The sequence below is a fragment of the Ornithodoros turicata genome, chromosome 1, assembly GCF_037126465.1.
Source record: "Ornithodoros turicata isolate Travis chromosome 1, ASM3712646v1, whole genome shotgun sequence".
Taxonomy (NCBI): Eukaryota; Metazoa; Arthropoda; class Arachnida; order Ixodida; family Argasidae; genus Ornithodoros; species Ornithodoros turicata.
Window position 1 is genome coordinate 65,797,932 of NC_088201.1, and position 55,994 is coordinate 65,853,925.

The 55,994-nt window shown below is 45.7% G+C and overlaps 2 protein-coding genes and 1 long non-coding RNA gene across 4 annotated transcripts; 1 reads left to right on the forward strand and 2 right to left on the reverse strand.

The window, feature by feature from the left end:
* Positions 1–505: 505 nt before the first annotated feature.
* On the reverse strand, positions 506–14,545 carry LOC135378343 (xaa-Arg dipeptidase-like). Its single transcript, XM_064611360.1, has 6 exons — positions 13,982–14,545; positions 9,604–9,800; positions 6,429–6,533; positions 4,039–4,180; positions 3,685–3,927; positions 506–991 (listed from the first exon to the last, which is right to left on the reverse strand). Exons 1-6 carry the CDS (start codon positions 14,229–14,231, stop codon positions 702–704), a joined length of 1,227 nt encoding a protein of 408 aa, XP_064467430.1. The 5' UTR covers positions 14,232–14,545; the 3' UTR covers positions 506–701.
* Positions 14,546–17,622: 3,077 nt separating this feature from the next.
* Positions 17,623–27,552, forward strand: LOC135378345 (polyhomeotic-proximal chromatin protein-like). Of its 2 annotated transcripts, none has more exons than XM_064611361.1 (11): positions 17,623–17,729; positions 18,532–18,677; positions 18,812–19,002; positions 19,508–19,826; positions 21,541–22,020; positions 22,140–22,274; positions 22,634–22,918; positions 23,481–23,584; positions 26,172–26,259; positions 26,731–26,842; positions 27,283–27,552. In XM_064611361.1, the coding sequence occupies exons 2-11, from the start codon at positions 18,624–18,626 to the stop codon at positions 27,456–27,458; spliced, it is 1,944 nt and encodes a 647-aa protein (XP_064467431.1). In that variant the 5' UTR covers positions 17,623–17,729; positions 18,532–18,623; the 3' UTR covers positions 27,459–27,552. The 2 variants fall into 2 exon arrangements, with proteins under 2 accessions (XP_064467431.1, XP_064467432.1); XM_064611362.1 differs by having other exon boundaries at positions 17,718–17,801.
* Positions 27,553–50,822: 23,270 nt separating this feature from the next.
* Positions 50,823–53,311, reverse strand: LOC135399897 (uncharacterized). Its single transcript, XR_010424446.1, has 4 exons — positions 52,833–53,311; positions 52,601–52,695; positions 52,360–52,477; positions 50,823–51,362 (listed from the first exon to the last, which is right to left on the reverse strand). It is a non-coding gene; the product is annotated as an uncharacterized LOC135399897 (long non-coding RNA).
* Positions 53,312–55,994: the final 2,683 nt, after the last annotated feature.

The window sequence follows — 55,994 nt, forward strand, 5'->3', positions numbered from 1 at the left end:
ATTCTTCAGATGACGTAACAATGGATAGAGGTATCTGGATGGCAGTGCGTCTACTCGCCCGTATCCGAAAAATTTGCGTTTTTATGTTAACGCTGCATACGTTATGAAGGAGAAGAATTGAACAATAAAATGTAAATATAATTACGAACCGTAGAAGAAGAATATTAGAAGAACAATATTACATCTATTAAAACCGGAACTAAATACATGCAGATTGGGGTTCTTACCTCCTTTAAATGCGAGCGTTTTTACGCCTTTTTGTTTAACACAGAGTTTGTCCTTATAGCGCACAATATTCATACAAAGTGTCCCGGACACTTTGTATGAATATTGTGCGCTACAAGGACTTCACTTCATGGACTTCACTTAATTGAATTGCACGGAAATATGCATGTAAAAAATTCATGTTCTCTCCTGAAGCCATACTACAATCTTTCTCCTGCGTTTGCACATCTTGTCATGTGCCTTGCCACCTGCATATTAATATACGTATTTAGCAGTGAACTGAAACTTCAAAGTGTACTTTATCCACAGATAAATGTTACAGAGTGGCAGTACGATCCTCGCAGTGTTCATTAAAAACATATGATATGAATAATCAACGACTTGCATGCGTGTAAGCTATTCTGCCCAACACACACACAGACACACACACACGTAAAACACAATAGCATAACCTCGGCTTTCACACCTGCCAGAGTCTAGCAGGAATTGCCTGTCCGCTCGCGGAAGTGCTTGACGACCTCGGGCAGGAGATCGGGATTCCGCAGAATGTCCAGTCCCGTCAGGGCCAATGCCTTGGTCATGATGAGAGTCGGCCCTTGCGCCTCGCGGCTTCCTGCGGCGGAGGCGAATTCCCTGGAGTGGTTGGGTGCGCAGCAGATTTCGAACGTGGGCTGGATCGTTGGGATTCGCTGAGACACGTGACCGATGTCCGATGACGCCATGAAAACCATGCGCGACGATTTCTGGCGGTCCGAGAAGTTGGCGCCTTGGGAAGCGAGAGAAAGAGAGAAAAATCAAGAGCAACTCTCCTTCAGTGTCTCTAAAATTATTCTCATAATTATGCGAAGAAAACGCAATTCAATTGCACTCACGGTAGTTAAACGTTATGCCGATTGACATATTAAATGTCATTAAAGGGCATTAAAGGAAGAGACAAGCACCAAAACGCAATCCGTGAATCACCCAAAACCTCACCAACAACAACAAACCGCAAAGTGAAATGCCACCGATGTTGCTGTTGTTATACATCAGCATGTAGAAATCTTTTTTATTACGTACACAAACCATAAGCTATCACTTCTGCGTACTTTTCATACTTTCATAATTTTCAAGATTGATATTTTGCTAGCCTCAACTGATCACAGCGCCCACAGGGACGTGCGCGGAGAGGAGCATAGGAAATCTGCTCTGGATTGGTGGGCAAGCACGACGTGATAGCAATAAGTACTACGTGACGCATTTGAAGCAGATTATTAATTACTATTACGCTTTGTTTGGGTTAAATGGATGGAACCTGCACGAACATGGTGCGCCATCTGCTTTTTTCTCTCTAGTCGCGTCGCTTGCTCCCGACTGCCATTGTTTTGCGTCCGGCGTAGTGGGCGTAAATAGAAAGTGAAAGCCGTTTTTTTCTCGCTGTTCTGGCCCAAACTTTCAGTTGATTCGCTGATTGCCTGGACTACTTTTCAGCATTATACCCATCATGCATATTCCACGATGGGCCCTTTAATTGTATCCCAAAATTTCAGAGGGCAATGCTTGACTGCCAAAGTGGTGCGAGCCTGAATCATCAGTGAATCATCAGTGAATAAATGGTGCATTGAATTGCGTCAGCCAGCAGAGAACCGTTGATAACGTTGCTTGCATTGAACCGTATCACCCGGAACCAATCAGTGGATAAGATTTTGCGTCACAAACGACTGCGATTGGCTCCGATAGGCACGATAACCTTACCAACGGTTTGCTAACACTGCCTAATGTTCCTAGGTAAGGGAGACCGCCACGCACGCTTTGCGAAACAATCTTTCAAATTCGATTGCTAAAGAACTATATTCAATATGTTACACAGCTGGGCATATTTGCATAAAAGTTTAGTATGAGTCTCAGGCTCCTTCTCAATAGCCTTGGCAACACTTCCCGCACGACCAGCGAGCGCGTGCTCAATGCACAGCAAAGGCTATACACTACGACAGTACGTCTCTGCACATGAGAGAAAGAAAAGGTTGGAGATAGCACGGGGGGGGGGGGGGGGGGGGGTGACAAAGACCAGCGGCATGGCCGAGTGGGCTAAGGCGTCCGCTCGTTGGTGGTAACCAAGGTCGTGCTGTAGACTGAACGGTGGTGGGTTCGAGTCCTACCGCCGGCTGTGCTGTCGGAGGTTTTCCCTGGGTTTTCCGAAGACTTTCCAGACGAATGTCGGCACAGTTCCCCCTGTTGCCCCACTACGCACACTAATCCCCCTGTCCCCCACTCCTTCCTGCTGTCCTCTCTCCGTCTGTCCACATCTGTACGCCGCTCATAGCCACAGTTGTTTCGCGGCGCTAACACGAAATAAAAAAAAAGCACGTGACAAAGCATCTGTCCACTCAGGAATAAGGGGGTACCGCAGACGGGCCACAACACTATGGTGAAAAAGATGAAGCAATGTGGACCTAACGTGCAGGTGGTGTACTACAGCTTGAAGCAGAGAACTAGAACTAGAACTTGAACTAGAACGCAACGCCGACCTGCGGAGCAGGAAAAGAGCCATCCCAGCGGCGCTTAGGAGAAATAAAGGGAAAGAGTGTTTCGACGGTCCCACTTGTGCTGCGGGGGGTGTCCTCCTTGCCACAAGCTGTTGACTCACCGCTAGCCACCGCTAGGGTAGCTCTCTCTCCTACGCAGGACGGAGGCACGTTCAAGTTAACTTGCTTCAAGCTGTACCTTATTTGAGAGCGACCCAATGAGACCGTTCTACGTGCACGAGGGGATGAGCGAAAGGCTGACCTACTTGGATAGCGTATTGAGATTGAGTCTGAGACTCGTGCTCAACTTCTATGCAAACGGGTCCAGCTGATGTGTGTCTGACGCTTCCAAGATATGAGGTATCGGAAGCGCACACAACCACCATAGATTCATGATTGACTTTCCGGTCCCTTTTACAGAAATGCCTGGCCAACACCTCAGGAGATTAACCAGGACCGACAAGAGAAATTACGACCGGGGGTATGACTCCAGAGAAGCCAGGGGAGGTATGGGCCCCAGGGCTCCATCCTCGGCTGCCCCCCTTTCGCCGGCACGAGTTTAACGAGACACCACCACTTACTAGCGCCGGTACAGCCATAAATAATGCAGCGATGGTGTCATTGTTACCTAGTTGTTTTCCATGAGCAATGTGCTATACCCACCCTGGGATATCAGGGACCACTTAGAAACTCCCAATGTGAGATTACAAAACTCATAAGCATGTGCTGGAAGAGGAACCCCGTCGGATAGGTATATCGGTGAGGGGGTTGCCATATTGCCTCGGCAATGGGGTTAAGACAAAAACAAATCTATGCTCTCGACAGTCCCGCATACGGGTGAGCAGATACTTCTGCAGAAGGAACCGTCCCTCTTCAGCGCGGAAGTTGGGTCAAGGACCCGTCAGTGCTGGTGAGTGGATATCGGGTATCGCTCCTGCTGAATTGGCTGAGTTACCTAGTGTTTGAGCATGTTCTCGAAATGTGTCTGCGAGGACAGTGTTGGTAAGAAGGGCCTCATAGCCTCCCTGCCAGTCCATGTCGACGGTGCATCCTGTGGCTAAAGCTGCACCCTGGAAGCAGGCCTCCATGCGTCGACGCACCTGCTCGAGCTCCGCGTTATCAGGAGCCCGATAGTAGTAATACAGTTCCGTGTCATCGGGGATGACATTAGCTGCTGTACCGCCTCTTGTGATGACTCCTGCATATGGTTGATATGTGCTATGAGATGTAAGTATGCAGGTAAATCAACTCAGAAATCCAGTATGTATTTATTGGAAACTTTGCACAAAGGCGCGATGATAACCCTCACCATGTATTTTCCATGCGGGTTTCATCTGCTGTCTGAGGACAGAGATTGAGCTGTAAGCCGACACTGCAGCATCCAGTGCGTTCACACCAGCCCAGGGAAATCCCGCTGCATGAGAAGCCTTTCCTTGGAATCGCACGCGAACCTGTGAACATGAGAAGCTACGTAAAAATAAGTACTAAAACTACATTATCCAGGGCGCACTCTTGAAAAATGTACGTTACAACCCGTGCGTTGTGATTTAACGGGTGTGTCCAGAAGCACTCTTTAAATCGCAGACTTCAACAGAGAGCAAACTGATGGCACTGATGGCACCTTCATCAGTGCTGGCAGCACGCCCACTGGTGTGCTTCACGTATACCTTCGGTATTGTAAATAGGAGTGACATTTAGATTTTGAGGCTTATTCTAGTCAGTGTATCACGTTCTACGGTGAATTTTTTTACTCTCGCTCTAGCGCATCTAAAACTGTAGTGACAATTTTGGGACAGTTCTTCGTAGGCCTATTAGATTATATTGATCGCATTTGATATAACACATTTGGAAACAGCTTATGGCGAAGATCGCGGTTTTCATACGTGTCAACAAGTTTCTACGGGAAAAAAGTAGCCGAAGCTCTATGGTTGCACGTAGCGTATGTGTTTGAAAGGGCGGTTTCTCAGCGGTGGGGCATCCCAGCGCGATTGTTGAGCGGCAGCCCACAGCGGCGGAGGACAATAGGCGACGCCGTCCTTGAAGCCCGAGACTAGTACATCACGACGGCAAACGGCGGAGGTACCACGTACAAGCGGCCAGTCGGGGATTAGCCTCAGGTTAGGTCCGTCCGGTCGCGCCAGTTCTCGAGAGAGTTCGTAAACAGCGACTCGCGGAATTTCTTTGGATCGCGGCTGGATCTCTTTGGAATTTTTCGGTTGGATCGCGTTCGGCAGAAATTAGAAGATTGTTGCGGATGTTAGAAGACATAATTCTTGTGTGAACGTCCGCAACATAGCATGCAAAGCACAAAGAGACGTGTGCAACAGATTGATGAAGATGTCAACTGGAATGCTGCATTCGCTTCGTGTATTTGTGTGCCTTGTGAATAGCGGGACAAGCATTCACAACAAATGGGAGTGACTCGCATTCGCACGCGCACATACCGGAGCGTACCCGCATACCCGCCAATATACCCACAGCCCAATGTGCACGCATGTTTCAGTTATATCACGTGAATCGTCACAGCACGAAATGATTTATTCGTGCTGGGGACACTGTCCGTTAGCGAACCACTTTTCCAACGGTGGCTACTGCTGACATGGTTGCCAGTTTACTAACGCAAAGCGTACGAGATCAGTGTCGAAAGATAACCAAAATTAGCCCCATGTGGCAAACATAGTCAAAGAGTGACAACAACAACTGAGATTTTGAGATTAAAAATGGTGAGTTTCAACTCCAAGGGCGATAGGGGCGATACCCTACCACATTCTTCATTGCCCACACTACTAACCTTCCCAAACCGCACTCTCAGGGTCTCTTAATCAGCTGGACTCTGGCCCTCCCTGTCTCGCATAGAACGCGGTTCCAGTAAATGTCAAAGCTGTCATCATCTCACACACCACAGAAAGTTATGAATATGGAACGTCTTGAAAAGTTGGGCCAAATGTTCTCGGGTCGTACACCAAAAGCCGACGAGTTGGTTTTTGCGCCTGCGGGTATTGCGGGTATACCCGCGTAGTCCGCGAAGGCAGTGCGGGTCCACCCGCACCTTACCCACAACCCGCGATGACACAAATCTGCACCCGCGAAGCACAAACTTGCGCGGGTACCCGCGGGTATCTTCGAGGTATACCCGCACCGCACTCATCCTTAATAATATATTATCGCTCAAAAGCACCTGTGTTTCAGGCTTCTTTACTTGTAATACAAGCGTTTATCACGGCATGCGGATTTTGTTTCCTCATATGGAGCTTGTTTTCTTGAGAGAGTATGGAAACGCTCGCTTGGGACGCAGTCTACCCGCCGTTGTGAAAACGCTGCACGCAGTTAGCTTTGCGCGTTTCTCTACAGCGTCGCTTGGGACCCGTGCCCACATGCGGTACATATGGGTGCAGTGGCACATGCGCGGCATGCCGCTATAAAATCGTGCATTGCGCGGTCGAGGAAAAGCGAAACGCGGGGGCGACTTCTCCCGCATCGCGGCAACCATTTTCTGCCCCGCATACGCGTTACCGCGCACATTTGCCGCATGTGGTTACGCGGCCTTACCGCTGAGAGTAGCTCGGCGTTCTGCCGCTCGAAAAACGCCACATGCGGTTGGGCCTTAACATCTCCTGAGCCGCAACAAATGCGTCCAGTCGCACATCGTGTGCTTTTAACTTGAACGCATGTTTACATTGCGTTGAATATGGAACTTACCTTTCCCACAGCGAGGAATGGGGGCGCTATGTCGTTCAAGGCACTCGGATGGACCATAAGGACTACGTCGATATCGGCAAAAGCGCCTCCTTTCATCATCAGAGCCTGAAATGAACGTCACAGACTAAATAGACTGCAGCAGAGGTAACTATACAGGGTGGTCCACGAACCATGATATAAATTCATAGTAAAAAACGTAGGCCCCGAAGAGACATGCGGTCAAGGGATTTTTTTCTGCCAATAACTTTTGACACATATTGGTAACATTATACCACACGTATAGCACATTATAGTAACACGTATAGCACATAATCCCACTCGTAATGCAACGGTAATTGCCGAAATAAATTCGCTGAAACTCCGTGGAAATGAGCCCTTGGCTCCGCCTCTTTTTTGATGGCTCGTAGTTTGATCCCAAAGATGCGAAGAAAGGAGGTTACATTGACACGCCACACGATGGGGGAAAGGGTTACAAGCCTTACCCACGGAACAAACACGCGCGGTGAGCGCGGGGGTCAGAGCCATCTTATCAAAAATGAGGTCACCCGACGGCTTGTAACCCTTTCCCCCCTCGTGTGGCGTGTCAATGTAACCTCCTTTCTTCGCAGGTTTGCTCAAACTACGAGCCGTCAAAAAAGAGGCGGAGCCAAGGGCTCATTTCCACGGATTTTCTGCGAATCTATTTCGGCAATTGCCATTGCATTACGAGTGGCATTATGTGCTATACTGAGTAAAATGACCACGGGGAACCCATTTCCACAAAGAAAACGTTAGGTTGCCTTGGTAATTTCGGAGTTCAATTCAAGAAATTAACTTTCCGTCAATTGAAATGAAATAAAAATGTTACCAATATGTGGCAAAAGTTATTGACAGAAAAAAATCCCTTGACCGCATGTCTCTCCGGGGCCTACGTTTTTTACTATGAATTTCTATCATGGTTGGTGGACCACCCTGTAGGTAAATAATGTTTACACCCACAGAAAGGCGGATGCGTGTATTTATATCAAAAGAGCAGCCGCCAGCACCCGCCATAAATTCCCCGCTTTTGGCCGTGGCAGGTTTGCAACAAATATCATGACGTTTTTACACAGCGACAAAGACCTGTAGCGCACGACAGAGGTCTTTGATATGTACGCGCTTTAAAATCAATCCTACCGCGATATCGTCAGGGAATGAGTGAGGTTGGCGTCACTCCGTGATGCATGTGGGAGTGCCAATCATGTAGCTCTTGGCATGCCCTAACCCCCCCCCCCCCCCCCGCTCCTACACTGTTAAAACAGAACTTCACCACATAGCACGCTCCTAGCCAACCATCAGTCAGAATGATATCATTCTGTGTCCTGATTTGTTCAAAACAAGGGGGAGGCGCATATCTGAGACAAGCATAATGTGCCTCCGATAGGCGCCTACTCCCATTTTCAACAAATCAATGCACAGAATGATATCATTCGGAATGATGGTTGGCAAGGAACGTGGTATGTGGTGAAGCTCTGTTTTAACAGTGTAGGACGATTTTGTAAACTGAATTGTACAGTCAGTGATAAAACGCTGTTCAAAATATTTTGTATATTCGCTCCTAACAGAATACCTGATGAAATAGAGAGGGCCTCGAGGAAACATAAATGTCGTCTTCCTCCTTTAACCATGTATAGACACGGGCGAAATTCCCACGGAATATTCTAAAAAAGAAAAGGCAAAAAAAAAAAATCTGCTGCGGAAGTACCGCCGCGCTATACGTTAAACGTTCGCACAGCGCTGGAATATCGGCGAGTGGCATCCTGCACACATAGCAGACGACACCATCGGCCCTGTCGTCTGCTACGGAACATCTTGTGGCTGAGCCACAGAAGCATATTCCACGTGGTTATAGAAGAGCAAAAAAAGAAAAATATATATATGAAAAACCGTCACGCGTGCGCTCACGTGGCAGCAGAAAGCTATGACGTTTTGCGGGTCTTCCGCTAAAATATTCTGGAGAGTGTCGCTCCTGTGAACACTTACACGGTAATGGGGATAGTTCACCCTTCAAGCAGGTGTAGATTTTTGTTTCCGATAATTGATACACTCTGGATACACACTGGATTTTATTGAATCCCTGCTTCACTTTTCGTCGAGTTGTGAGGTATAATTCACTAGCGGCATTGTAAACGATTGGAATCCACACGGTTTGCAATTCCCCCACAGAGACAAACATGCGCAACGTCAGTATGACGACATTGTGACGTCACGCGTTGTGACGTCACATCTTTCATCTAGTTTCAGCTAGTTTGCTACGGTCGCGAGGGTGGGGTGTGGGAGAGGTCGCTCAACACGTGACTAAACGAATCTCACGGAAATGTCACACGATGACCAAATACGTGCGTAAATACGTCGACTTCAATCGAAAGGGCCCGCAGGAGAGTTGTTTGGGATAAAATTATTCTGATAGTCATCTGCACTCTAAAAACTGAACTTCACCGCATAGCACGCTCTGCGCCAACCATTGCCACGAATGATAGGGTTATCGCTTCGAATTCGAGGAGAGAGGGCGTACGCCTTTTTGTGTCAATTTGGATATATGATAATTGACACAAAAAAAAGGCGTACGCCTCTCTCACACCGACTACCAACAAAGAGCAGGAGTTGCTCTGTGTTCAACCCCCCCCCCCCCCCCCCCCCCCATTTCAAGAATCGTTCCTACTTCGCACATCTGTGGAGTGGAAACTTCCTCCCCTGTTCTCTCACCGCAATCATCGACAGTGAAAGAGCTATAAAAGCGTACCATTTTCATGTGTAAGGTACGCCCAGTGTGTTATTATGCATTCCATGTTATGACCCCCTATTATCCATGCATTTCTGTTCTCAGAGGTTTTAAACGACCCACTCCCCTCTATGATGCCTTGAGGGTACACTCCTAAAAATGAACTTCACCTCATAGCACGCTCCTAGCCAACCATTATCTTGAATGATATCGTTATCTGCCCTGATTTGTTGAAAACCGGGGGCGTACGCCATTTCTGTGACACTTATGCTGTTCATAATTGTCACAGAAAAGGCGTACGCCCCGTATTTTCAACAAATCAGGGCAGATAACGATATCACTCGAGATAATGGTTGGCTAGGAGCGTGCTATGCGGTGAAGTTCATTTTTAAGAGCGTATGTATGTAAATAAATAAATAAAATCAAAATCCTGACCTTTCCAGCACCACCTTCTTCAGCAGGCGTCCCCATGCAGATGACACGACCGGAGAGGGCGTTCGACACTTGGAGAGCTTCCTTGAGAGCAAGCGCTGCCCCGAAGCCTGCCTCGGCGATGAGGTTGTGGCCACAAGCATGACCGAGTTCAGGGAGTGCATCGTACTCCGCCACAAAACACACTGTTGGTCCTGTACCTGCAGATAGATGCATGCACGTTGTATATCAGCTCAAATAGAAATAATAACATTACATTGCTATGGATATAGCACATAGTTATAACGCTTACGTTTAAGATCACTTGCACACACCGATCCCAACTTAGCCACTGGCCTAATAACAATATTAGAAAAAACCTTAAGTTTTCGTTGTTTTCAAGGAAGAAACTACCATCGGCTGCTGTCCGACATGCACGACGCGTAAAAGGTGCAGCATACTCTGGGTTTCTTGAAGTTTGATTCGGTAAGGTATTAATTATTAAAACGGGAACTGGATCCAATAAGCTCAAGCGTGTCACCGAAAATTGTTATGCTATCCAGAACATCCATTTTGTCGATGAAAAAATGGCTAAGAAGCAAGCGAGCTGGTGAAGATGATGCACAATGTAAAAACTCCGAGACTGTCCCTTCGTGTTCCCAAGTCTCGGGGTTTTTACATTATGCATCAATTTTGTCTTCGTACTTGAAAGTGCAACTTTATTATGACCTCCAATATTATAAGGGGAGCTTGTTTTCGTTTTCGATACAGATATTTTATTAGGAAGCTATGAGTGCAGCATAGGTACCGTATTTACAGGTGCACTCTTAGAAACTTCACCGCATAGCACGCTACTCTAACGTTTGCTGTAACCGTTTGCTCTAACGTGTCGAGAAATTATATTTAAAGCGAGCGATAAAAGAAAAGCAAGTGGTACTTTTCTGCTACTTGAGTAAGAAACAGGCACTGCTTCGCTAGTAGCACCTGTTTCTTAGTCAAGTAGCTGAAAAGTAGCGCTCGTTTCTCTTTTGTCGCTCGCTTTAAATAAAATTGCACAAAATTGCAATAAAAACTGCATCCCGCATGGAGTGGTTTGGCGATTATATGCTATTCCATATCTCTGATGTCCAGTCAGGGGCACCTAATCTACAATGTGGCATCACATGTTCGACCGCAGAGCCTCGTTGACGCACCATTCGGTTCTCCTGTGGGACCACTAAGCACACCTGATCGGCAGTTAGTTACCCTTTGTTGGGCCGTCAGGGGCCCTGTGGTACCATCAGGCCTTTTTGTGGGGACATTCGGCCTACCTGACGGGCACTGGGACATCATTTGTCGGACCGCTAACAGCCCTGTTGGACCACTAGTGTGCCGACAGGCTGTTTTGAGGGTCCATCAAAATATTCTAATGGACCATTAGAATTTCTGATGGAGTCTTGATGGATTTTTCCATCAGGAATGGTTGGCGCACAGCGTGCTATGCGGTTTTATGCGGAAGCTCGGTTTTTAGTGTGCACGTGCAATTTTGTTTAAAGGGCTTTGATCCATTGTCGTCAAGGAAGACGCAAACGCGTGGTCGAATAAAGAAGAAAGAACGAACGTCTACAGACGGGATCCGTCATTAATATAGCAGACTTATACCCTAGTCACACAGCAAACTTAAGGCCGTTAGCTGAACGACCGATAATCATTGCAAATGACATCGTTCTCTCCCCTGATATGCTGAAAACAGCGTACGCTATTTTTGTGATATTTATGAACTGCATAATTGTCACAAAAAATGTGTATGCCTCCCATTTTCAACAAATCAGGGCAGAAAACGATGTCATTCGAAATGATGATTGGGTTACAGGTGAAGTTACGGCAGTTCCGCTAACGGCTAAGTCTGACAAGGGTAACCAATATGACGTCCTCACACGGCGCCCCCTGGCGTAGAACTTGCAGTTGTACATCAGTTGCAGTACTCTGAAGCTATTCAGCAGGGACGTGTAGTAGTGAGCTACATTCTTAAAAATGAACTTCACCGCATAGCATGCTCCTAGCCAACCATCATCTCGAATGATATCGTTATCTGCCCAGATTTGTTGAAAACGGGAGGCGTACGCCTTTTCTGCGACACTTATGCTGTTCATAATTGTCACAGAAAAGGCGTACGCCTCCCGTTTTCAACAAATCAGGGCAGATAACGATATCATTCGAGATAATGGTTGGCTAGGACCGTGCTATGCGGTGAAGTTCATTTTTAAGAGTGTACTTGTAGTTAAACTACTAGTTAAGCTACTGCATGATAGTAAAAAGTAGTTAGAAACTACTTGCAGAAATGGTAGTTACAACTACTAGTCAAACTTATTTTATTGTAGTTAACTACAGTTGTTAGGTACAGCGAGCCACAACTACTTCGCGTTTTTTCACTTAGCCTTCCGTGTGCTTCACGACCTTCTTTCTTTGATGCTTATTAGGCACAACTCTGAGAATTTTTTCATCTTGCGCATCACACGCATGCACAAAATATCAGCACTGTGCATCTGACGCAGGCAGCAAAAGCTTATTCAGCATTGTCATTGAGGGAGAGAATTGCGTAACGCACTGCAATGCTCAACTGCAATGCAGGTGCACAGAGAGAGAGACGCATGCTTTGCCTGGATGCGCGTGGGGCGAGAAGGGATTTCGACGGGGAGTCAGGGCAGCATCCAACGTGCAACATGGCCGTCAGATATGGGAGCATTGGTCAAACTGGTTGAGTTAGACTTGTTAAATGCGGAATGGAGACATTCGTTGTCTAGAAGAATGCTACGGCACATGAACAGAAAGCATGTCTTTTGTATTAATCAGGGTACATAACGATTGACACACAGAGCACCTTCAAAAATCTTGCGCCCCCTCCGTCGTCAGGTTGGAGGCCATAACTGTATCGTTGCATGAGTATTGTATGGAGGGGCGAATGCTGCGCTGTGATTGTTCTGAGTGCGGGAGCTCACTGTCCTATCGCTCCCCATGTACCCACGCGCTACGTCTCAGCGATCATAGATATAACGACATGCACACAATATCAGAGTAGTTACAATGCAGTTAAACAACTGCATCCTAGTAGTTGCAAAGTAGTTTTAACTAGTGCGGCTGTAATGTAGTTACAGTAGTAGTTAAACTACAATTTGACGTAGTAGTTAGTAGTTATAGTTAAACTACTAACACAGTAGTTACATCTCTGCTGTTCAGTGACCCTAGCTTAGTTGTTTCGCAGCGGAATTCTCCACATAAGCAAAATGTAAAAATGTGAAACGTAAGAATGCCTGCCATTCACCTTCTTACATAGTATTTATTATTAATAGCATTTAAATTTAATGGTATTTAAACGCAATTACGCAGTGCGAAATAGGATCATCGGAGATGACCGCTACCAATGAAAGAACGAACAGCACACATAAAAAAATCAATAAAATCGCGGTCTTGGAAGCACGAAAGAGATACCAACATAAATCAATGCTTTGCCTTTCGCAATGCAATGTGTAGTTATGTATTTCCTTGTTTCGAACGCTATTAGTGAGGATTTCACGAAAAAAAATACTGGTTCCTAGGTCCTGTCCACCATGCATTTTCTTTTCAACAATGTCCTTTCCGTAAACAATAATTGAGCATTGTGCTTAATTATTGTTTCCGGGAACGCAAACAAATATGCAAACATATTCTAGGACCAGAAAAGTGTTTAACGGCAAAGTATCGGACAAAAGTGTGCTACGAAGGATACAACTTAATTGTCCCTCAAGTAAACTGTACACATACACAGAAGTGTATACGCATTATACTTCAAATATACCCAATCAGGGATTGGGTCTCGCGCTTGCGAAGTTGAAGCCATTATTCGATTTTCCACGTTCCTATGAGGACCCTGTATTAGGACAATATTGTTGCACTGACAATTACTGGCAAAATAGAACTGTTCGCACAAGAGAGATTATGCATGATTCCCGGAACCCCAGTGAATTTTAGAAATATCACAAATTAACGCCAAGCGAAGGGGTGCGAGAAAACCGCCAATGCCGAGTATTCCGTGAAGTAACAGCCTATGGAATTTACCACAGCGCAAGCGGATGTGCGAAAGCTCATACAATAAAGGCTCACTCCGAATCAGCTTCTGCTTGCCAGATACGGCAACGCTCGTTATCACAGAATGGTTGCTGCACAGGATTCCTTCCTCAGCGACTTCTTGCATTCTTTGGGGTTCAATATTTCCAAAGCATGAGCAACAACCTTACTGCCATATTTACAGCATATTGCGGTGAGCATTACGAATCATTTCTTTGCAAAACGTCCTTGTCCACGCCGTTGCGGCTTCATAAAGTGCACCAGAGAGTGTCTTACGAGTCACCTCTCTGCAGAAGCCTGGGATGAAAACTCAACCTACCTGTTCCCTTGGACGAGATGAATTCTGCTTTGAAGGCTGTCGGCAGGACAAACGACGGGGTGACATCAAAGCCGGCCCTTCGCAGTTCTTCCGTCAGGAGATCGTGTGCCTTCCTCTCTTCGAACTTCAGTTCCGGATGACTCCAGATGTCTCCTTGAATCCTGTCCAGGAGTTCGGCGTTGGAGTCTACAGCGTCTTTCACCAGTTGGGCCAGTGCGTCGGTCGTTGCCATTGTCTCACGACTGCCCATGATTTCCTTCGTCAAACACGTATATTGCTTTCTTATCAGGCGCGCGCCGGCAGCGATTATCTTGATATGTACCGTGGTCAAGCTTTGACACCGTTTCTCATCAGAGAAAATTTTCCAGAACTGCTTTCTCTCTCGCAGAAACAGCTTAGAAGGTACGCAAGCCTTGCGTTAAGGTTCTGGCCAGAACGCCTCCCAGCCTAGCTAACGTGAAATGATAGGAGCTTCCCGTCGAGCTCACTGACACGTTCTGAAGTCGCAAGAGTTACTGCATGCTTCTAAATGAACGCTTCCTTGGATGTGACGATTGTGCTGACCTGTTGCGAAAAAAGGAGCACTTACGCTACAACGTGGCCGATTGAATAAGTTAAACAAGATATTCGGCGGGATAAATACGTATAATAGTTCCTGTCACGCTTGAATGAAGCGATGCTGAATAGTGGCTGTTGTGAAACCGGTGCCGCTCCGCTTTTATTGGTTTTATACTTTTACGTGAGTGTTTCCTGCTCTGGGTGGCGACAGCGTGGACGATGAAGGGAAAAGTTGTAAAGAAGAAGATGAAACAATCACATTGTCGGTCTGATCGGGGGGTGTAATTGTGAGGTGAATTGTCTAGTCGGTAAAACGACCACTAAAATACAAACAGCGTATGTTCAAGTGTTGTGCAACTGTACAAAAAAGAAGAAAAAAAATCCAGATCGTTTCTGATATATGTTAGTGGAGCACTAGCGTCCTTGAAGCAGCGGGGCTGATAAATTGGCCAATTATGGCACATGGAAAGCTCCCCACCCATCTGTTGGTATTACAATAAGCAGAAATGGTGACTGCATTGTTTATTTCTGCTTTCAGGCTTTAAAAAATCCTGTATTTGCTTCATGGAGTGAATCACTTGCTTCCGATGTGCCTATGTACGTTCTTCAGTCCCAGGCTATCTGGCCTTGGTCCACCTACATGTGCATTTTTTTCTACTACCTTCTACCTCCATCAACCGGAGTAAATTTTTGTTCCATGTACTACTGTACATGGTGCTCCAGAGAGACGTTAAAACATAACAACATCTATCCAAGTTCTTGTTGCTGCTGTTGTCATTATTATTATTATTATTACTAAGGACAGCACTGACCTTTTTTGAGCAACGTAACAACGACTCCCAAGTCCATGTAATTAGCATAAGTTTGTAGGAACTCAGCGCCTACACTAATATGAAACAGCTATCATTGGAGAGCTTTATGTGTTATCCGAAATAAACCTTGGTTTACATGGTCATTTATGACATTTCTATTCCGCCGTGTTCATTTATCCGGATGTCCCGCTATGCGGACGTTTTCGCCGGGAACGGCCTCGTCCGGATACAGTGGCCTCGATTGTATTTCGGCTACTTTGGAGTTTCGTGGTTACGATGTGGCCGAAAGAAGAAACACAATGCAAAATAACATTTTCAAGCTACCTGGAACAACGTTTCAAAGCCGAGAACTACGCTGGGTGTGAATGTTGTATTAATCTGAGCATTAACAATTGGCGTATAGAGTTGTGGCTGATAATGCTTGATTTACAGTTGGCTTTTCAGTGTGTTTGACCGCCGCGAGTCTGCCCTTCTGTGGAAAGGACAAGACGCGATACTGCAAAAAGGTCCGGGACGAACAGGCAAGATTAAAAATTACCCCGTTTCATGCGGTAGTGATCCATCAGACAGTTTGGATGTCAACTTCCTTGGATGTCTTCTGCGAGAAGGCTCAAGAAAAAAGGTTCACTTCCTGCTTAGTTCACTCGGGCATTCATTTTGCAGCTTATCGTCAGCCGTTTGATACAATAATGTAAATTTTATGTAAACAATACGCTAAGCGAACAACGAGAATTTAGCCGAGGCGGGCTACAAATAGATGGACGACTGAGTTGTTCCTGGTTGTTCCTTCCAGATTGATGATTGACTGATGGACGGCCCACATGCCGTCATGCATAGGCCATCCTGTTGTAGATGTGTGTATTCGTTCATGAAATAAATTATCATTATTGATTGATTGTTCCTTCCAGTTGTTGAGTTGTTCGTGACTTGTTTGATTTAATACTTTAAAAGCGATAAAACCCCCGTGCCGGGGAACATCGGGGGTTTTATCGCTTTTAACTTGTTCCCCGGCACGGGGGTTTTATCGCTTTTAAAGTATGCTGCACCGAACAGCCCAATTTTTAATCATTTTTGATTTAATACACTATAAGCAACCGGAAAAGTCAGCTTGAAAGACTTTGCATGGAAAGGTCCGTCTCCAACAAAGCATTCCACAAACAAACAACTTTATTTTTAAGATGAGGATTGGGGAGTATTTCATCGCCAGGGGCGATACTCTACCACAAAGCATTCAGAAAAGTAAGGTCCATCGAACCTGTCTCACCGCAAAGATGTACGTTCGTCTTGTATCTTTGCGGGGAAAATTTCGCATTATTTTGAAAGTCTGCATATTTTCCACATGCTGGGATAGATAGCCACCTATGTTACCACATGGCTTGCTCACGTTGGAAGCATGCAAAACTCGCATGGGTACATTTATCGATAATTGCAATCAAAACATCATTTAGATATTTCTAGTTACAAAATTTCCATTTCGCTTCCTTTTGAAATGTCACTAACAATCGACATCAACTTAAAATGAAGATCGTAAAGCTGAGAACGAGAAGATTTCCCAAAAATCTCATCTCACCGTTCAAGTTCCAGGAGTATACACGGTGTGTGCAGATAAAGGGTGTGTGCACATGGTTGTCTCCGCCCAGTTGCGTCCAGCTACCGCTAGGGGTGCCACCGGTGCAGAAACCGAAATGATTCCCCACATGGATGCTCATTGCTGTTATTTCAGTTTTTGCGCCCCTAGCGCCCCTAGCGGTACTTGCACACAGCTTTCCGGAGCCCGACATGTTTGCATCGGTATAGCCCATTCGAACTGCACGGAGAGCAAAGTTTGCATGGCTATGTTTTTTGTCACGCAGAGTGTGGTTACTACGATTTTTTGTTTCTTTTAATAGAATAAATGCATCGGTCATGCGCAGGGAAGGCGTTACGTATTAAATGTGAGGCTACTTTATCTGCGCACACCCTGTACTTGCTACAAAAGTACAAAACTAACTGCTTTCATCACCTCTACTTAGTCATGTCTCTGTTTGCTGTGTGACGTGTTACACGCACTTTTGTCAAAAGAAAAAAAAAATGCCTGAGGTCCATACAAATGTGATGTTGCCAATTGTCTAGTCAAGAATAAAACAAGATCAAAATGCTTCACTTCCTATATGACAGCCTGCCTGGAGGTGAGTGCCCCCAACAAGATGGACTGTGAAGACATAAATTTAAAAGAAATAACGTAATGTGTTGCAGTAGGAGCTAACTAACGCTAATATGTGAAGAAAGAGAGGAAGACACAACTGTATCTGCGTTCTCGCGTGCACGAGGTCCAGACCCCACGAGCTGTAATTCGTTTTGAGGACGACATTTGGACCTTGCGGTACAGCTGTTGCAAGGTGAGCACCACTTGAGCTCCATATTTCCCTGCAAGGGGTCATTCTAGTCATCGTTATCCAACCGCGTATTCTGTAAGTAAGCAATAGTTATTACTGACCAACGGAATTCATGCGTGATTAACGTGTCGGGGGAATTCCATGGGCCATTAAGTGGTAAATGGCTTGAGAGCCTCAGTGTAATCGCAGTGGACTGCCCAATTTGGATAACAGCCGAGATTGGTAATGAAGGATGAGCCAGCAACCGCACGTACAAGTTGTATCGATTCGCCTGAAAGCACGTGTGCTGTGGTAGATATGAGTTGCAGATTGTGTGTGACTGGACATGTCGGTCCTGTCCTGTCTCCAAATGCGTTTATTGGTTTTCGATCGCGAGTGTAATTGATAGAACAGAGATAACGAGAGAACAGATAGGTTCGTGCTCTGATTACTCTAAATGCAGGACTTCACCGCACAGCACGCTCTGCGTCAACCATTGCTACGAGTGATAGGGTCATCGCTTCTGATTCGAAGAGAGGGGGTTTCCGCCTTTGTGTCAGTTATCATATATTCAGATTGACACAAAAAGGCCTACGCCCCCTCTCTTCGAATCGGAAGCCATAAGCCTATCATTCGTGGCAATGGTTCCCCACAGCGTGCTGTGCGGTGAAGTTCTGTTTTTAGAGTTGGCACAGATATTAGTCAAATTAATTTTATGTGGCGTTACGACACTTTATTTTGGTAAATATGGAACGTTTCATCACGACAGGCGATGCTCTATTGCTCAGGGTAATTTGGTGAAGTCATATTGACGTCTTTTCTCCAGTCACAGAACGGAAAGTGATCATTGGATGGTCACACTAGGAACAGAAGCCAGGAGGAACAGGTCACAATCACGCTATACATTAACCGTCGGTCATGGCTTCCGGGCGTGATGCAGTCCCTGCTGGTGTCCGCGGAACCTCGTCCCAGGTAAGGCTATTTTGTGTGATACCTGCATATGTAGTGGGCAAAAGCTGAGGAGCTGCCAGTCATTGCTCAGTCCAATGCGCAGTTTTCTGCACCATTTCCGCTGCACATTCAATCCTGTTGTCTGCGGTTTATAGGTAGGCTTCCAGCGTCCCCAACAGCGCGCAGTTTCATCTTCAATGGGATCCCTTCCTGCGAGGGACCAAGGACTTCGTGATGACCGACGCTACATGCTTCGCCCCGTAAGAACGGCTCCCCTTCATCGTCTTGGCTCCGACCGTGGAGAACCTGGGGCAGAAGGAATGCCTGTTCGTTCGTCTCGTTCGGGGTAAGCAATTGGCGAATTTTACCAATAAAAGCTAGCTGGTTCTTCTGAAGCACTACTGGCCTCGGTGGAGTTGATAGCGTGTCCGCCTACTGATCTCAAGGTTGTGTGTTCAGACCTCGTAGAGGACGCCACCAACTTGGTAGCAGGGCTCAAGTTGATTTTAGATAGACTCAGTCTTCTGCGAGCGACGTTAAATGCGGTGTGCTGTGCGAACGTTGAAGAGCCCTCGGGTGGGCAAAATTCACCCACAGACTATCGTAACGTCGCTCATTATCATTGTTGTCTCGTGACGTAAAGCCACGAAGTATCTGGTGCTCTCGATGCACTCGAATTCATGCACTATGGCACTACGCATGCATAGTGCACTGCAGAAGTGCCATAAATGCGCTGCTCTTCTGCATAGTTCTGTTGTGTTACTTACGTATTCTATGTGCCAATCTAGTTCAATCTATACCGGTACATTGCTTTACCAAAGCGATCCAACCTTTTTCTGTACGCGTTGCAGTGTCTACAGCCTCCCATGCCCACCGGAGATGCGACGTGCTTCGCGGGAACAGCCCTTGTCACGTTCCTTGGGAACAACTTCTGGCTTTCTGGATGAGTACCATAAGCACCGGGTGCAGTACGAGATGCAGCACGCTGTTGACGACACCTACGTTGAGCGCCCGCACATACTTCCTCATAGTCAGGAGAAGATGCTCGTGCGCCCTGTGGGATCAAGGAGTTCGCTGACACCTCAGGTCTCGCAGCACATGAAGTCGCACGAAGAGCACGCTGCACAGTACGTGCAACAGGTGTCGGCGCAGGATGCAGTAACTCTCCAGGTTTGTTTATATAATACGCTACAAGAGGACAGCCGTGGAGAAATTATTTTTATCTTGTAATGCATTACCATTACTCATCATTTTGGAAAGTAATTCATTGAATTACTCTTGCTTGCCGTGCTTGGTGATGCATTACTACTGTTAATGCTTTCATCAACGATGCAGCAGATGAGGAATTCTCTGCATCTCAAGTATAGGCTGTCGCGTTTCGAAAAGTGCTATAACATGACTATCCTTGACAGTTGTCTTGCGATCGGGTGGTATTCTTTCTGGCACAGGCAAGGGTGCCAAAAGCACCCATGGGTCTTCAGCAGGGTTGCGGAATGCGGTCTCCGTTCCGTCCCATTCCGTTCCAATCCCATTCCGAGGAATTGAGATTTGTGGTAATTCCATTCCTTTCAATTCCTCGGAATGAAAAGGTATGGCCAATTCCCACTCCTGGAATGGCTTGGCAACCCAGTTCCATTCCGTTAATTCCCTTAATAAAAGAAAAGGACCGGTAACCGTACTAGCAAGTCCAGCAGTGCTAGAGGTGATTGACATTACCAAGCACGGAAAAGCACAAAGGCAAGGTTATTTCACTCTTGACCGTATGCAGGTGCGGTGCAAAGGGTGCGAGGGCAGAAACCAGCACGTTGAAATCAAAACTGCCACTGGGGCACCCAGACCAGTCCATTCCAATTACATTCCTAGGACAGTTTCCGCCATTCAATTCCAATTCCATTCCGGGCTCTGCTAAATCTGGAATAATTCCGGAATCATTCCAACTCCGGAGTGGCAACTCCGCAACCCTGGTCTTCAGCAATCAAGGCAATATGCCATAGTGCGCTCGGCAGTCAGGACTACCTTTACTGCAGCGTTTCGATTTGGCGCCCAATCCACACTGTGGATACTCTTTGTGTAAAAATATCCCAGTGGTGGTGGTAGTTCCCATTATTCCCGTTCTCATAGTGCGCATCTTGCACGGTGTACTGTAAGTCATGCACATACTTGCATTTGCCATATATTTGTATAGGTGAAACGCAATGCGCAGTCAGCAAATCACACACCAGGACGATACTTATCCGTATTTTTGTTGCTCTCCACCATTTTCGACGCAGACTTGCAAATGGGATTTCACAGTCCCAAGCACGATGTTTAGGTGCATGGGCGTGGTTGCCACGTGTGGTGCTTCATGATGGTGCATCAGTGGAGTGCGTCATTTCTGTAGAATAGCGCACCTGAAAAAAAACCTCCACTATATGCACCGGCCCTGCCATTATGTTGTCGTTGTAAGCATTGTTCGCGGCACACATGTTGTTATCCTGAATAGGCTGTTGAAGGGAGCTTAACCTATTGTCCATTGTATTGGAAATGACAAGTTTCAATCTAGGCGCCAAACCCATAGCGCTACTCACCGTTCGCAGGTTTCCAATGTTGCTGGTGGAGCGGGTAGGAAGGCATTTTGTGTGGAATGAATCCCACTAGAGCAATACGATCTCCAGAATTTCCATCGTACCTTGTCGTAAGCCAGCATGTACCCCTGATATTTGCCGCTCCTGGTCACCTAGTACTTGTAATTTTGCGATTGTGTTAAAAGGATATGTTTTGGCTTGTGACCTAGATGGCCGAGCTCCCTGTCGCGTTGGTACTTTTAGTTAGGAATGCCACAATGAATGTGGCGTGAACATGACCATTCAATTGATGACACACATACTAATCCGCGCATGCACAGAAGCAGCAACAGTTTCAACGTCAGCAACAACAGATGCAGCAGCATCACATGGAACAACATTCTCAACGCACGCAACGACAGCAGCAAATGTCGCAGCAAGAACAGCTGAAGCAGCAGCACATGGAACAGCAGCAGCAAATGGAACAGCAGACTGAACAGCAACAGGAGGATGAGAAATCTGCTCAGCTTCAGCAGATGAAGCAGCTACAGTTGCAACAGCAGCAAATGCAACAACAGCAAATGCAACAGCAGCAACAAATGCAGATGCAACAGCATCAGGCAGAACAACAGCAAGTGGAAGGACAGCAACCACAACAATCTCAGCCAAACCAGCAAACCTCTGAAGACCAAGCTCAGATGGTCCAAGTTCCACATGAACTAACGCAGCAGATGCAGTACCATCAGCAAATGCAATATATTCAGCAGCAGCAACGCGCCGTATACTATCAGCATCCTTTGCAGGTTGTGCAACCAATACAGGTGTGGTACCAGTTCTGCTGAAAAGCCCCTAAAATTTGTAGTTGCGTTGCATTATGTAAAACTGTGTTCGCGTACTAGCAGTGTGAAATGTTCATTCTTAAAAATGCACAAAAAATCAGGTTCAACCGCAGGCAAGGCAGGTTCTTCAAGCCGAGCACCAAGTTGTGCAGTACCCTGCACAGATGATACAAGGATACGACGCCAGGGGTTATCCATGCTACTTTGTCCCAGGAACGGAGGATCACTACATGAAGGTATGTATATCACATGTATATCACTGACGCAAATCAACTCTTCCAATATGCTCACTTGGCATTATGAAGGTAGGATAATGTTCACCATATCGCATGTACTGTACAGTCATATGCCATAATCAGAACTACACATTGCATGAAGTTCTTGGCAACGAACAACTTGCTCGAAGCCTGGTTGACGCGACCTCTGAGACTGACGCATTGCCCGTAGGGCTCATACCTAGTGAGACACAAGGCGCAATCTTTCCTAGCCTGCCATTCATGTTTTATTCGATGACTCTGTCGGTGACTCCAAACCACGAGCACAATGGGCACAAAGCTCCGAATCAGTACCTGCTCAACTGCATGTGCTTTTGCAGGGAGAATACCCGATGGTGTGGCAATATGGTCCACAAGAAGCGTGGGTTCCCGCGGATAAGCTTTCAGTGCGCCCAGCTGATACGACACAGCAGATGGCCATGATGTATCAAGCAGGCGATGTACCCGCAGCCGTGGCAAAGCAATACCAACCAGTGTCAGAGGCGAGCACCGAACGTGATCGGGACGGAGCCTCATCAGGAGATTCCAGCTCTGTTGTTGCTGACCAGGGTACTGCTCAGTTTCAGGAAGCTTCGACAACTGCTTCGGAGACTTCGCCTACTAAAGTAAGGCAGTAGGAAAAAAATGTTGGGGAAGACTTTCTCAGTTCCACTTCAGTAGCTGTTGTGTCGAGGTTTTCTGTGCACGATAACTACATATATAATCCAGACACCGCACTCATAATCCTGAAGAACGCTATGAAGAACAGTCGAATTCAGAGCCATGACCTTGGTGATATCTGCTTGCCATTCACTCTCCTGAACAGTGACAATAATTTTTCGCTGTTTGCCCATCATTTCAACGGCAGTTTATTCCAGACCCGTTCATCAATCCCGTAGATCAATCCGTTCGTCAGTCTGCTATTCCAATAAAAACTGCAGCCGACCAAAGACCAATGACCGCAGATCTGGATGTTCGTTGTAGCGGGATCTGTTTTAACGAGTGTATTCTCTAGCAGATACGATAATGCACATCAAGTGCACATTATCGCATCTATACCCGTAGCTGCTACTATAGCTGCACTGCACGGCTCTCTGTAGTCCCTGGCTATAGGTGAACATATCAGTACAAACTCTCAAACCTCACGCAGTGGCATCGACAAAGTGCCATGCAAATTTTTATTTGCAGGTGCTAATGAAGGAGGATTCCAAAAGTGTGGTGTACTTCATGGGAAGCCAGGCCTCATCCGACAGTGAGGAATACAGTAGTGTTACCAGTGCAAGCGAATCAGGGTAAGACGCGACGTTGGCATTACATTCCCCGTTTCTATGTTTATGTGGTCGCATGAACAATTCAGTCCATTTACTGCGCATGTTAATGAGTTTGGCCGTCAAAGCACGATAGAGATGGGGTTCCGCATATCCAGTTAGATCGACATATTTACGAGCGTCATGATAAGCGCTCCAGGTAACAGCTTCGTAGTTGTGGTGTAGCCAGAGCAGGTGGGGGTTCAAACCCCCACCCCCACCCCGAAATCGTACCAGCGCGCTGTGCGCCAAACATTGCCCCAAATGATTGGGTTATCGCTTTTGATTCGAGGAGAGAGGGAGGCGTACGCCTTTTTGTGCTAATTACCATATGTCGAAACTGCCACAAAAAGGCGTACGCCCCCTCTCTCCTCGAATCAGGAGCGACATCCCAATCATTCGCGGCAATGGTTAGCGCACAGCGTGCTATGCGCTGAAGTTCCGCTGAGTGTGACAGGGAAAAGAGGTTTAGAGAAAGAGATAGCCAGTCAGGCACGCTGAAGCATCAGCGAAGAACTGAGCTCGCGATTTATTGCGCGAGCGGACAGCATGAGCTGTCCTCGTCTTCGCCACAGTGGAAACCTCTCCCCCGTGAAACCCGTCAGGAAATATTTTTTCTGGCTACGCTACTGCTTCGCGGAGATCGTTGGTATCGTGGAATAACCGTGGAATTCGTTAGGAACCACCATCCTACATCGTACACAAGACGTTGGCAGACAATCAAGCCTAGTGAGAAGGGAACATTTTACGAAGAGGTCGAGAAAGCTCACACCTGAAAAGTCGGCCAGTCATAGAAATAGCAAGCACCTTGCGGTTCAGTCTCTTCCCAGGCGCGCTGTCCGTAATCACAGGAGTGCCCGACCATATATCGCTCCATAGGCGATAGCGTGCCAGACAAACACAATGCGCGTCAAGGCACGTCATTACTATAAAAATGGCGGCGCCCATGATCGGCAGTAGAACTGTTTGTAACTAATGGCTTTTAGACCTCAGTAATTTGTCCAATATTTTTGCGGTGAAACGAGTAGGTTTGCAGATAGAGAGCTCGTATCGCTCGCTAATTCCAAGGATCTGGTAATGACACAGGTAGTAAGACTCAGATACGATGCACTCAGACAGCGAAATACGCTAATGTAATGAAGCCCCCCTGATTTACGTCATTGTCAAAAATGGCGGTTGTAGGTGGGGTAGGGGTTGCAGAGGCGAGGGTTTAAAGGAGCTATGAACTCTACCAAGCTAGCCCGCCGACTGTGTCGGCTCCAAACGGCGATTTTAACTTGCTGGCTGTGACACCTTTTGTATAGATATACAGGGTGTTTCAGTTAAATCCCCGGGCTAAATAATTCGCGAACCGGTGCACCAATCGAATAACTTTCTTTTCAGGACGTAATTCATTGGTGTAATTCATTGGTGTAAGGACGTAATTCATTGATGGATAAGGGAGTGAAAGAGCGTCTTTTTGCGCTTTGCCGCGACCAGCCGCGACACAAATACGTAAACCGAAACCAATTAATTACTGCAACAAATGACCCGCTTCGGTGGCAGATTTTTCTCTGAAAGGTGTCCACTGAAGGTCCCGAAAGGGGTAGTACCCATTTTAATACCGAAAGCGCCCTGCTTTAGAAGTTACGCTTTTTTACGAAACTCATTTGCATTTTTATTTAAATAATGAGCGCCTCCCGCTCATTCACGCGGTGCGCATCTTGTAGGCGGTATTCGACAGATACTTACGAAGTTATTCGATTGGTGCACCGGTTCGCGAATTATTTAGCCCGGGGATTTAACTGAAACACCCTGTATAGGTCCGTAGCTTCTACATATAGCACGCTGCTAGCCAACCATTGTCCCCAATGACAACGTTCTCGCTCCTGCTTTGTTGATAACGGGAGACGGAGCATATTATGCGGAACAATTATGTACTGCATTATGGCTACAAGATAGGCTCCGCCTCCCGTTTTCAACAAATCAGGCACGAGAACGTGGTCATTCGGGATGATGGTTGGCTAGGAGCGTGCCATGTGGTGAAGTTCATGCGGGAATAGTCGTGCGGGAATTTGGCTATAGTCGTGACGATGTCCACTTGAGTGCGGCCAACAACGGGAAGCTACCTCGACCCCCCCCCCCCTCTCATTTTAAGAGTCTAAAGTAGAACGTCATGTGTATCTCCGCGTTGGCGTCTGATTAGGTGCTACAATTCGTCAGATGACGTAACAATGGATAGAGCTAAGTATCTGGATGGCGGTGCGTCTACTCGCCCGTGTCCGAAATGTAGTTTTAATATTAACGCTGCAGACGTTATGAAGGAGAATTGAACAATAAACTGTAATTATAATTGTCTATTAAAACTGTAACTAAATACATGCAGATTGGGGTTCTTACGGTTGTAGGGTGTCTGTAATGCTCCAATACACGTCTGTGAGCGCCCTTCTCTTTGTGAGCCGATCCTTTAGTATGCCGGTAGACGTTGGTTCTCCAGGAACGTTGATCGGCTGCAGATTGAATAGTCTTGACTGTATCGCGGCGAATATAAGTTGGAGAGGCGTGCATGACCTTTAATGATTCCTTATTTCAGTGTTATTCAGCTTAATGTTGCTACCGCGGGCAACGAGAAACGTGCGGCACAAGTCAGCGGTCTGCGCATCACTGGACAACAGGGAATGGTAAAGGATGTGTCTATATTGGTTTGCTTGCTTCCACTGTTGCACTCGCCCACGAGGTGGCGCCCTAAGCCTAAGGGAAAATAGAAAGATGAGAGCAACGCCCTTTCGTAAGCTGTTATCTGCAGAGTCAGCAATGGTAGAGAACTTGGGCTAATGGGACTTAGTGCTCCCACACAAAGCCGTAGGTACGTTGGAAACATACCTGGAAGCACACTTAATTTGAATTTCCACATGCTTGTCCTCCACAAAGTAGGCGTCGCTAGGGTTGAAGAACCTTCTGCATTGGCGGCCAGCAACCTCCTAAGCAGGAACGCCACAGTGCTTGTGAACGACAGCAGTCGATCTTTCCAATGTATTAATGTAACAAATGATCAGGAAAAGCAGCCCTCCTACAGTCTTTTTCGTGGCCTCAGAATCTGCCTAGAGTTCCTTCATTTTGATACAATGCCGTTTCGATTTCCTACTGTACAGCCTGCAACTGCTGCTGGAGGACCAGTCTATTTGCCAGCTCCACCTAACCGCGAAGCTTTAGCACAACGTCCTAGTCTGGCAAATGTAGCCGCCAAGCCAACAGAAAGCAAGGGTAAGTAAATATGCAAGTCAATGCAGATACTACCACCATCAGGCACCAATAAAGCACCATAACGTTGGGAATCCACAAATAACGCATGACATCGGGTACGCGACCGGCTCCAGTATTGTATAGTACCCCAACCGAAGAACCCACGCTTCATGTGAAGCAGTTGACTCCTCCTAACTAGTCTTACTACTTGCTACACGCAATGCGTGACAGCGTCAATAACTGGTTATTTGGCTACCGCTAGTAATTCAAACGCTTCGCAGCAACGCTACGCGGCATTGCAGAATAGAACCCCGTGACCGTTACCTGTTAACCTACTTTGTGGAGAAAGCAGGTCGTGCCTCACGCCTCAAGGTAGAGCTTTCTTCATCACTGCTCCAAGTCATAATGCATTGTCGAATGCGAAAAATGCGAGTTGTGGGCTTTTTTTGCTACATTTGCAGCTTCAAAAGTTACCAAGTCATCCATCGTCAGCTTGGCTGCTCCATTGCTCCCTTCGGCAGGTCTGGGAAGCCCTTTCAACATGTCAGAACAGGCTTGTATCCTGTTCAACGTCATCCTGATCAGCGTCCTCGTGGGCACTGTGGGAGCCTTCGTCTTCCGCCAATACTACTCGTGAAAAATCATTGGTGCCGTGTGATGCCTTCTTTGTTTAACGCTTTGTTTGAGGCACAAAATTCTACAGAAATAAAGGCCTACGGGAATTCGTTTGACATGTGAAGGTTGTCCTACACTAATTCCCCCCTTCTCTTAGTGCGACAAGCGAGAGAATGGTCCCCGAACTGGAGCAAACAATCCCTAGCAGGTTCCTGCTCTTCGCGATCGCTTCGCCTAAAGCTTTCAAATATGGAGGTTGGGGAGGATGATTCAATAAAATAGTAGTATAGGGCGACCAACATATGGGAACTGCGGAAGAACGGACTGTGACCTGTTTTGCGTAAGTCTAAATTTATTAGGTTTGACTCGCCTGAGATTTTGCACGACACTGCACTTTTTGCTTCCCAAACAGGTGTATGAGTGTACGTCATTAATTAGCTTAATTGAAGTAAAAATTTGCCAAGGCCACAGCACACCATTTCAGTTACAAATACATTATAATACAGGATCGTTTAGAATCTTTCCACAAGAAGTTGCCACCCGAAGACACGTAAACGCCACAAAAACCGTCGCTCGTCAAGGCGCGCGCTCGGCCAAGTTACCCGCCTAAAGTGGGGAGGAGGAAAGGACAACACAGAAAAACCCACCATCTGATGTCGGTGATTATCAGTAACTGATGGCTGCGAACATAATTTTTTTTTTCTCATGCTGTTTCCATGCGCCGTGAGAGTCTTCGGGCTGTGCCGATAGATGACCTGCGCCCTTACGTCACTGATTACGTAACGCCACCGCGCAGAGCATGCTGGTAGGCACTATCAGCTTTATCAGCCGGCGCGATTTTTCCGCTTCTTGCCCACCACAGCAAAATATAACCTCGAACCGTATACTGCGATACTGCGAAAGCCGAAAGCGCGCTTGCAGAGGTGGCAAGTTTTCGGGTATCAAACAACTGGGGAATAGATGAAAAAAACTTACAATTACGATTGGAATAGCATGTGGTGGTCAGGGACTTTCTCATTAACGCAAAACACGTTACTTTTCCTTGGCAAAATTTTGAATTCAAGAATGATAATTAGCCTAATTAATGAGGTACACTCATGCAAACCACCTGTCTGGGTGGCAAAAACCTGCACAAGTGTCATGCAGGAGGTGTCCCATTTTGTTTAATAATTAGGGGTCACTCTCTCGTGCAACACCGTGTATAGAGCGGTTTCTTAGTCGAAGCGCATAGTGGGGGAGGGGAGAGAGGGAAATCCAATGTATAAACGGACGTTTTGAGGTCGATTGCCCCCCCACCCCCCCGGATAATAATTCACTTCATGCATCATATGCACCAGTAGACCCCAAAAAAGCTTTTCTCCTAGACTCTAATACCCGTATTCACCAGTCGACTTAAACCACTGGTTTAGTGACGTCGGGTTTAAATCGATCACGTGATCTCTCCGGCTATGAAGCGCCATCCAAACGGTTGACCACAACGCATGCGCATTATTCACGTTGTCACGTGACGGTTGAGGGGAGGGAGAAAGTAGCAGACGACAGGACTGCGAAGGAGGGAAGGCTCCTGTTTTTTTTTCTTTTTTTTATTATGAGGTTGTTACGGAAGAAAAGTTGAGATGGCGCTGCTGCAGGTGGTTGCGGATGGTTGCGGATCAGGGTATCGGGTATCGGTAATCGGTGGTTAGATCTACCTCTGTATCTGTTAATGACAAGCTCCGCGAGATATGGTTGTTATGGTCACTAAATAAGTGTACTACATAGTGAGCGTTTGCAATGTTATTTGAAAAACAGAAGTAGGTATCCTCGCGGAGGTGTTCGTTGTGCTATTGTCAGTGTTTCGTCGTCGATTGTGGTTGCGTGTAATCATTTCATCCGCATCGACCATCGCTTATTTATCGTCTGTTGTGCGATATGTGTGGTGAACTGAAACGATCAAGATTGCCTCTCAATTGCTGGGGCATTCCAGCAGCGCCCTTTATACGCTTTCGAGCCTGGTGTCATGAGCGCAACGTGTGTGCAAGTGTTTGATCACTGTGGGCTATGTAAACAGAAAGAAAGTTGATGCAAGGGTGGCCGTATGCTGCATGGGACTCCCACACGCACAACTTTTATGTTACTATCGTTTTAAGAAATCGACGAGATACTTTAAACGTGTCACAAACCTGCAACGCGTTACAGTATCTCTTTGCTGGCTGTGTTTCTTTGGAGCGCGACTGATACGGAAGACGTACTCAGGGTGCTGCCTTGTTTGCGTCGTCATCCTGTGCGTGTGTGTGCATTTCGTTTGTTTGTTTAGCTCTGTTTTCGTCATGTTACCCAGGGCGTCCTTGCTTGTGAGCGTGGAAGTATTGTGACCCCCTGTCAGTGCGGTGCGTTGCTGTGCTTAACTCTGACCGCTTTTATTTCTGCATTTCAGCATATCAGATTATTGTAGAGATCACTAAGCACTAAATTGATTGTTCTGTTCAGCCCACAAAGATCCACCGTTACGTTGTGACTGGCTCTTGCTCTGATGAAATTTCACGAAATAGGAACATACCTAATGTATATATTTGTCATTACAGTTACTGAGTATATTTGTCATTTGATATGATGCATTCGACATTGTTAAAATAAATGGCCACACTTTAGGATTTGTAGCTTAATGAGACCATGTACACAAAATTCAGATGTTAAAATGAACCAAATATCTCATAAAGAAGGAGGTGTTATACCAGTTTTACGAGTGGTGTTCAAAGGATAGAACAAAAAGGAATGGACCAAAGAAAACACAACATCAATAACTGCATTGTGCTTATTTCTTAAACTTCATATATTATTGAGGGAACACTTTTATGCAACTGGTTCGGGACTTTTTCCATGCTCATTCTTTACAAGCTTCTCTCTCAACTTCATACTGGCATTGTAAATTTCACTAGCATTATCATCGCACCATTACATGCCAAACCATCACGACCACTAATGCTTAAAAGATCCACAGCTCATGCCATACCATGCTAAAATACGGCTGCCGGCAGCGCATCATGCACTAAACAAGTGTAGCAAGGCAGGGTAGGTCATACGAATTATGGTGTGTAGACAGCCAAAAGATGCGGACAGAAGAACAATGACACGGACGACTGCATCATGCATTACGCTCTGTGAAATCACTCCTTATTTAAGCTTTTAATTTAGGATTCTTGTTCAGAAAGAATTTGCGTTAGTGATGCAGTTAGTAATCACTCCACCCTAACACAGATCACTCAACTTTGACTGTGAAATGACATAAGAGGCCTGTGCGATGCCATGAGAATGATAACTGCCACTGTATAATTGTGTAAACTTCGTTTGTTATTTTTTATTTCAGCAGCTCTTCACCGCTTGCTTGGCATTTTTTTTAGTTTTCCAGTCATGGAATAGTTCTCGGACTATTTTCCCAGTTTTCCATGCTTTACTGGATTGCAGACATCCTGAGCTACACACTGTAATTCAAGCAACTGGGCATTCTAGGATTACATGTTTGTGACCTGCCTCGACTAATTCTCGTTCTTTACACCGATGATAAAGCTCTGAAAAATTATTGCGCAGGCTGCATTTCTGCACTGTGTGGTTATCCAGTTTGACTGTACAGCTTTGTATAGAGAAATTGTGCTATTTCTTGAGAAACAACACAGTGGAATATCAAAGCAAGGCACACCTAGAGGTGCTCATTCTAGCATGAAATCTCTCTAGTAGCACTGACCATTGTCTGCTTGCTTTCTGTATTGATCTATAGCAGACAGTGAGATGAAGTTTGCAATGGACAAATATGTGCAATGCAAATAAGCTCACACAAAGAAAGGAATGCAACTTGAAATCACGTGCATCTTAGCTACAATGTGCTGTATTACTTTTATTAAAATTTACATGTTTGTATATCTTTCTTCCGCAATTTCACTTATTTTTTTAACCACTTTGGTAGTTGTCACTTTGTAGAGGCGGACATATTCATCCAGTTGTGTCAACACAAATCTATGCAACTGGACAGTTTAACGTAGTGAGCATGGTGTACTGCATCATGAAGGACAAAGTTTGGGAGCAGATGTATGGGACATTACACTGAATGTGTAGTAAAATAATACAGATGCCTCTGCATAACTAACCACCTAACTTCAGTAACGAGTGATGAACATGCAGTCTTCAGGCAACTCCAGGAAATTAATAGATGACGTATGGGGAAATGGTTCAGAAGATTTACCAGCACCCAAAGCAACAGTTTCACAAGTTCCGGCCAAATGCATTATGTTGGCGCACAAGATAAGCATGTAATTATTTCGTCCCACTTTACTGAACTTTATGCACCCCAAAGGGTGCAATAGAAAATGTGGGACGAGAGGGGCGTTCTAAAAAGAAGCAGAAGTAGTGTGAATTTCTCGTTAAAAGAAATGAAAAATTCCACACACACAACCACATGATTTATGAACCTAAGGTTGACGCAAGCTCTTACACAGACTTGTTTTTCGTGCGTTTCATGAAGGTCAGTTGTGTTGGGGATGGCATGGTATGCGATAAGCCTAAGCTAATGCCAGTCACAAATTTGTGTAGCAGTAAATTTTCTTCACATGTGGCTTTGAAGAACTGCTTACTTGAAAAAAAAAATAACCAGGTGTGACACATATACAATCATATGTCACTGGCATTTGGTGCCAGTCATTCACATATTCTCCTGGTGACGATGAGGGGGAAGGATGCATTCCTGTGATGAATGTATGTCATGGTGTCGTGTATTGCAACAGCATTCAGGCACTGTTCCGAGTGACAGATCCATAGATGTTAAAATCATTTGTCATGACGCTGATGACACATTCTTAGTCACATCCGAACTTGGTTACCGTAGTATTCCCATATTCTGTATACCTTCCACTCACTGCTTCAGGAGTGGAGTGCGAGTCAAGGCAGAGGAGAGCCGGTGTGATATGGGAGTACCCATTCTGCGTAGATATTGTACAGGACATGTCATACGGGAAAAACCGTGGACATTTAGCATGCACCTGAGCTGGTGTAACGGGAACAAGTTGTAACATAACTGAATGTACAGTGAGGTACTACACATATGCATATTAGAAGTGGATATTGGTTTGGTTCACTATTTTTGCACTCAGCTATTCAGGACATGTTGAAGACAGGCACAACACCAAATTAGAGGCATTGTGGCATTCGCGATAAATAGAAGCATGATTGCAATGTGCATGCGGGAGTATATTATAAATCGTTTAGCATGATTCCATAGGAATGTGTTTTCCCATTCTTAAGATTTACCTGTACAGGATACGAGACTACACAACAAGAGTGCACTGATCACACCACTGTAAAGCTGCAGTGTCGTCGAGTAATTTTTAACATTCCTGCTCACAGAAATGATGCAGAACAGCATGCATACATTTTAGCTTGAAAGAAAAGAAGGAGAGCTAGTGTAACATGGGTGCATGTTTACCCTGCGTTGCTACTGTCATCAATATCCACACTGAACACATACACACAGAAATTAACTATGCAGCCATACGTCAGCTGTCTATAACGTAAAAGAACGATAGCTACTGTTAACATGGGACTGTGCTTTCATGTTCTCGTGTGCTCAGTGTATATATAGAAACAGCTGCACTGGCAGGACAAATCTGTACCCATGCTAACAGAAGCTAACTTTCTTTTAAGTAGTTGACAACCGTCATGTGGCCATGTACAACATTTCCATGCACTCATGCTACAGTTATGGCAGAACCACATTTCCATTTTGATGTTGCATGTACCAGCTGGCTATTATTATAATTGTCAATACCAGATAAGTCCGTAGCCTACATTGTGTTATATTTATCTGGAAAGTGTTATATGTAGTAATTGCAGTTGATCTAATTTTCAACTTGCAGTGCAGTGCAATGTGAGCAAGGGAGCTCAAAGTTTCTGTACACATTGCCCTTGATTCCTATGCAATTCAGCTCTTTTGCAGTACACCTCAGATATATTAGTGGAGTCAGCATGTGGAATGTAGCAAGGATTTTTTTGCTTGTGCACCGTTGCTTATGTTTTGTATGTTGCTTACACTGTTGCTTATGCTTTCACGTGACCTCACGGAGTAATTGAGCAGGGTATCGAGAATGCATGCCTGTATGAAAACAGTCATCCTTGTGGAACTACGTAATAGCCTTTATTGTCTGAATATAAAGAAAAATCTCACGAATACAAAGTTGTTGTGACGAATGAGTCCACACCAGAGATTTTTAAGATCTCCAGAATATCTGTGCTTATACAATGCAGAAAAACTGTCAGTGATTGGTTATGGCTATGTACCTGCAATAGTTAACCTGAAAAGGTAATGATGCATCCAAAAGGTCTCCAGCCTCCTTTAGCACACTGCTGTGTAGTGTCTTTTGCAGAAACAGCCCTACAAAAGCAGATATACTGTTACCATACGATAAATCAAAATAGAAGTAAGGAGCTGTCTTTTTGAATGTGTTTCAATGTAGCAGTAGTAACACAATACCTGAAGAACTGTTTTTCATTGGTCTCCTCTGCTGTGGCATGCTGAAATAAGTAAAACACACATTTCAGTTTCATCTATGTGAACTACAAATCTATTACATGTGAATTCAGAAAAAATGGGGACCTCGTTCGGTTTGATCCAGTATTTTCATAACCTGGGAAAGCAAAATCTGCTCAAATTCTGTGCTCAGTGTAGTGCAACAACATGCATATTTCCATGCCTAGATAGTATCCACACAACAGCCGCAAGACGCTAATGCACTTTTGATCAGTCCTATTGCACGGTTAAATGTCTCTGGAGATAAGACACGCTGCAAAGAGATGATAGATACTGGGACGGTTAATAAACATGCGAGTGGATAACGCCCGTCAATTTCTCCATCGGGATCGCAACAACTATCTAGCACGTTATTGCTCTTACTGTACAATGACGGGGTGCTTACAGTGTGTATCACAGGAGATGACATCACAATAAGCGCCAGCGCTATGCTTTGTTTTTGATGATGCACATTGACGTTCGGCCATCCGCACGCTCTATCGGTACATTGGATTGGTATCTGGATTTTGTCCAGTGGCACATGTCGATGTCACTCTCTTTGACCACACTTTAACGGTGTTTTTTACGTTTGTCATGCAAAAGTTCGCGATAGCGCCTTCTAAAAACAACAGCCGCATTTCGTACCCCCGGTCAAGCGTTACGCCGTTTTCGTTTACTAACCATGCATTTAAAACGATTCTGCTTAATTTTTACCAGTTAGATTTCGAATTAGTGAAACATCACCTACCACAACCACTCTACAATAGTTTTTTCAGCACACGTTCACAGTTGCAACGTACTTAGGCCGACGTTAAACTAGCCTCTCGCCTAGTTTAAAATACGTCCTATTCAAATACATGCGTCTTAAACCACCGGTTTAAGTAGCTTGGGTGGATGATCGAAATGGAATATTTGAATCGAATATTCGTCCCATTGCGATAAAATCTACCTCCTGGGCGCTTCTAGTAACTATATCAATCAAAACTTACCCAAGATTTGATGAAAAATTCTTCGTGAACCGGGGATTAGGCCTACCGGCCTCCATCGCTTCTGGCAGACCCTGGCGAAATGCGCATGCGCCGTGCAGGAAGCTCGCTATGTGCGGTGCCATTGGCTTCACAGGAGCAGGTTGTAGAGCATGGGATGGTGATCCAGGATTGGCGAACGAAAGTCTCACGTGATCAATTTAAACCCGACGTCACTAAACCAATGGTTTAAGTAAGTTGGTGAATACGGGTATAAAAGACAATGGCGAGAATTAGAGCGATTTCAGGTGTATAGTTTGTATTTAGTTTGTTGGAATGAAGTGAAAAGTGCGCTGAAAACTTTGGGCGGATAAGGGACAAGAGCTAAATATTTGTCGTAAAGTGGGAAATCCAGCGATCCAATGAAGGCAGACCGAAGTAAAAGCATTCAGGCTTCCTAATCCAGGTTTTCTCGCGTCTCTTATTTTGTTAATCTCGATGCATATGAATTGCAATTTTCGCTAAACTACCCATGCATGTAGGTCTAGGTCCGGCTACGTCCATTAGTGTCAACTCTCTGGACTAACTCCGTCCAGTGTTCCGTGTTCAGTTACCGGGTATCCGCACGAGCACGCACGAGCGACTCTTTGAGGCGAGATATCGGAGGAGACGCGAGGGCGACAGGAGCGGTGTCATAGTTTGTTGGGTGCACGTGATCGACGTCGCGTCTTCTCGTGTACTCCTCTGCCACCCGAAGATTCCGTGCGCGTTCCACAGAATTTCTCTGAAATTCTGAGAAACTGCGTCTGCTAGCTGCGCTCCGTTCAGCGCCGTTCTCGGTCGCGTTTTTGAGCAACGTCTGGGGTGGGTGGCTGGGATGGTGTAGGGGGAAGGTGCGGTCAGCCTGCTCTGGAGTGGCGACTCAGTGCACCCAGGGGAGGGAGAAGAGGAGAGGGTGAAAGAGGCAGGGGAGAGATGATCGTGGCACAGGAGAGGGAGGGGTGTGCTAGCCTTCTTGCTGTGGAAGTTGGGTAGTTCAAGAGAACTACCCATCACAGAAAACATGCGAGCATCACTCAGCAGTCTAATTGGGATGCTCCCTGTGTGCCACGGTAACCACCACGATTATTGGCGAAGTTACCCCATGAGCAACTTCTCCACCGTCACTTCAGACGTCGTTCCGATGCTCTTGGCACTTCTTTCGCGATATGCCGTTGACGCGTGCTTTCTTCCTCGCTCTCCTCTGACGACACCTCGACATATAATGTCGCTAGTGCGGGTACCTGGTTAAAAGGACAGTCTGGACCCCAGTTAAATAGGCAGTATCAGATGATTCTCTCCTCTCCTGATTCCTCTCGGCGAGCTGTGTGCTGTACTTTCGTCGCCGATCCTCGTTCCTGTATTCTCAATAGACATCGCATTCCTGCTTTTCATTTATTAGTGACTGGTATATGACGGCGTTGTTGGGGCGATGATAAGACATAAGTGTTGCTTAGTGCATTGTGAGAACGAGAAAGAAAACACAACGTCCGTGTCGTTTTTCGGGTTTGCCAACACCAAACCCCTAAAACAGTTGTGGATAGCCATCACCGCCCTGGATGGAAGCTCGGTGCAGTTCCGATGTCTTTTGAAGAGACAAGTAGGTGCTATTAAGTGTTGATCTCGCTCTCGTCACAGATTTGGCATGCGCAGCATAAACATTTGTCAGGTGCTTCTCTCGGAGTTACAGCATCAACACCTGCATAACCAATGTCACACGCTACATAATTACGAATAGCATAAGTCATAAACCCAAATTGCCACTCCGAGCTGCACTCTTAAAGATGAACGTCACCGCATAGCACGCTGCTAGCCAACCATTATCTCGAATGATTTCGTTATCTGACCTGATTCGCTGAGAACGGGGGGCGTACACCTTTTTTGTGACAATTATGACCAGCATAAGTGTCACAAAAAAGGCGTACGCCTCCCGTTTTCAACAAATCAGGGCAGATAACAATATCATTCGAGATGATGGTTGGCTAGGAGCGTGCTATGCGGTGAAACTCATTTTTAAGAGTGTTGCTCAAGTATCACCTGAAAATCTCACTTTGCGCCTCAACAAACACTCTTAAAAATGAACTTCACCGCATAGCACGCTCCTAGCCAACCACAATCTCGAATGATATCGTTATCTGCCCTGATTTGTTGAAAACGGTAGGCGTACGCTTTTTTGTGACAATTATGAACAGCATAAGTGTCACAAAAAAGGCGTACGCCTGCTGTTTTCAACAAATCAGGGCAGATAACGATATCATTCGAGATTGTGGTTGGCTAGGAGCGTGCTATGCGGTGAAACTCATTTTTAAGAGTGTTGCTCAAGTATCACCTGAAAATCTCACTTTGCGCCTCAACAAACACTCTTAAAAATGAACTTCACCGCATAGCACGCTCCTAGCCAACCACAATCTCGAATGATATCGTTATCTGCCCTGATTTGTTGAAAACGGTAGGCGTGCGCTTTTTTGTGACAATTATGAACAGCATAAGTGTCACAAAAAAGGCGTACGCCTGCTGTTTTCAACAAATCAGGGCAGATAACGATATCATTCGAGATTGTGGTTGGCTAGGAGCGTGCTATGCGGTGAAACTCATTTTTAAGAGTGTTGCTCAAGTATCACCTGAAAATCTCACTTTGCGCCTCAACAAACACTCTTAAAAATGAACTTCACCGCATAGCACGCTCCTAGCCAACCACAATCTCGAATGATATCGTTATCTGCCCTGATTTGTTGAAAACGGTACGTGCGCTTTTTTGTGACAATTATGAACAGCATAAGTGTCACAAAAAAGGCGTACGCCTGCTGTTTTCAACAAATCAGGGCAGATAACGATATCATTCGAGATTGTGGTTGGCTAGGAGCGTGCTATGCGGTGAAGTTCATTTTTAAGAGTGAAGGACCGCTACGACAGGGAATGCCTTGTGCGTCCGGACTGGCAAAAGGGTCAGTTACAAAGGGTTATTCGTCCAGCAAGCAAACAGGTGTAATACAAGCCGTCGTCACGGTCAGAAGAAAATATTTCATCCCCTGCATCGTCCATGGCGTTCGCCATTCGCTTTGGACTCGCTGATTTTTGTTGTGTCGTCTTGCAGAACGGTGACGTCGGGAGCAGTAGTGATGTTACGGAGAAGCCGAAACCGGATATGGGTTACCCGTACGATTTCATTCATTCTCTCTAAAACGGGGAAGCTTTGATCATTTATAGTTTACGCACATGATATACGTGTGGAGCACAATGTATGCATTCGCAATCTGAATACCCACCGGTGGTCCGGACTGTTGCTTTAAAGGAGGCAGAAACTCCTATCTGCAGGTATTTAGTTATGGGCGTAATAGGTGTAATATTGTTCTTCTAGGCTTCGTAATTCAATTTACAATTTATTGTTGAATACTTTCACTCTTTGCGTTAATACAAAAACGCACTTTTTTTCGGATGCGCGAGTAGACGTACTGCCATCCAGATACATACCCACTGTTGCGTCATTTGAAGAATTGTAGCACCAATCAGACGCCAACGCGGAGGTACACATAACATTCTGCTCTACACTCTTAAAAATGATGGTGGCGCTGGTGCTGGTGAAAGGGCTCGCCGTTGTTGGCTTCACATGGGTGGAGAACGTCCCGACTGACGCCCTGGGGGGAATGTTGTGCGTCCTGGGCCGACTTCTAAGGGAACTGTGCCGACATATGTCTGAAAGCGTCTGAGGAAAAGACGTTTTCAGACAAACTCTCAGACTCCTAAAAACGAACTTCACCAGAAAGCCCGCTCCTAGCCAACCATCATCCCGAATGGCAACGTTCTCGTCCCTGATTTGCGGAAAACGGGAGGCGGAGCCTATTTTGTAGTCATAATACCGTGCATAATTGGTACATAATAGGCTCTGCCTCTCGTTATCAACAAGTAGAGAGCGAGAACGTTGTCATTGGGCATGATGGTTGGTTAGCAGCGTGTTATATGTGGTGAAGATACGGACCTATCAGATTCCTCTATACAAAAGGTGCCACAGCCAACAAGTTAAAATTGTGAACAAATCAGGAGGGTGCTAGTGAGCTGGTGGAACGGTGCACTCTAAAAACAGAACTTCACCGCATATGACGCTGCGCGCCAACTATTGTCACGAATGATAGTGTTACCGCTGGTGATTGGATGACGGGGGGGGGGGGGGGGCGTACGCCTTTTTGCGGCAATTTTCATACAGTCAAACCTCGCTTTACGAACACCCTTCGTTTCTCAGAAAATCGTTCGTAAATCGAGGTGCGCAGTGCACAAATACCTCACAAAACCACGGGAAATTGATTTGAATAAGTTTTATTTTTGAAAATACTGCGTAATTGTGCTTTGCGCCATACTTTCTGCAGGGTCTATCCTGTTTAGAAGAGATGACAGAAGTCTGACACTTGACTCATCCACCCGGTCCTCAAAGTACACTGTTAAAACAGCACTTCACCACATAGCACGCTCCTAGCCAACCATCATTCCGAATAATATCATTCTGTGTCCTGACTTGTTCAAAACAGGGGGGAGGCGCCTATCTGGGACAAGATAATCTGTCCCGGATAGGAGCCTCCTCCCATTTTCAACAAATCAATATACAGAATGATATCATTCGGAATGATGGTTGGCTATGAACGTGCTATGCGGTGAAGTTCTGTTTTAACAGTGTACGGTATCGCGCGTGGATGAGACTGTTTCCAAAGGCAAATAACACGCTTGTCACCGGCTGTCAGGGATGAACGCCTTCTGTTGGAACGGCAAGATGTTTCCATCTCGGAGACCTGGTCCAAACTGACAACCGTTCGGCTGTAAACGCCCGAATTATTCTTTCGCGAAATGGTGAATCATGTTTGTGGAACGTAGCGGCGTTGGGACATTGTATGTTTGACCTTGGCAGCATGTACTGAGGAACTTTCATTATCCTCCGGTCCATTGGCCTGTCCTCTGTACGTTCATAATGCCCGTTCGTATATCGAGGTCAGAATGGCTTGGCTGCTTTGGGTCCGTTCCCTAACAATCCGTTCATAGTTCGGATATCGAGGGTTCGTAAAACGAGGTCAAAATACACGGAAAAAGTTTGGTTCCCTGTGGAGCCGTTCGTAAGTTGAGGGAATTCGTATATCGAGGGTTCATAAAACGAGGTCCGACTGTATATCCAAATTGTCACAATAGGGCGTACGCCCCCCTCTCTCTTCGAATCAGAAGCGATAACCCTATCATTCGTGGCAATAGCTGGCGCACAGCGTGCTATGCGGTGAAGTTCTGTTTTTAGAGTGTGAGAGCGGTAACCTTTCCTTGAGTCTGAGGAAGGACAAATCACAGATGGAACGCCGAACGAAGTGGACGACACGGGACTCAATGAGTCCTGTGTTTTGTCCTTCCTCAGACTCAAGGAAAGATTACCGCTCTCACAAGTTAAAATCGCCGTTTGGAGTCGACACAGTTGGCGGTCTAGCATGGTATCATAGCCCCTTTAACATTTGAATAGAGATAAACGATCCTTTACTTGAGTTTAACGCTTAACTCTGCTTCACTAAAGGGAGTTAATGTCACTGAAACATTCAATATGTCACCAACTTAGCTTTGTGAAAAATAATTTATTTATTTATACCCTCAGGGCCAAGCACTCAGAGGGGATCGGTTATATGAAATTTGCAATACACAGTTGAAAATTGGTTGGATTAATACATATCGCTGAAGACGGAAGGTGGTTCCAGTCCAAACTTGTTCGGGGTACAAAAGAGTTAGATAATAAATCGGTCTTGCAGAGCGGTATTCCCACCTTATGTTGATTATCAATACGCGATGAGATAAACGAGGGTGCAGTGAGCAGATGTTCGTTTAGTATTACACTCTTAAAAATGAACTTCACCACATAGCACGCTCCTAGCAAACCACCATCCCGGGTGATATCGTTCCCTTCCTTGATTAGTTGAAAACGGGAGGCGTACGCCTTTTTGTGACACTCATTATTAGGGTTATCGCTTCTGATTCGAGGAGAGAGGGAGGCGTACGCGTTTTTGTGTCCATTTGGATATATGATAATTGACACAAAAAGGCGTACGCCTCCCTCTCTCCTCGAATCAGGAGCGATAACCCTATGATTCGTGGCAATGGTTGGCGCAGAGCGTGCTATGCGGTGAAGTTCAGTTTTTAGAGTGTAGGTTGTGAAAATAAATGGCGTGAAAAAGAGTGAGCCGCCTGCGTTTCCGACGTAGTGATAGAGGTTCTAGTAATAATGAAGCCTTCATACATGCAACACTCGCTGTTCTGTTGAAGTTAGATAAGATAGGGTAGGCTGAAAAGTAATGCCTCCACCTTCATAATTTGGGTACGGATGGGAATATTTTAATAAATCAAACGCAGGAATAAAGTTTAGAATCTCCTCTTCGATTACGTATATTCACTTTTCCACGTAATCACGAGACAATTGTATACATTTCCGCCAACGGTGAACAAGCTTTTCGAAGCCGTCACGGTGGTGGTGGTGGTGGTGATGGTGAAAGGGCTTGCCGTTGTCGGCCTCACGCATGTGGGCAACGTCACGACTGACGCCCTGGGGAAATGTGCGTCCTGGGCCGACTTCTAGGGGAACTGTGCCGACATAAGCCGTCACGGTAGAAGTTGACACTCTGTCTGCGCAACCAGCCTCTCACAGTTCTCTCAACTTCGTCGTCAGATTCATATCGGTGTCCCCGTAGGTCTTCTTTCATCTTTGGAAACAGATGGAAGTCAGACGGCGCCAAATCTGGACTGTATAGAGGAAAGGTTCAACCGTTCAACTCAGTGGTTGCCGTCACTGGACGTCCACTTCTTTGTTTGTCACGCAAGTCAGATGTTCCCGCCTCACCAACTGCAAACTTGCTGGCCCAACGACGCACAGTGCTCACATCAACACAATCACCATAAACGGCTTGCATTCTCTCATGAATTTTCTTGGGGGTGACACCTTCTGCTGTAAAGAATTCAGTGACAGCACGTTGCTTCAATCGAATTGAGAGACCATCTGCGCAGGGTTCCATTCTTTACGCTGTCACAACACAACTGTTCACTACTAAGGCTTCCTGCTTACTGGATCTGAAGAGCAGAGTCTACAGAATACTCCTATACCTGCTGCACAGGCGGCACATCAGCCTTATCACATTGATGGATGTAACAGCTCGTTGGATGCAATAGCACGGTATGGACGTAACGACGCGTTGGACGCAACAGCATGATGGATGCAATGACACGATGGATGTAACGACACGATGCACGTAACGGCCAAAAAATCTGGGTCGCCATGGGGGCGATGGGAGGTGTTGCGGTTTCGGGTCCGAGCGGTCTGGTGCCGGAGGTAGTCAGGCAGGGGTCCGTTACGAGAAACACAACGAGGTTTATTTACATGTTCGAAGACTCGAAGTGAACAGACAGAGGAGCCCTGAAGGTCTCCGCTTTTATATACAATCTAGCATCAACACGTGACACCGTTTACAATAGAGCACACTGGTTGCACATGGTGGTGTGTCCTTGCCGCACGGCGTTTGTCTTCACCTTCAATGTCCGTCTCCCAGACAGCGCAATCGGCTTAGCTCTACGGAAGGCAATGGTGATATGGACAGACAGTCTGGCTCGGAAGGTCGCTCGTCGTCTGGATGGCCAGCGGGAAGAATGGACACATTATCCCCTGCACGCTTATGCCTTATTTGGCTGTCTGGATGGCTGGCGGGAAGAAAGGGATGTCCTTCGTGAACACCTGCCGAAAATCCGTGTATACGCCTGGGAATGTTGCCACGACGAGACGCAACAGAGGTAAGAAGGTCGACGGGAGGAGAAGCCTGGATTAGGAATAGCAGGAGTGAACCGGTGACCCGCCTGTCGTCAAGACGACTACAACCCGCAGGCGATTGCTGTGTGTGTGTTTCTTTTCTTTCTTTCTTTTTCGTTTTCTTTTTATGAAAGGAATAGCAAGTCCCGCCTATGCCTGACTAACCTTTCCCCGCTTCTTTTTCAATAAACATATCCCCCCCCCCCGGTTGCTGGTCAGTGGCGATGTACATTCATCCACAATGCATAGTGCATGTATATCTATCAATAATGCGTTTCGGTACCTGGCCAATGGTATTAGTTCCGCCCATCGTTTCTTTTCTCCCAGTCTCGGTGGCATGGGACGCGCGGACGTCTGCATCGAAATTCGATGCGAAAACTTTATCAAAATGTGGCTTTCATTTCTACCCCATCCTTTCCCGAACGAACTTGAAACGTGAAGCAGTACAAACTAACCGCAGACAGTCTCAAAAAAGAAAAAGAAAAGAAACACCCACACACAATAAAACTTTTACAAGCATAAGACGGCCCGTCACGACGGGAGCTCTGCTCAAGCGCTAACTTGACCTGCCAGCCTCACGTCCACAACATGTGGCTGCAACATGTGGCAGCCATTGAATATGAAATACATAACTAAATGAATTAAGCATGAACGTGTCTTTAATGATCTTACCTGTGTGCTGCTCTCGCTATATAGTTGCGCAACGGTAGCATTAGCAAAGGTATAGCAGTGACTTAACAGCCAAAGGTCACAGTTTCTTGAGCAACGCGGCATACTATATTTTAGTAGGTACATCAGTTACAAACAGGTACTCTTCATTCGCGGACTATAACATTATGTACATGGCAAAATCCCAACGTCTATCACGCGTTTCAGGTACGTTGCGACGTCTTCATATTGAACGGGGGCACACAAAAAATAGCGGCGAAATAGTTCCATATCTTCGGCATATCTGCGTTCCTCTCGCGGATTCGTGGCGTTTGTGGCTTGGGCAGCGCCGCAGGGTCGCACAGCAGAAGCCGCAGCTGGTACTTTGCGGCGTGCTGCACCTTCTGGAAAAATGCAAGGAGTCCGCGAGACTTGGGTGCTGGTTGGGGAGTTGGTCATGGAGTTCATTGTGCCTACCCTCGACCACATTCGTGGTGCGTGCTCCGGAGTTGCCAAAGTGGTCCGACTCGTCACGGACGGGAACGTATGTCAGCCAAAATTGCGGAAGTAGGATATGAAGGGCTGCAGCAGAGCGCTCAGAAGAGGTGATACTTGCTGAGGTGGATTGGAAATGAAATCCTCGCTGAACGGGAGACGGAAATGTTCGGGGAGGAAGGGCAGGTGCCTTATCACCCTGAACCACTCTCGTACTTCTTCATTGTCCTGCAGACGGTTCTCAAGCAATGCTCGTCTCGCTTTTCATTTATCGCCTTCTCATAATGAAAGGCGCAGCCATTTATTTTTATCGGCTGATTCACACGTACAGCGCTGAACACTGTCACTGCTGCATTTATAGCTGCAACTTCGAAGTGAAACATTCAGTGACCTGAGCTTTGTAGTGTTCCCAAGTGGCTGAAACGGTGTAGGAGTGTGTCACGAATTACATCAAAGGTTTATTCATGGGCGGCTGTGTCACGTCGCCTGGTGAGCGCAAAAACCACAGGGTGACACTCTCCTCGTATCGACACATGAAGGGCGTACAACGGGATTCATGAATTCTGGTGAGTTATGCTTAAAGTTTCCGTCCCAAAACACTTACTCGGCCGACGAAAGCGCTTCCAAGTCGCTATCTCCGCACAAAACAATCATTTCCCTGCTCGGGGTGGAGTCTCTGAATCGGAGGAATTCTTCTCCGTCGAATCGTCCAGGCAGCCACAATAACCCGTTTCTGGGTCAACCCGTGGTTTTTCCCGGATCCAGGTGACCAGGTGTGTGCACCTTCCCAACACTATCTGGTATTCACACAACGTGACTCACACACAGGACGCTATCTCATGGGTGAAGGGGATCATTGGCAATACAGCGCAGAACAGCGACATTCGCATGGGGACCAATGCACCTATAGGCTCCCCTCCTAAGTTTGAAAACAACTAAGGAATTAACGACCTCTACACTTGCTGGCCACTGACGTAGGTGCGACAAAGAAGTACCGAACAGCGATGTTGGAATGAACCGCGTTTGAGATGGTTGATGGAAGGCGCTGCGTAACAAGCACAGAACACCGACGAGAACATTGACCGAGTGTTCTGTGTCCGTGGATGTAATGGCTCGTTGGACGTACTGGCACGATGGATGTGATGACTCGTTGGATGTACTGGCTCGTTGGATGTAATGACCCGTGGATGTAGTGGCCAAAAATGAATGTAACGTCTCGTTGGATGTAATGGCACAATGGATGTAGCAGCATGTTGGACGTAACGGCTCGTTTTTGGATGTAACGGCGCGTTGGATGTAATGGCACGTTGGATGTGCACGGGGCCATTACATCCAACGAGCTGTTACATCCATCGTGTCGTTACGTCCATCGATGGATGTAACGACACGATGGATGTAACAGCTCGTTGGATGTAATGGCCCCGTACCGCTGCACAGTGGTGTTGCCATCTGTTGGGGAGTTATGAAGGTGGAGGCATTACTTTTCAGCCTACCCTCGTAAAACGAGCCGCGCGGTTTTGAATGCTCCCAAGTTGAAGGATTAAAGGGACTATGAAACGATTTTTTTCTTCGTTCCGTTCGAAAGAAGACATTTTTCTGAGCCTAGAACCGAAATTTTACTTTCGTCGCGCGAGCGGATTTCTCGGGAGCGAATTTAAACGGAGCGGCGAAGGGAGGACAGCTGGCGCCGCGCCGTGACGAGCTGCCGAGCGGAGACACAACGGGTAACTTGACGCGACCACGGCCGGCTCAGCAACACGTCATCGTGACGTGTTGCCGAGCCGAGGAATCCCGCCAGGAGCATGCGCCGTAGGATCCCGCGTATGCGTTCATCGGGAGTGGAAATCTCCATGACAGCAGCTTTCGTGCGATCGGCAGATTTCGGCAGTGGCGGCAGCCACAGCGCGAGCTCGCGGCATTACTTGCCATTGTGCAGCACCGGTGACGTAACGGGGAACCGAAGAGCGGTCCGTACAGTTACACCATCGACAGGGAAATATGCGCGGGAGAGGAGGAACGCGGAAGAGACATTTCCAGCGCGCGCTCCTCGCAGAGTGGAGCGATTTCGTCCGGAAAAATTTGTGGCATATTAGTTTCTCTGCGGGAAGAACAGTTTCCATCGAAAAAAAGTATGGGGGTTCGGGAAATTTCATAGTCCCTTTAATGTGGAATGAGTTGGGTCCCAGACAGATGATGCATATTCAAGTTTGGGACGAACTAGATTCTTATATAGTGCTAACTTCAGATCTACAGGAGCCATGGAAAAATTTCTTCTAATATATCCGAGGGTGCGGTTGGCGTTGTTAGTGACATATTCAATGTGGGATTTCCAAGAAAGGTCAGTCGTTCGTAGCACTCCTAAATATTTGTATGTGGTTACAGACTGGAGCTGGATATGGTTAATGCTGTAGCAATGGCTGAGATCTTGCAGCCGCCTAGACACCTGCATATGTTTGCATTTATGGAGGTTAAGCTCCATGCCCCATTGAGTACACCAGGCAAATAATTGTGCTAGATCAGACTGCATAGGTTATTTTTGTCAGAATTGTTAGTGATTTCGCGGTAGATGACGGAGTCATCCGCGAATAGACGGACAGATGAGGAGACGCAGCTAGGCAGGTCACTGATGTATATTAAAAAAAGAAGTGGTCCAAGAACAGAGCCTTGAGGGGCCCCGGATGTTACTGGGAGGCTCCGGGAGTCCGAATCGTTAACAGTTACGTACTGTGTTCGATCATTAAAAGGGTACTACCCAAGATAAAACTTCGTGATCGGTATTAAGGCTACGCAGTTTATTAAGTAGAAGGGAGTGAGGTACTTTATCAAAGGCTTTTGAGAAATCTAAGGAGATACAATCTGCCTGGGATCCCCGATCGAGAATATTGAGAAGGTCGTGTGTTAAAGATATAAGCGGAGTTGAACAGGAGAATCATTTACGAAAACCATGTTGATATGGAGAGAAGAAACCATGAGAATCCAGATGTTCCGCAAGAGATTTAAAGCTAATGTGCTCAAAGTTTTTGCAAGGTATGCTGGTTAGGGATATTGGTCGGTAGTTAGTTGCCAAGTGTTTATCGCCTGTTTCGTGGACTGGAACCACCCTACCTGTCTTCCAGTCATTTGGTAACTCGCCACACGTTAGTGTTTGTGCAAAGAGCTTAAATAACATAATGAAGCAATACAGTTCGGAATTCTTGGGAAACTTGGAGTTAATATTATCGGTGCCGCACGAAGACAATATCTTAAGATATTCGATAATCTTAACAATACCAGGAACACTGATTAATACAGGCTGCATACATACGAAATTGCTGTTTGGAAAATCATGAGGAAAGTTCGCGACACTACTGGTAAACATTTTCGCGTATACTTCGTTAAAAAATTAGCGCAGTCACTTGAGGGAACTGGTTCACCGCTGGGCTGCTGGAGTTCAATGGTATAGTCACGTGAGGTCCTAAATGCGCTCCAGAATTTTCTCGGATTAGAGTTAAGCATGTGTGGCTGGGTGTTGCGAAAGAAAAATAATTTTGCGTTGCTAAAAGTGGTTTTGTATTCCTTTTCTGCTACGTGATAGGCAGCCCAGCGAGAGCAAGTGTTGACAATCGGTCTCCACGATATAAACGTTTCTTTTTGTTACGCAATCGACTAAGAGTATGCTCTTAAAGGTCAGCTATGCCGATATCCCAAATAGTCGAAACGGTTGTGATATTCTGAAAGCCCACATCCAGCTCTCCCCAAAATACACCTTCATTCTCTCAGTTCGGTACAGTACCATGTCAAAAAAATAGGTAATTCATTCCGAAACACACATGGGCGCAGCCATTTTTATGACGTAAATGCGCCCGAACGGGCATTGTGACGTGTACGCGCCTTCGTACTTGTCAGTGGATTTCAGCTACGGCTTCTCGCGGCTTCACGTATCTGTGCTTGAAGATGGCGGACAGCCGGGTTCCACCGTTCCGCGATAAGTAAACAGTGCAGCAGCTGCGAACTCATTCGCGAACCAACCTCTGTGCGATGTTGTGACTGGAATTCGTCGTTTGTGTTTTGTGAGCACGTACAATTTGTATCAAGTCGCGTCTGCGTTAGCCCCTTTACAGCACTTGCCCATTGTAGAGGCTGACGTTTCGACAGCCGTGTCAGCAAGAAAGTGCCGACAGCGTTTTATTACTGCAGGAAAATTTTGCTATGTATTTGAGAAACCGCATACTGCTATGGGACAAGTTTTACGTACGATTTATCAATGTGCAACAGCGTCGACGATGGTATGTAACGACGAAAGACGTAAAACGAAATACAAATCACATTTTAAACTTTTTGTGAGATTCTGTGTATTTTCCAGAAGCTTTCTTTGAATCACGCACTCCCATGTCACGCTGCGTTGTGTGGTACGCTACAAGCTACTCCATTTTATGTCTAACATCTGGATATTGTTTGTAATGAACACCGTCGCACAAAAACATGCACACGGAACCTCCAGTAGCCATGTGGTTGCACACTATGCAGACGCAAAAGAAGTACCAGAGCACATATTGCCACTTAGAAATGTGGTGTCTGAAGAGTTAGGGCATAGCATAGATCCTAGAAATCAGGTGCACCGTATCCTTCTGTAGAGTGCTCTTTCAATTCACAACTCAGCCCATGGGGTGTAAAAGTATTAAAGGCAGTTATGTGACTTGTCGTCGTGGGTGACATCACTGGCCAGCCTCGGGATTAATTCCGTGCTCAGGAATTATTGTACAAAGCACTTTGTATGTAGGACGTGATAAGCAATATGTAAGTTGCAACCTTGTCTGCAGCATTCTCGATTGCCTCTTACCTTTACAGTTCGAGACACGTTATCAAACCATTTGCAAAGGGCACTCTTACAGGGGCCGTGTAACTTGAGTTTTTAGTATAAAATTTATAAAAATATAAGTATACAATATGTAATATGAAATTTATATAAAATCAAAAATAACATTTATAGAAAGAATTTATAAAAAATAAATAAAAAGGCTTCATGGAAGCAATCCGTTAGCATACCCATTGCACATGAAGCACAATTATATATGCTTGGACATCATCTAATTAATCTTCTGAACCATATCTGTGGCTGCATACAAAATGTTTTATGCGCATCCTCTACCTTCCTATTCCTACATGTGCACACGAATAACAGTGCATATATGTGAAGTGGCAAAAAGCAACGCTAGACTCTACCATCATTGTGCCCCTTTAACTTTTCCACATTTATGTCTGGTGAACAGGGAATATCTCACTAGAAAAGAAGACATTTGTGCATTGTTTGGCAAGCAAATAAATATATTTATTTACATTTTCCATAAATCAACAATGTTGTGACCTGGTGCAAATATTAATGTCAACAAGTAAAGTACTTACAAATTATTCCAATGTGCTCAAATGCAGATATGACAATTCTGTTTTTGTACCTCAGCACAGTACAGTTTCAAAATTAACAAACTGCACAGCATCAGCAATCTTAAAGTATCTGAAGAGGGGAATCACATAAAGCTCCAATAATAGACTGTGCAAACAAAGCTAAAAAAAAACAAAGTACTTAAGAAAAATCTGATTAATCGGTTGCCGTTGTGATATGTACTACTATGCACAATTCATGAATGGAACATGTTACCTCATTGCATTGCCTCCATGTGAGCACTAGAACAGGCAGCTTTTTAGGTCGCTCTTTCCGTGTTTTTCTATTGTCTTTTTTTGTTTTCTGTTTTTGCATTAGCAAGCATGGTCATAGTGAATCACAAGCAACCAAGGACAGGATGAGACATCTACAATGCGACTGCTAGCTCTAAACTGATATATTTATTAGCAGACTCTGGAATATACACACATACGCTGCTAAGAAAATGACAATTTAACCAATAGAATAACAGACAAGAAAAAGGTTATATATCTTCCCCTCTCCTCATTCTATTTCACAGGCAGCCCTAGTATCATTCTGAGTGTGTCCGTGCGTTCCCTTTGAGATAACGTATCTCTGACAGAAGCAAATCCAACAGTGGACTGCTTACGGATGCAACTATCTTTGATTTCTCTAACCACTTGTTATTTAACCGCTGCCTTGAGCTGTGTGTTCTGGAAATTTAGGCAGCATCCAGAGTCCCTGCAATGTGTTGCCATGTTTCTCGAGGGCCTGTGTTTCACTATGGCTCTCAGATACAAACTACCCCATTTCAACACAGTAGAAAACACAGATTTGTAAATAGCATCTGTTGATTGCACTGTACATACCCCCCACATAAAGGATCATAGTGGATACTACATCTTGTGCGATAATGTCAGGAACACAAAAAATATAGATTTTAAACCACTCTTACGTCGTAGTAGTAGTATTTGTGTGAAGCTGCGCAATTCCTGTCCTGCAAATAATTTAAACCATATGTTTCATCTGCCAGCGTGATGATCCCCTGAAAAGCAATTCACACTTGGCGGGAACTACCGGTTCTGAAACCTATCCCTGACATGTGTAGCCATCAGGGAGGAAACCCAAGGGCTGCGGTGGAAAAGACAAACACACACGGGCTATGTTCTCTCTGTGTATCAGCTGCTCTGGCTAGGTTTCTATTCACGCCTGTATCAGTAATGCATGAAGACCACTGCTAAGTTGTGTGGAGAAACACCACTTTATGTTTGCCATGTCTAAATGAAACGTACCTGACCTGATCCAAATTAACCGTTCTGAGTCTGGAACACACAAAGAAAAAAACGCAACACACGCCACAACATTAACAGATAGCAAATGAGCTGTAGCGAGCTCCACCTTGGGACAAAGTCAACAAGTAATTCACCAAAAGTCAATGAGCGCCTGAAATGTAACATCGCCAGTGGCGTAGCCCGACCTCAAAGGTAGGGGGGGGGGGGGGCTCGATACGAAAACTCCCCCCCCCCCGCTGATCCTGTGTCGACAACACACACATACTTGTGCACACTTCAAACTGAGGATTAAAAAAGGGAACGAAAATAGTTGATTTAGACGTTCACAGTACGATTACATGTATAGGCTGTCATGACCAATGAAGTGGTGTCACGAGATTGGAAGTATTTTGAAAAGCTCATACTTTGAAAACCATTCAAGAATGCTTCTTAGATAGACGCCATGAACTGCAAGAACTTTCGCGATAGTCACACTGGTCCCCCCCCCCCCCATATATTATGTTCTCGGATTTGCACGATTTGTGTGGGTCGGTCCGTGGCAGGTAGGGGGGGCTCGAGACCCCCTAGCCCCCTCGTGGCTACACCACTGAACATCTCTGACTGCTAGCAGGATGGCCCACGTTCAATTCCTGGTGCTAGCACTGACTGGCTTTTGGAAGTTTCGATGTGCTTGAGAACCATTCGTCAACCATTGTATCCTCATGAGGTGATGAGGGTTTGTCATCCCAAAGAGACTCCCTTTCTGGCATGTGTCCTTATGGATGCTCATCACTGCAGAAAAAAAGAAAGAAAGAAAGGAAAAGCATTTAATGACAAGAAATGGATAGTCGCATTTACTGCATAATGATTATGCACAACAGAAAGAATACTTTTGCACAGAAGGCTGTACTTCTTGATGTCTAACATCAAGTTACAAAATTCCAGAATATATGACATGTTGTAAGGTAGAGAATAAGTAGAGTTATTGAGTTGTCGAGTTGAGTTGAGGGGGCAGTCGTACCCCCTTTTTATTTTATTATATATGATTATATAATTATCTTTATGTCTGTACCACCCCTCGCTCTCTACATTACAACATGTTTTATGTATTCTGGGATTTTGTAACTTCATGTCAGACATTGACAAGAGCAGCCTTGTGCACGAAAGTCTCGTCTCATTAAAATTTAGATGCTCTCAACAGTCTTCTTTCTGTTGTGAATCTCTATCGCAGCATACCTGCACATTGCTGTTCTACGTACTGTGACTTTGCAGTAAGAGTATGGACTTTGGGTAAAAAGACTACACAGCACTGCTCAGGTATTTTTGCCTATCGAACAGTATGTATGTATTCAGTATGCACACAGTATTTGTGCACCGGACCCACTAAAAATGTAGTGAATGTGGCATTGCCCACGGTAATGCACCAAGTTGAACATAATTATTGTAGAATCCAGGTATTTTAGCTTACATGTCAAGCCAGTACCACACCAGTATCCAGTGTGAAGTTGTGACAAATAAATAGCTTCCATTTTTCTTAGCTCTCAGAAAACAGACAGTGAATTAATAAGAGTAGACAATGTTAACATGAATTCTGGGCTATTCTTCAGTTGAAGATTCACAGATAGTAAAGGCACCTTCCTCAATGGACGTTCATGACACTGAAAATTCTAAAATGTTATCAGAGGCGACATCAGCTTCGGTGTGTCAAAGGATTGTATGTCCAACAGTAATCCAACTAACAGTAACAAAAATGTGCAAAAGACAAATTAACTGAACTAATGTAACGTACCTTCTATATCAGACAGTAAAGCTTGTAACACCCCATCCACAGGAACCAGTGTCCAGACACAAAAGTGCTTGAACTGGGAGATAGCAGCTAATCGGAATGGCGATCTTTGTTTTCCACCCTGGAAGCACAGGTTGTAACTTTGAGGGCAGATTTAAAAGTGGTGTCAAAATGTCTGCATGCGAGTGCACATGAAAAGTTGAACATAGATGAATACTCAAATTATAACATCACATTGTCATACCTGTTGGTGGAGGTGGACTGCAACTAACGTGTCAGCAATTTCTTCATGACCAGATGCAAGCCAGATCATGCTTCATTTCCGCCTTCAGCGTGCACCTGTGATAATTCAGAAGTTAGATTATCAATAGTACTATTGTGTTGTTAATCGTGGTTATATCAGAGTAAGCGCAGTAGGACAGCTGCACAATCGATTCATTACGCTTGCTATTTTTTATATCTGAACCTCGACTTACCATTTTTTGCTCTCGTTTTTTGCCTTGATCCTCCGTGGCACGTTCAAAATGTTATGCGTCGGGCACCTCAGATTTTCATCAGACGATTTCGTGCCGAGATTCCAAATTGCCTCTGGAGTCGCGCGTAACCTATGATAACATTCGTGGACGAAATCCTTGCAGTGGAAATTAGCAGGCACCACTGTCAGCCAAGAGCTTCGCACTGCTTGGTCTTTTGGCAGCTTATAATAGGTAACACTTGAATGCACCGATGAATTGTTCTAACAGCGTAGCACTCTCGCATCTTCGACAACTTCGCCGTGGCATATTTACGATTCATATCGCTCCAGCCCATAAAAGGCAAGGTCAGAACAAGGAAGTGCACTTTCCCAACGACGCTGTGCCAAAAAAAAAACATTCACATGCTTTGTTTCCGGCTTAGCAACAACATAACAGCTGTTCGCTTATGTACGATCCACAGAGGAGGAAACGAAAGAAGCCAAGCAGCCAAGCCAAGAGTCCATGCCAAGCCAAAGACAGATAAACCGAGAGCAGCTTGGCAGTGACGTCGGTGCGCCCGTGCGCAGGGTTTGCCGACGGTCTGACGACCGGGCGTGGGAACTAAAAAAACTGTTTTCTAAAAAACTACGAACAGTTGGAGCAAGATATTTCGCACACATATTCAGTGTTCGGTAATGAACACACAGCGCGAGTATCGCTCAGTTCTGCGGCACTTCCAAATCGGCATATCTGACCTTTAAAAATGAAATTCACCACGTAGCACGCCCCTAGCCAACCATCAACCCGAATGACAACGTTCTCACCCCTGATTTGTTGAAAACGGGAGGCGGAGCCTATTCTGTGCTGTGCATAATGGACACAAATAGGCTCCGCCTCCCGTTTTCAACAAATCTACACTGTTAAAACAGAACTTCACCACATAGCACGCTCCTAGCCAACCATCATACCGAATGATATCATTCCGTGTCATGATTTGTTCAAAACAGGGGGGAGGCGCCTATCTGGGACAAGATAATCTGTCCCAGATAGGCGCCTCCTCCCATTTTCAACAATTCAGTGCACAGAATGATATCATTCGGAATGATGGTTGGCTAGGAGCGTGCTATGTGGTGAAGTTGTGTTTTAACAGTGTAGGGCGAGAATGTTGTCATTCGGGATGATGGTTGTCTAGGAGTGTGCTATGTGGTGAAGTTCATTTTTAAGAGTATACGGTTAAACCATGGTGTACGCGGTGAACTCTTGACTTTGCGAAGTGGTATGTAAGTGCTGATAACATGGCGTACCTCACTTGTGAACAGGGTCCAGTTTTCAAGCATCGAGCTTTGCTCGAAGCCTTCTAGAAACGTATCGACGAACCTTTGCAGATATTGATTGATTGATTGATTGCATCGTAGTTAGCGTGTGCATAGTCGCCTATATAGTAATGACGCTTAAGCAATGCCTTTTGTTTGACACTAGAGTTAATTGTGAAATGATGATGATCACTCAGACCTTCTAAACAAGCGAGAGATGATACAGAGTCAGGCTTTGTTGTCAATACCAGATCCAAAATGGATGAAGAGGTCGACGTGATCCTAGTTGATTCGTTAACAAGCTGAACGAAGTTAAATTCCATGCATAAGCCCTATCGCTATCACCACCACCACCACCACCATGCATAAGCTAAGGGGATCGTGACATTCCGAGGAAAACGGTACAATCGCGGCGGCGATGTGGACCACAATACAGGGTGCGTCATTAAAAAGTGACCAGAATTTTTATAAAAAGCTGTGAGAGCAGCATAGATGTTGTTTTTGCAATTGAGTTCAACGGCCAGGCGGACATCCTCTACAAGAGAGTATGTAACTACCAGATGACTAATTACCTGAAATTCATTAATTACTTTTCAATTGGGGAATTCGGGCAAAAGCGAGATAGCAGATTGAGAGGCTTTCCTCGTTGAACACCTTTCCACGTTTAAAAAATCCTGAAACACGCACGTGCGCTGAAATATTCATCCCCGAATTTCGGTATGCGAATGAGCCAAAACCGAAAAAGCGCGCCTGAGGAGCGCATCACCCACGCCGACGGAGGCTTATCTGGGCCGGAGAGCGGTGGTGGTGGTGGTGGTGGTGATAGGGCTTGCCGTTGTCGGTCTCACGTATGTGGGCAACGTCACGACTCACGCCCTGGGGGAATGTGCGTCCTGGGCCGACTTCTAAGTCAGCGAGAGCGGTTCTAAGTAAGAGAGCGGTTTATGCCCAGCTGAGCGGCACCCACTCCAATTATCTCCACCGCTCCAAATCACGTGGCCCTCTGACGTGAAATGAGCGCTGTACTCCCCGCGTTCCCGGTCGCCGCGGTTTCGGTTTTGGCTCATTTGCATACCGAAATTCGGGGATGGATATTTTAACGCACGTCCGTGTTACAGGATTTTTTAAACGTGGAAAGGTGTTCAACGAGGATAGTCTCTCAATCTGCTATCTCGCTTTTGCCCGAAATTCCCTAATTAAAAAATTAATTAATGAATTTCAGGTAACTAGTCACCTGGTAGTTACATACTCTCTTCCAGAGGATATCAGCCTGGCCGTAGAACTCAACTACGAAAACAACATCTATGCTCCTCTCACAGCTTTTTTTATAAAAATTCTGGTCAGGTTTTAATGACGCACCCTGTATATTCGGATAATTAAAATCACCCAAAAGGAACACCGGCATGCCTGCATGGCGGATAGTAATCAAATTAATGACATCATGACGATCTCTTGCAAACGATGACGAGTGAGACGGGGGGCGATAACGGACACCAAAAATTATTTTGCTAAAAGAATACAAATTGACACCCACAGAATTTCAAGGTCACAAGCTACATCAATTACACATGAAGGAAGTTCCGATGACACAACTACGAGCACAGCACCGCCCGTTCAACAACCCCTATCAGCGCGGTGCACATTGAAGGGTTTAACAGATGGAAAGAGTTCATGATTAGGCACTTTCGCAGATAACCACGTTTCTGTAAGCGCTCTGATGTCCGCATAGCATGTATCAATAATGTGGGTTAGTTCTCAGTAAGCTACATATGTTAGTGAACAACACAGATATGGCGGAACCAAGATTTACTCCACTGCCCCTCTCTGGTTGTTATGCAGTCGAGTTGCTGGGCGTGGCTGGAGCAACACT

Excerpts from the sequence above, each read along its gene's own strand:
- LOC135378343 (XM_064611360.1), bottom strand. The coding sequence starts at position 14,231 with ATGGGCAGTCGTGAGACAATGGCAACGACCGACGCACTGGCCCAACTG. Across the intron at positions 9,801-13,981 it reads CATCTCGTCCAAGGGAACAG|GTACAGGACCAACAGTGTGT; the intron begins GTAGGTTGAGTT and ends ATCTATCTGCAG. Across the intron at positions 3,928-4,038 it reads ACCCGCATGGAAAATACATG|GAGTCATCACAAGAGGCGGT; the intron begins GTGAGGGTTATC and ends AACCATATGCAG.
- LOC135378345 (XM_064611361.1), top strand. The coding sequence starts at position 18,624 with ATGGCTTCCGGGCGTGATGCAGTCCCTGCTGGTGTCCGCGGAACCTCG. Across the intron at positions 19,003-19,507 it reads GTTCGTTCGTCTCGTTCGGG|TGTCTACAGCCTCCCATGCC; the intron begins GTAAGCAATTGG and ends TACGCGTTGCAG. Across the intron at positions 22,275-22,633 it reads CGGAGGATCACTACATGAAG|GGAGAATACCCGATGGTGTG; the intron begins GTATGTATATCA and ends GTGCTTTTGCAG.